The sequence below is a fragment of the Leptodactylus fuscus genome, chromosome 6, assembly GCF_031893055.1.
Source record: "Leptodactylus fuscus isolate aLepFus1 chromosome 6, aLepFus1.hap2, whole genome shotgun sequence".
Lineage (NCBI taxonomy): Eukaryota > Metazoa > Chordata > Amphibia > Anura > Leptodactylidae > Leptodactylus > Leptodactylus fuscus.
The window spans coordinates 141,951,638-142,012,585 of NC_134270.1; the positions used below are offsets into that span (position 1 = coordinate 141,951,638).

At 43.8% G+C, this 60,948-nt stretch overlaps 3 protein-coding genes across 4 annotated transcripts; all 3 read right to left on the reverse strand.

Moving 5' to 3' along the window:
• Positions 1–2,970: 2,970 nt before the first annotated feature.
• On the reverse strand, positions 2,971–15,333 carry LOC142208739 (lysosomal protective protein-like). Its single transcript, XM_075277420.1, has 15 exons — positions 15,320–15,333; positions 14,768–14,931; positions 14,584–14,695; positions 14,443–14,493; positions 13,345–13,431; positions 12,088–12,243; positions 11,259–11,350; positions 9,658–9,739; positions 9,313–9,404; positions 6,452–6,524; positions 6,147–6,295; positions 5,159–5,234; positions 3,594–3,683; positions 3,386–3,487; positions 2,971–3,153 (listed from the first exon to the last, which is right to left on the reverse strand). Exons 1-15 carry the CDS (start codon positions 15,320–15,322, stop codon positions 3,070–3,072), a joined length of 1,413 nt encoding a protein of 470 aa, XP_075133521.1. The 5' UTR covers positions 15,323–15,333; the 3' UTR covers positions 2,971–3,069.
• Positions 15,334–24,554: 9,221 nt separating this feature from the next.
• On the reverse strand, positions 24,555–42,054 carry LOC142208740 (lysosomal protective protein-like). Its single transcript, XM_075277422.1, has 14 exons — positions 41,891–42,054; positions 41,707–41,818; positions 41,566–41,616; positions 40,378–40,464; positions 38,939–39,094; positions 38,385–38,476; positions 36,715–36,799; positions 36,430–36,521; positions 33,909–33,981; positions 33,601–33,749; positions 30,236–30,311; positions 29,794–29,883; positions 29,561–29,662; positions 24,555–24,722 (listed from the first exon to the last, which is right to left on the reverse strand). The coding sequence occupies exons 1-14, from the start codon at positions 42,052–42,054 to the stop codon at positions 24,639–24,641; spliced, it is 1,413 nt and encodes a 470-aa protein (XP_075133523.1). The 3' UTR covers positions 24,555–24,638.
• A 5,646-nt stretch (positions 42,055–47,700) lies between these two features.
• LOC142208743 (lysosomal protective protein-like) lies at positions 47,701–59,698 on the reverse strand. 2 transcript variants are annotated; one of them, XM_075277423.1, is made up of 15 exons: positions 59,604–59,698; positions 58,053–58,216; positions 57,065–57,176; positions 56,932–56,982; positions 56,762–56,848; positions 55,323–55,478; positions 54,124–54,215; positions 53,665–53,749; positions 53,466–53,557; positions 51,849–51,921; positions 50,728–50,876; positions 50,106–50,181; positions 49,886–49,975; positions 49,487–49,588; positions 47,701–48,267 (listed from the first exon to the last, which is right to left on the reverse strand). In XM_075277423.1, exons 2-15 carry the CDS (start codon positions 58,214–58,216, stop codon positions 48,184–48,186), a joined length of 1,413 nt encoding a protein of 470 aa, XP_075133524.1. In that variant the 5' UTR covers positions 59,604–59,698; the 3' UTR covers positions 47,701–48,183. The 2 variants fall into 2 exon arrangements, with proteins under 2 accessions (XP_075133524.1, XP_075133525.1); XM_075277424.1 differs by having other exon boundaries at positions 59,555–59,698.
• Positions 59,699–60,948: the final 1,250 nt, after the last annotated feature.

Below are 60,948 nucleotides of genomic sequence, written 5' to 3' on the forward strand. Positions count from 1 at the left end.
AAAATTGTGTCTTGAAATCCAGTTGGTGCTCCCTTCTTTTTGGGCCCTACTGTGCGTCCGTACATGGGATTAAGGCCACAAAGTGTACATTTTTGACCACGGGAGAAATGGGGTCATCTATTTTGGGGTGTTTTTCTTCATTTTCTTGTGTTATGTGCAAAAAAAACGGCCTATAAAATGACACTTGTGTAAAAAATATGAAATTTTTTTTGTTTGACGCAAATTTTCTCAAAACTTATAGGGTCAAAGTACTCTCTATACCCCTCAATGAATACCCTAAGGGGTCTAGTTTATAAAATGGTGTCATTTATGGGTGTTTTCAATTGCTTTGGTAACTCAAATCTTGTTTGAATGTGCAATGGACATAAAATATCTGCAAGCAAAATTTGTGTTTTGAAATCCATTTGGCTCTCCCTACCTCTTGGGCCCTACTGTATATGCGTACATAGGACTAAGGCCACAAAGTGAACATTTTTTAACACGGGAGAAGTGGGGTGATATATTTTGGGGTGTGTTTCTTCTTTTTGATGTGTTGTGTGCAAAAAAACTGGCTTTAATATGACACATATTTGAAGAAAATGAAAATGAAATTTTTTTCATCATTTGTAATAATTCTTGCAAAACAATATTTGTTTGATCAAAATGCTCACTATACCCCTCAAAGAATACCTGAAGGGGTCTAGTTTTCCAAATTGGGTCATTTAATGGGAGTTTCTGTCATTATGCCACCTATTCCTGTCTGCAAACATAGCTTGGTACAGGAAAAAATCACACACTCAAAATTTCCAAAATTTGCTTATAAACTTGATAAACTTGTAAATTGTCTAAGTTACTCAAATATGCTAAAATTATCTCAAATATGCTTGAAACACAAAAGGAACATTTGGAAATATATAACTACTAACTTTTTTGCCCTGTATTATTGTGTATATGTGAGATATCGCAGCTAAAAATGGAAAACATTGAAAAATTTTCAAAATTTTCAGCATTTGCGAGTTTTTTAATAAATTTACACAAGTTATATCAGTCTAATTTTACCTTCTCAGTAAAGTACAACATGTCACGAAAAAACAATATCAGAATCGCTTGGATGCAATATACTGTTACAGAATTATTCATTGATAAAGTCACACAGGGCAAATTTCAAAAATTTGGCTTGGTCATTAAGGTCCAAAACAGGCTGGTCACTAAGGGGTTAAACCGACCCTGGACATCCTACATACAATGTTAATATATCAGGTCCATGTTATCTTATCAGAGACCAGTTATGTGACTGACTGATAGGCAACAGATCATCTGATATTAACCTCATATATGATATACAACATGGACATGTATCAAGTCAGACTAAAGGAAATCAAATACAAGGCAGTGACCCAATGGGGTAATAAACCTTTACCAAATAAAATACAACAATTAAGGTTCTTTAGAGTCTCTGTGACTACCACAAGTTGGGAATAATGTACTTGTAGTGTGTAGGGACACAATCTCTGTATATGAGAATAAAACACCACTAGACAATAGACCACAGAAGGATGGTGATGGTTAGCTGTTATGGAAAGATAGGCCATTAGTTCCCGATATGGAACTACTGTGGTTTCTAAAACCGACGCGTTTCTGGAAATCACAGCATGAAATCACTAAAATTTCCCTATTGTGAGATTATTACAGGATTATTTTATGTCAATTATACAGACTGCAATAAAAGTACAGTAAAGTAACAAGTCTAAGCATAAAAGACTTTGTTACATACATGGTTAATACATCAGGTCATATGACCGGAATCCATGTTATCTTATGAGGACACGTTATGATGTGACTGACTGATAGGTAACAGACAGAAATGTAACTTAAATCTCTGGAGCCCCAGTGCAAAATCTGTCATGGATCCCTTATCTATCTTGAGCCATTTACTGTAGAATGGTGGTATATTTTAAGTGGCAGAGTATCCTTGGGGGCCCCTCAGGGTCCAGATCCTAGTACCAACTGCTACTACTGCACCCCCTATAGCAACACCGCTGGCAACAGATAAACTGATCTAAGCCTTGTACAGTATGTGATAATACATTATGGAATTGTAGCACGTCATATTAGCCCCTTCCCGATGGTGGATGTTCGGTATTTAAGTACAGTATTATACAGCATAGACCCGGCGTTAATGCCCATGATCAGTATGGACACTGTTTTTGATGAGGTTGCCGCATACAACTACCAGGACAGAACTGGAGGATGGGCTGTATTATCAACAGTAGGCCAAGCACACACAACTGACTTCTTCAGCCCACCTCCCAAGCTGGGGCAAAGTTGAGGAGGCCTACAGTAACTGATAGTGGTTGCAGTCCCTCGGGTCGATTTCAGTTGGAGAGAGATCCTCTCTTTCCCTAAACCATGCGTTGGATTTGGAAGGTTCCACGGCAAGGACCCAACCACACTTAGTGACTCTGAAGACTTCCATTCTCCCCCTTTTAGCCCCAGCCAGTGATTGGCTCGGGTAAACCAAGTCCTCCGGCTGACTCCAATAGTCTATGGGGTCCACGGGTGTTCACAGATAACCGCTGTTTTAGTGGATGGGCTCTCCATCATTCAGGTCCACCAGGGGACCCAAAAGATCAAGAGCCCAGCACAAGTGTAAACCTGGTCTAAAGGCTGGAGAATTCTCAAAGGGTTGGTCTTCTAAGATCTTAGTATGTTTTTTTTCTACTATTAGCTACTAAACCTACCACAAAGGGAACACGTCCAGTTAATAACCTAATAATACGACATTCTCAAGTTCCACAGGGAATGCTAGTGGCCCCAAAATGTAAAAATGACCTTGCATTAGTAAGTAGAACTTGACATTGTCTGTATTTTTTGTTACATCTCCAGCACCATGTATGATATAAGTAGGCACATCATTTTAATACAAGGATATCATTTATTGTTTCCATATGACAGGTATCTCAATAATTCACAGAAGCAATCCACAACATTTATCTATCACATAGAGTAAAAGCAAATTTTCCAATAAATGTGAACAGTAACAAGTTCCATCTGGGGCGATACAGGAGGCCGTGACTTGGCACTTGACCTCTAGAAGGGCTTATTATTGATGAATCGTCTGAACATTTGGAAGGCAACTAAAGGATTGTCGGTAGGCACCATGTGACCGGCTCCCTGTGAATCAAGGGAAGGATAAATGTTTAAAAAAAATTATAATTTTTGATTATTCAGGATTTAGGATCTTCATGTAGACAACGTTCTATCAAGAAAAGATTTGGAAAAGAGGACAACTCATTTATATAAAAGACATTTACAACCGTCTTCTAGTAGGTGGAGTGCGTAAAACTACGTGAACTATGAATTGTATCTAAAATAACTAGGCCTAAGATCAAAAATGTGTATGTACCTTAATGGTTAAAAGGGTAAGGTTGGCATATTGTTTGGCGTAACCAGCAATCTGGGACTGTTTTCCATCTTTGTACATCCAGGGATGGTAGGATTTCTGTAGCTACAGAACATGGTTAGATACAGCAAGAACATTGTAAGAAAAATAGAACGTGAAGATTTACGATGAAAAAAGTTTGTATCTTATATATTCGCAGAAGTCTATTTACCTCCAGGTCAAGCGAAGCCACAAACCATTCAATACCCAGAAAGTTGCACGCCATATCTGTATCTCCGCTATACACCAGGATGCGGTACTTCTGCAGATACAAGAATTAGCCCCAGACACACAAGGAAAAAAACAACTGTATATAGCCCATATTTCCATTTTTTGAGTGGATTGGTTTTGTTAGCATTAGTTTCATCACATTCCACTGATACCATCATTATAAGTTCCTTTTAGTGCATGCCGGAACAGTGTCAGACTGGCGCACCAGAGTACTAGGGTATCGTAAGATGGGACCAGGCTCCAATATTGCAATGATCTAGCAGTAGACAACCAATTGTGCAGGTTACTATGGTCTATTTCCTATGAGTTGTTGGAGGGTGGGCCCCCAGACTGATTTTATCTGATGATCTCAAGGATCCTCAGTTTAACACGTGGGAATGCAAATGCTGTTGTCCCAAGTATAAGCTGCATAGTCTGCATCAAGTTACAGGCTAAAGAAAAATTGCAAAAAATTGCAGCAGCCCTCTGCTAGGCCACCAGAATAATAACATAGAGCTTGACACACGCCATGCAAGCCACAGGCCTTTAAAAGATCTAGTAGGGCACTATTGGGACACCATGTGACATGTTTGATTATTTTTAGTTATTTTTTTAATTTATTTTTTAACTGAGAAAGAGGTTATTGTTTATTTTGTTTTTATAAAAGAAAAAATTACAGTTCTGCAAAGGACTTGAACTTTAACTGGAGATCGCTTGACTCTCTGTATAATATGCTACAATACTTCTGTATTCCATGTTAGCTTACCTGCCAGTGTATTTTAGGACAAGGCAAACAGGAGGCCATTAAAGAGGGCCGTTTACCACCACCACTAATTCAAGTTCTTAGCATCACTTAATAGGCACCGCTCCACTGATTCCAGCACAGTTGAAATTTTCTCTTTAGCCCTCACCGCTCCTGAGCCACAAGTGCAGTTAGTTTTGATGCATGATGTGCTATTTAGTCTGTGTAATGTCAGAAGGGGCGGTGTCAGGCAGGGGAGACGTGATTCAGAGCTCCACTCACAGGCAGCCAGTGTCAGAGCTTTGAGTTACACCCCTTGCCTGTTCCTGCTTGACACCGTCCTCCATATCAGGCACCAAAACTAACTGCATTACTTGCTCAGGAACGGTGGGGCTAATGATAAAATTCCAACTTTGCCAGAATCAGTGGAGCAGCGCCTATTCATAGATGTAAAGAGGTGGACTTGTTGGAGGTGGCGAGAGATACTCTTTAACTGGCCACACTGGAGCCAAATGGATGAAAAAGGGGTGCCCCATCCCCTAACTGTCCAGATGCCAAGATTAAGATTAATTTTCTGACTCCTGCAGCTATTCCAGGGTCCTGGCAGTATAATACAGCTGGAAGCTGGAAGGGATGTAGCAGCTCTTGTCAATGTGCTACATCAATAAGTGCGATGTAATGCTATAGTAATGAACAGGAAGGGTTCAAAGGCATATTCCATCTAGAAGCAACAAGGACCACCCATTGGACTCCTAATCCTGAAATAATTGTGGATTTATACTTACCTTCTCATTCAGAAGCTGAAGGTATTGGTCACGTGAATCTTCTAGCTCTCTAGCAAAGGTGGAAAACACTTTATCGCTGTGAAACAGTAGAAGGGACATGAAATTACAGCACGCATAGGGATGCTCATCTGATTAATTTTCTGCCCATCTTATCTAGAATTTGCCAACCCAGTGTTTTTTAAAAATTAGTTGTATGCAAACAAGGCAATTAGTGCACTGGGGGCAGACCTTCTGCTCTGTGGAACACTGCTGAGACCCCTACCATCTTATGCCTGCAGCATCCCATGCAGTGGGAGTTGATCATCCATCTGCTATGACATCACTCATCTTACATGAGCAACACGAGCAGCGCTCCAGGGAGCTGACATGTGAAAATGCTTGGGGGAAATTGTAGCCTCACTTTAAGGGATGTCTCTGATAGGAGAGACACATCTTCCAATATGGACAACTAATGGCCTATAAGATACCCCCTCCAGATACTCTCAAAAAAACAAAACTGAGGATGTGGATATGTAGAAGTATTCTTGTAAATATATTCACATATATTGGTCAAGGCTCAAAAAATCCCATGAGGGCTCAGAATGCTCAGTGCACAGTACTTCTGTATGGATGCGCGCCATTGTACAGGCTAGACTGGTCTGTAATGGTCTAGACTACACTTCTGAGGCGTAACTTGAAGCTCCTGGGACCTAATGCAAAATCTGTAATGTGGCCCCTACCCACTTTGTGTCATTTAGAATAGTGGTATACTCTATGGGCCATTTAGGGCCTCCTCAGGGTCCAAGGCCTGGTAGTGACTGCTACCTCTGAACCCCCTATAGCTACTTCCCTATTGGTATTAGGGTCTGTAATAGGAGTATGCATCAGTTCATTCACTAATATAACTAGGTAGCAGTGAGAAACCAGCCCAAGTGAACTAGTAAGATGTCAGCAATGGGGATTAAGCACATAGTGAAAAGGTAAAAATAGTGACACATAAAAGAATTACTTGCAGATCTCCCATGAGGGCAGGTCATTCGGGATGTGTAATGTTGACCGCACCTCGGGGTTGTTCAGGTAGGTAGTGACGTCTGTATCATTCACACAGGAAACACCCAATGATATTGTCTTGTTTAATGGAGACATTTCCTTCAGTCTCTGTTCATCGTGAAAGAAAATGTAGAAAATTAAATGGAACATCTACTGAAAATACCAAATATAAGTCAGAAAGTCCTGACCTGGGCATTGATTCCTGGTCACCCACTATCATTCGTGTGCTACTGAGTACTTGGTATTGTACCTGCATATACTTACCTTACTGAATTTGGAATGAATTTGAGGAGACATTACACCAGGGTGATAGGCTTTAATACGGTCCCCATAGTCTCTGCAGAAAGAAATAGAAAAGAACATCATCAATTTTTTCTCCTTATTTTGACCTTGAAGTCAACAATGGGGTTATTGCAAAAGACACAATTGTGCCCTCCCCAAATGATGGATTTCTCTAAGAATCTTGTTTTTTTGTGGCCTGCTCAACTTGGGTCAAGGGCTACTTTTCATAATAAAGGTTCATGGCCATTCTAGCTCTGTCCTGGGTACCAGAGAGGATATTTGGTAGGCAGTGTACTGTCTAGCCTTTGAGCAGTCCAGGGATCATGTCAGTTGGCACACTAAGGGTAGCATGTGTGGTGGCACTGAGGGGGCAATGAACACTGTGGGGACACTCAGGGGACATTTATAAAGGGGGGCAATGAACTGTATGGGGACACTAATGCCCCCTAAGGTCACCCACACAGTTTACTGTCCTCAGTACCAGGTGGATGTCTCCTGCCCCAACCCTTATTGGTATGACATGAAACCTCAGATTCACCACATTATCACTAATCTGTGTCTAAATTGCCCCCATTGTGTACTTTGGCAGTAGGGGTCAGTGCAGGTTGCTTCCACTCGCTTATATATATATACTAGAGGGAGGACCCGGCTTCGCACGGGTATATTACAATTTATGTTTGTGTAGTGGCCCCATAAGAATTGTCCAATTTTGCACTGGTGTATTTTGTATGTGGTTTTTGTGTATGTCCATAAGCGTCATGTGATTATGTGTATCTCATTTTGGATGTCAGTAAAAAACCTGTGATCAGTTGTTATGGATACCTGGAGTAAAGCTGTATCTAATCCTTCCCCGTGTAGTACTGTGTTTAGATGCAAGTGTCTAATTCTTGTTGGTGTGGTACTTTGTGCAGATGCACATATCTAATCCTCCCCATGTGATATTGTGTGAAGAGGCGCGTATCTAATCCTCCAGTAAGTGAAACTGTGTGCAGACGCGCGTATCTAATGACTCTAGTGTGTGGTACTGTGTGCAGATGCACGTATCTAATCCTCCCCCATGTGGAACTGTGTGCTGAGACGCGTATCTAATTCTCTGGCATGTGGTACTGTATGCAGAGGCCTGTATCTAATCCTCCCATGTGGTACTGTGTTCAGATGCACGTATCTAATCCTCCCCTGTGTGGTATTGTGTGAAGAGGCGCGTATCTAATCCTCCCCCGTGTGATACTGTGTGCTGAGACGCGTATCTAATTCTCTGGCTTGTGGCACTGTGTGCAGAGGCATGTATCTAATCCTCCAAAGTGTGATACTGTGTGCACACACGTATCTAATCCTCCCCTGTGTGGTACTGTGTGAAGAGTCGCGTATCTAATCCTACTGCATGTGGTACTGTGTGCAGATGCGTGTATCCAATTCTATGGCGTGTACAACTGTGTGCAGACGCACGTATCTAATCCTCTGGAGTGTGGAACTGTGTGTAGACGTGTGTATCTAATACTACGGCATGTGGTACTCTGTGCAGACGTGTGTATCTAATCCTATGGCGTGTACAACTGTGTGCAGACGCGCGTATCTAATCCTCTGGAGTGTGGAACTGTGTGTAGACGTGCGTATCTAATCCTCCCCCATGTGATACTGTGTGTAGACGCGCGTATCTAATCCTCCCCATGTGATACTGTGTGTAGACGCGCGTATCTAATCCTATGGCGTGTACAACTGTGTGAAGACACGTGTATCTAATCCTCCCCTGTGTGGTATTGTGTGAAGAGGTGCGTATCTAATCCTACAGTGTGTGGAACTGTGTGTAGAAGCATGTATCCAATCCCCCAGCATGTGGTACTGTGTGCAGACGCGCGTATATAATCCTATGGCATGTGGTACTGTGTGTAGACGCGCGTATCTAATCCTCCCCCATGTGGTACTGTGTGCTGAGACGCATATCTAATTCTCTGGCTTGTGGTACTGTGTGCAGAGGCATGTATCTAATCCTCCAAAGTGTGGTACTGTGTGCACACACACGTATCTAATCTTCTCCTGTGTGGTATTGTGTGAAGAGGCGCGTATCTAATCCTTCGGTATGTGGCACTGTGTGTAGACGCACGTATCTAATCCTACTGTATGTGGTACTGTGTGAAGACGCGTGTATCTAATCCTATGGCGTGTACAACTGTGTGCAGACGCGCGTATCTAATCCTAAGGCATGTGGTACTCTGTGCAGATGCGTGTATCTAATCCTATGGCGTGTACAAATGTGTGCAGACGCGCGTATCTAATCCTCTGGAGTGTGGAACTGTGTGTAGACGCCTGTATCTAATCCTTCGGTATGTGGAACCGTGTGCAGACGTACGTATCAAATCCTTCAGTGTGTGGAACTGTGTGCAGAAGCGCGTATTTAATTCTCTGGTTTGTGGGACTGTGTGCAGACCCGTGTATCTAATCCTCTGGCATGTGATACTGTGTGCTGATCTGTGTATCTAATCCTCTGATGCGTGTATCTCAGTTTGGATATCAGCGTTGTATTGTGTATGTGGAGTGACCGTGTGTATTGCAGTTGGAATATGAGTGAAAGTCTTGCAGGTTTGTATTGGCTAAGGGGGGGCACTGTGTTTGGAATGCTGTATCTCAGCAACGGTACGTCCGAGCGAGTTGGAGTTTCGTCTTAAACCTTCCCGGATACCTGAAGTGTCTCTGTACCAAATTTGGTGAAGATCGGTCCAGTCGTTTGGTTCGCATTAGAGCACAGACAGACAGACAGACAGACAGACAGAAATTCATTTTTATAATATAGGGAGATATATATATATATATATATATATATATATATATATATATAGTCAATGTACCTGATCTCTCCAGGTTCTCCTTCCGCACACGGCTGATAAAGGTTATACATATTCAGTTTGGGTCTTAATGTCATGGAGTAAGCTACGTCGTACTATAACGAGAAAGACAAGATCATCATGCTAAAAAACGTAGACTTCACGACTGCCAACATGGTGGCGTAATGTCAGGTGACGCTTTACCGATATGTGTGTGTGTAACTCGAGACTGTGTGACACTGTCCTGTATTAAGTAACATTACATTTCCCATTTATTGTCCATATCCATAGCTATGACCTATAACATTTACTATATGGAAGGGAGTATTCATGAAATGCTTGGCGACACACAATCCCCGTAATACTTACCGCTATACTACAAGCTTTACTGGGATTCTCAAAGTCACAATCTGTTTTCTCACAACAAGTGGACATCAGACGTGACCAGATACTATATCAAGAGTAACAGGAGAGATAAGAGGTTTAATGTGAATATATGTACGCTTATGAACAGACAATGTACAGTCATGTAATAATTCTGTCATAAAATACTGAGTAAGACTACTTTTACACTTCTGAATCTTGCACGTGAAGCTAGGAAGTGTGAGCGCGTTATTTCCCGGCCTGTAGGTTTTGGCTATAGAGTATAATGTCACTGAGTGGAGATGTACTCCTTGCATTACAGTTATGTATTATTCTAAGAAGTCCCTATAATGTCATAAAGTGGCCCCTCCACACAGTATATTGCCCCATAGTGGCCCCTCCACACAGTATAATGTCCCAGAGTGGCCTCCATACAATAAAATGCCACGTACTGGCCCTACCTACAGTATAAAGTCGCATAGTGGCAACAGACAATAAAATGTCCCACTGTGGGCCCTTCACATAGTGTAATGTCCCACTGTGGCCCTTTCACATAGTGTAATGTCCCACTGTGGCCCCTTCACATAGTGTAATGTCCTACTGTGGCCACTTCACATAGTGTAATGTCCCACTGTGGCCACTTCACATAGTGTAATGTCCTACTGTGGCCACTTCACATAGTGTAATGTCCCACTGTGGCCCCTTCACATAGTGTAATGTCCCACTGTGGCCCCTTCACACAGTATAATATACTACAGCGGCCCCTCCACACAATATAATTTCCCATAGTGGCCTCCATATAATAAAATGTTCCAAAGTGGCCCCTCCACACAGTATAATGTCTCATAACAACCCCTTCATACAGTATAATGTCCCACAGTGGCCCCTCTCCTTTGCTCCAGTATGGGTCTTTGGGCCTCTTCAATGTTGAGACCTGCAATTGGATGCACGAGGCCCCCTGGATGGTTGAAGGGGAAGCAGAAGTGGCATGGGCAGGAGCTGGGATAGGTAAGTAAATAGGGTCAGTTTCCTTCTGGTGTAATCCAGTCTTTAGAAATGGATAAATTACCCTTAAGATTAAGGTAATGGATATACTGAAACCAGTGATCATGGTAATCCAGCAAATCTAGGGTTTGCAGGGCTGATACCTCTCGTCCAGCTGCTCTCATTGGGACCTGAACCAATGTGACCCTGAATAGATCACCCACACTGGGTTAGTTACAGGGACAGATAATCCCTTCAAAAAAGGAACCCCACAGTCGCTGGGGAAAGCAGAAATACCTACAGATCAGTTCTGCAGACTGGCTGTTAGATGTCGTATATTCACATGGTATATGGAAAAATAGCGTAGTATCGTATTAACCAAAAAAAAAATCACACAATATTTTATACACTTATGTTAAAAAGACAAAAGTGCTGTAGGTATCATACCGCTATTGGCTCAAATGAAAACTAAACGTCATATACACATAGTCCCAGTATAAGAGCAAGTCGTATATAGGGCAGCTAGTGAACAAGTGCACATTATATAGAGATAGATGGAGTGACAGGACATATACGGTATACATCCACTAAATACATACATCAGGTCATTACTTTTCACTTACCTTTTATCCAACAGACCATGGTAATAGGAAAAATATAATAAGGAGTTGGAGTCCAATGTATAGTCAGTAATCCCATTTCCTATAGCAAGGCCCTAAAATAGAGATAAAAATAAAGTGCGCTAAAACTGAAAGATAAAAATCTGTCATTGCCTCCTCTTATCTCTCAGGATCTGTAACGTGTCATTTCTGCAAACTGCCTGTGCCACCCAAATGTTATCATATAACTAAAGGTAGCCTATATCCATACTTGTCAACTCTCTCAGAATGTCCATGAGGCTCCCAAAAAAAGGGGTGAACCTCTGGAGTCCCATAAGATCTGAAAAATCTCCGGCTCCTGCATCCAACAAGCTACTTGTCATTTTATATGTGACATTGGCCAGTGCCAGTCACATCACATAACATCGGGTTTGCAGTGGTTGCAGTTGTGGTGGGGCCCAGAAGCCAAGGGGCCCATAGGTCACCCTCAAGACACTAAGGCTGAAGAAACTTCTTTGATCTCCTTCTAATTTCCTTTGATCACTGGTATTGTAAATGTATTACCCCTGGCCTCTGGTGCACTGGAGTGAGACAAAGGAAGAAGATTTATGATACACAGCCTTCCACTGTCAGAAACAGGGAAATTAACCTTTTAGTAACAAAAAGTAACAGTTGGGCAGGATATAGTCAGGGAGAAGTTCTGTGGATGGAGCTGTGGCACAAAAGAGTGAAGACAAAGGAGGGAAGGGAAATGTAATGGCTACTAAAATAGTTGTGAGAAGATGCACAGACAACAGTCCTAAGGCTTTTGCACCAGTGCTCGTGAGCCTTTAGTTTTGTCCCTGCTACTTACCTTCAAGTTTATCTTACTATCCTTCATCACTTCCAGGGCTAGGCAGGGAACATAAAATCCTGCATAACTCTCTCCTGTTATATAAAAATCATTCTCGGAGAACTCTGGATACAGGCGGAAAAAATCCTTCAGAGCCATGTAGTTATCCTTAGCAGTCTGGGAAAGAAGAAAGGAAAAAAAAGTCATGTAGGCCTGGAAACTGATAGCGCCATACACTTTGTAGCGATCGGACGGCATTACTACGGCTCTGCCCCTACGGACATCAAGGTGAGCTGAGCTGTAGTAACATCTCCGGACCACTATACAATCAGATATTAGACACTATCCAAAGGATAGGCCATACAAATTATTCCCAGAAAACCCCTTTAAACCCTATGTCCTCTGCTGATTCTGCCTCGACCTACACAGCGAAGATGAAAAGTGGGCGGCAGAATATTGTTTTGCACAGGTTTTGATGTACATACGTTTTTGAAAGGTTTAGGGGGTGTACACACAAAGAAATGTGACACTGAATTTGAGGCGGAATCCAGCTCAAAATCCTCCTAAAATCAACCCGTTCTTTTCAGTGAGAGGCAATAGCTGTTTTTTTCTGCTGGTTGATTCCACTACTCCCATTGAAAGTGCACCTTTTCTATTGGAGTAGAATTGGACACAAAATTAGACATGGAATTTAGAATTTTGCCCTGCCTAATAATGTCAAAATACAGTGTCATTCTTCTCCAAATTCAGCTTCAAATTCAGCATCAAAATCCACGTGGATTTTTGACAAGTAGAAAAAGTCTTGACATTTTTGAAATGAAAATTTTCTGCTTCACAAATACAGCATGAAATCCCTATGTGAACACCCACTTGGTATTTTTTCTTATAGGTTATTCTCTATTTTTTATGACTTTGGGTCTGACAAAGACAGCTCTGGCAGCTACCCAGTACAAGGCAGTTCTGAAGCGGGAAGCATCATGGCCATTTTCTCCAATGTATATAATGCATTGAGTGCATTGTATACAGAGATCAGGAAGGCAGGGACAGTAATAAACCATCTCTGCCTTCTCTAAGGAGTGTCAATATATTTACTGAAACTAGACATCTACTTTGAATGATATGTCATTTTCTGATGATAATAATGATGATAATAATAATAATAATAATAATAATAATAATAATAATTTATATAGAGTCAACATATTCTGCAGCACTTTACAAATTGTAGGGATAATATACAACATACAGACAATATGCAATATATATGTGTGCACCTACCTGTGTATCACCTGTTCTATATTCCTTGTCATCAGAATAGGAATATCCAACTCCAGCAGGGGATTCCAGATATAGGACATTTGCAATCTAAAACATAAAAGATAAGAAAATGGAAGAACAAAATGTTTGAAGCAAGGCAACACTTTAACCTAACAGACTCTGAATTGAAAGCCAAGTAGGATTGCATGTACGGCAATAAGATAATACATTCATTTACAGTGACCAGTGGATTCCTACGGCTAGGGGACTATATACAGTTCTTACACATAAGCCCTTGGATACCTGTGTCCAAAAAACAAAAATTTGCCAAAGTGTACCAATCTGGCAAATACCAAATGTATAATGTTGTGGCAACCATCGGATACATGATATAGTCTATGGACACATGGTATTGTATCAGATTCCACCATACAATAACATTACTTGACTTGTATGTGGATCCTTATGGCTGCAGTTGATTTGGTGCAGAGTCTAAAGGATCCCTTGGTTTTCACATTTTAACCTCTATGTGGGGATATGGACTTTGTTGCAGAATTAAAGGTTATGGTCCCCAGAATACTGGAATGGCAAAAATAACGGGATGGGAACAAGAACAAATATTTAGAGTGGAACCTGTCAGACAAGGAACACAAACAGGCTGGGATAGTGGGCACAGGAGCTAGAGTTGAATATAGATGGTAGAGGACTGGAATGTGGTCTACCATGGCGCCAAGGGCTGTCACCAAGATAGCAATTCAAGAAACAGACATAGTAACCTTTGATAATGAGACAGAACCACTCAGTAGCAACTTAGGAACCAATGGAGATTTGAATAGGTCACCAGGATCAAATGGCATTCTTCCAGTAAAGAAGAGGTGAGTAACAGAGATAGCAGTGCGGTTTGTGACATGAATAAATACAAAGGGAGTCTTTCTGTATGAAACAAAATACTTAATAAAACCCATGCTACAAATTAAAAAAATGAACCAGGCAATGGCAATGATCCAATGCTGAATATTGTCATTATGCCATAAATATAAAATGATGATAAAATGATATCATTGTACATAAAAAGGGTAGGGTCTTGATGGCTACATAGCAGACCATGAGGCTTATTACCTTATTCCAGGAATATTTGTTGGTCTTCAGGGTGCTACCATCTGGTTGAATCTATTAAGTGGATAAGAACATAAGATATTGATATTCTCTGAAAGAAAATTCACCAATACATGATATTCTACAATGATCTACGAGACCCACCAGGAAAGGACCATGTTCAGTTAATAGACCAGCGAGGCTGCTGCAGCCAGGACCTCCATTCAGCCACAAGACCAAAGGACAAGACCTGGGGTCACCCTCACATTCCACAAACCTGCAAAGAGAAAGATGGTGAAGATATACAGAGAGGACAGGGCTGGTGGGGTATTGGCCATGGACAACTCACCAGTAATGGAGATGTTTTCCACCTGATGCATTGAGGAATCCAGAAAACTGTCGGAATGAGGGCTGGTAATTTATACCCGGGAGGGCAATGATTTCATCTGCCTCGGGAGCAGCTTCTGCTGGACGTACCCCCAGATACAGAGCACAAAGTAATAGTGGAAGCATCTGTGATACATGGTGAAGATGAGAAGAAACAATAGATACAAGGAAACCAAATCATACCCAGTGTTTATCTAGTTTTGGCCCATAAACCAAATACACATAGCCATATTACTTATCTGTTGGGTGAATCAGTTGGTCCTCAATGTTTTTACATGTATGAGAGCCCTCCACTTCAGAAGTCAGGGTGAAGAGGGATTGGGTATTTTTTATCCTTTGTTCCCCGTCCCCCCTTGTACTATGCATTTACCGTTGGCTAAGCCATATGTGAACGTTTATGATGAATGTGCCAAAAGTAGCTATGGGCTATATGAGCAATTGACCCAATGTGTAGATACTTGTGTGTGACCAGTGTTAGATATAAGAGTGTTAGCTTAATGTCTATAATCCTCACCATCTTCCAGTCTTGGTGCCAGTTCAGGATGCCTTATGCTTATGATCTACGCTTGTATAGACAGCTTCACAGGATTATATACCCAGTATCAGTTATTGACAAGGAAACTGCTACACAATTCCACATCTATTATCAGAATCACACATCAGTACATTGGTTGAAATTCTTCTAAAAAAAATACAGTAAAGTAACAAGTATATGCCTACAAGAAATCCATATTTGTAACAGAGTTAACATATCAGGCCACAGGACCGGAAACCCTGTTATCTTATCAGAGACATCATATGACTAACTGATAAGTAACCGATAATATAATATGGAAGCGTAACAGGTCAGGCTGAAGGAAAGCAAATCAGATGATATTGGAGGAAGATCTGCATGGGGGGCACTTATTTTTCCTGTACCATAATTTAGGGTTTAAGGAATAAGGTTCTTTACATAGAAGATATACAAATCTCAAGCCAAAAATTGTCTACAAGTCGGGAATGAGTACCAAGCACTTGTAGTGTTAGGTAACACACTCTCTGTACGAGGATAAAACACAACTATACCACGGAAGGACGGGGATGGTTTGCTGACCAGATGTGTTACGTAATACATAGTCCATTAGTTATGGAAGGAATTATCGCTGTTTTCCAGGATCTTTGTAGAACTTTAAGGTTCTGACATCTGGTCAAAACTATTAAGTTAGAAATAAGAACATGAAATATTCCTTGTTCTCAGAAAACCGGGAATTAGAACAGGTGCAACCAAAGTGATAAAGACAATGGGTGGAAGGAAGTAACAAAATCATGGGATTTGTAATATACTTTATATGAGAAAAGTGGCCATTTTCTTTAATTATTTGACTCTTTCGGTCACAAATCTGTACAATAGAGCTCTATGGAGAGGGGAGGTGGAAGGAATGAGCTCCCCAAATAGAGAGCCATGTGCAAAAAAGAGAGACAGTTCTTTTTCGCAACACAGCTGGGTTATTAGGAATTACCATCTGGTTTTCTCTGGATGCTGTAGATGCCTCATATCTCTGTCTTTTTCCTTTTTTGTCTTTTGCCCTCCCCTTTTCATAGATCCCATTGTAACTTGAGACTGATTGTGTACGGGGTAATGACAGAAGTCAATCATATAAGAAGTAAAGACAGAATTGTCAATTTATGGAAATATAAATAAAAGTAACTTACACTTTTTTAATAATCTTTTTACATTTCAGCCAGTAACTATATCAAGAGAGCATAGTCTATGTATACGGTAAAAAAGGCTTCACTATTATCATAGACGGATTCTTTATTGTTACGCCTGGTTCACATCTGCGTCCGGTATTCCGTTTGGAGAGTCGGAGAGAAACCACACGGACCCTATTATAGTCTATGGGGTCCATGTGGTTTCTAAGCTAACCATTTTTTAATGCGTTCGGTATTCCGTTCAGGGGGCCCCCAAGTGGACTCCCCGAAAGGAATGCCGAACGCAGATGTGAACCAGGCCTTAGAGCAGTCAGACTATGGACTTGGTCGATACAGTGTACCAATTCAAAAGGGGCCTGGGTGACTTTCTTGAACGCAATACACTCATTGACAAAGCAAATCCTGCACCAGGAAGGAGTTGTTGGAATGGAATTAAACTTTCTCAGTGTGAATTTATTGATGATGAGTACAACATTACTGTGAACAAAGGATTATGTAGATAATCTTGTTTCCCTTAGTCCTAACAGCGGCACAATGTGGGGTATTTCGTGCCCCTGTGTGCTGGTAGGACAGGCGGAATTTTAATTAGCCATGTATTAATTTCACATGGCTTGTTCCCTTTAAGAGGGCACAGATACCTCCCCCCTGTGCGTAAATAACAAGTAATAATACATACATTCCAAAATAAACAACAATAGGGGGGGAATCCTTGTGCCGCTGTTAGGACTAAGGGAAACAAGATTATCTACATAATCCTTTGTTCCCTGTCGTCCCTACCAGCGGCACAATGTGGGGAAATAGCAAGTAATCCCCATAAGGGTGGGAGATTAAACACAAGCAGAATGTAATACAGTACGCCCGAAGGCAGTAGCTTCTGAGCCATACCGATCAAGTCGGTAGTGCTTCACAAAGGTCAATTCTGAAGACCAGGATGCTGCTGCACAAATCTGGTCCAAGGTGAGAGCCTTGACCTCTGCCCAAGAGGTCGATACTGCCCGCGTCGAATGGGCCCTTAGGACGGTCGGCGGAGGTAAGTTCTGACTCACAAACGCCAACTTGATTGCTTCCTTCACCCAGCGAGAGATGGTGGCCTTAGAAGCCTTTGCGGCCTTTATGGCCCCCTACATAATTTATTAACAAGTTCTCAGATCTCCTGAAAGCGCGTGTGCGCTGAAGGTAAATCTGCAGGTTCCGGACTAAATCTAGGGTATGCCACTTCTCCTCCTCAGGGGAAGTGGGCACGGGAAAAAAGGTTGGCAAGCAAATGAGCTGACTCACATTCGCCCTAGAAGAAACTTTCGGCCTGAATCCTGGCAGAAATCTCAACTGAACACGGTCTTCAAAGAAGGCAATGTAAGGAGCTTCCGATGAGAGTGCTTGAAGCTCCCCTACTCTTTTTGCCAAGGTGATAGCGAGGAGAAAAGACACCTTATAGGTCAGCCACTTTAGATCCACCTCCTCCAGAGGTTCGAATGGAGCAACACAAAGTGCCGTTAGGACCTTGCTGAGGTCCCATTGGTGGACAGGAGCAGAAACTGCTGGTCTCAGCCTAGTTGCCCCTTTGATAAAGGTGCTCACTAAAGGATCCTGAGACAACCGCCTCCCCAGATAGGCGGACAAAGCGGCTACATGTACCTTCAGGGTAGAAGCTGCAAGCCCTCTGTCTAGGCCGTCCTGAAGGAAATCCAGGATCGCCCTCACAGGGGGATCGGAGGAGTCCACTTCGTGTTCCGTGCACCAGGCCTGGAAAATATTACCGATCCTACGGTAATTCTTATTGGTCGAGGTGGCTCTGGCGCTGGCTAAAGTCCTTAGGACGCCTTGAGACAGTCCTCTATTCCTTAATAGGGACTGGTCAACCTCCAGGCTGTCAGATTGAATCTCCTCAGATCGTGGTGTCTCAGCTCTCCTTGTGTCACCAGATCTGGGAGGGGGGGAAGCCTCCAATACCTGCCTTGACTCATCCACATGAGCTGGGCAAACCAAGTCCTTTTCGGCCAGAACGGGATTATGGCAATTCCCGAGACTTGGTCCTGTCTGATTTTCATCAATACCTTGGGTATGATGGAAACTGGAGGGAAAATGTATATCAGCCTGAACCTCCATGGGATGGACAGGGCATCCACTGCCAAGGCATTGTCCTCCTGGTACAGAGAGCAGAAGGTTTCCACCTTGGCGTTGAGTCGGGTTGCCATGAGGTCGACATCCGGAAGGCCCCATGTTTGGACAATCTGATGGAATATGTCTTGATTGAGAGACCATTCTCCTGATACAGGGATACCCCGACTCAACTGATCCGCTACTATGTTCAGGGAGCCCTTGATGTGAACAGCGGATAGGTGGGTCAGATTCTTCTCTGCCCACGTGAAGATCAAGTTCGCCTCTCTCAGTAGGGCTGGAACCCTGGTGCCGCCCTGTTTGTTCAAGTATATTACCGTCGTCATATTGTCTGACCGGACCTTGATTGCCTTCCCTTCGAGAAAGGGGGCGAAGTACTTCAGCGCCAGATACACTGCTTTTAGCTCCTTCAGGTTGGAGGTTCCTACCTCTGGATTCCTCCACAGACCCTGGACAGTCCTGCCGTCCAGGTGGGCTCCCCATCCCGAATGGGACGCATCTGTTGTCAACAGGGTCCAACGAGGTTGAACCGAGGACCTTCCGTCTTTCAGGTGTCTCCACCATCTGAGGGAAAGACGGGTACCGGGAGAAAGGCAGATCTTCCTGTGCAGTCCCCGTGGAGATCCGTTCCAGGCTCTCAACACTTCCATCTGAAGGGGACGCAAGTGCCATAAAGCCCAAGGGACCGCCTTGGCTGAAGAAGACATCAGGCCTAGGACCCGCATGGCGGTGCGAATGGTGATCCATCGGGACCTGAGGAGGCCCCGAACCGAAGCTTCTATTTTTGCTCGCCTTGGACGAGAAGGAAAATCTGCATGCTCTGGGAATCCAGAACAAACCCTAGGAATTCCTTCCGGGTGGATGGCACTATTTCTGACTTCTCCCAATTGATCAGCCAACCTAACTCCTGGAGGAAGGCGATGGCTATCTGGAGGTGGTGATGGAGAATTGAAGTAGACTGAGCTTTTATAAGCCAGTCGTCGAGGTAGGGAACCACGAAGAGGCCTTGAAGTCTGAGAGCGGCGGCAACTGGTGCGACCATCTTGGTGAATACATACGGAGCTGACGATATGCCGAATGGCAGAGCAGTGAACTGTAGGTGCTCTCTGTGACCAGCCATAAGAACGGCTATACGTAGATATTTCCTGTGTGGCGGGAAGATGGGGATATGTAAGTAGGCATCCTTCAGGTCCAGGGTGACCATGACCTCGTTGCGCAATAGGAAACTGGTTACTGAGTCTATGGACTCCATCCTGAAAGGTTTTTTCTTTATGAAGAGGTTGAGGAACCGAAGATCTATAATCATCCGCCACCCTCCTGTGGACTTTGGAACCAAGAACACGGGTGAATAAACTCCTTGACCCACTTCGGGAGGAGGGACCCTTTCCAGGGCCCCCTTTAAGAGATATTCTGCGACGGAAGCCTCCAGGCAGTCTTGTTGTAGGGCTGGTAAGACCCGCGTAGTGATGAAACGATCCACCGGAGGATGGGAGAACTCTATTGCGTATCCTCGCTGAACAACTTGAAAGACCCATGGGTCCAGAATGCGAAGATGCCATGCCACAAGGAAATTCGAAAGGCGCCCTCCTACGGGAGAGCTGGTCACAGAGAGCGGCGTCTCCTCAAAACCCCTTCTTCTTAGGGTCCTCCTTGGGGATCCCGCGACCCGCCCCTTTCGGACGGTATCTGGGGCGTCTCTGGCTTCCTTGTTGAGGCCTGTATTGAGACGTGGAGCCTCGACCCCTAGAAGGGGGAGGCCTTCCTCCTCTGGTTGCTTGTGGTAGTGATCTCCCTCTACCATCAGCCAATCCCTCCATCAGATCGTCCAGCCCTTGGCCGAAAACCTTCCCAGGTTGAAAGGGGAGGGAACACAAAGAAAACTTGGAGGCGACATCAGCCCGCCAAGGTTTGAGCCACAAGGGCCTCCTGGCGGCGGTATTGAGGGCCATGGCCTTGGAAGCCAGCTTCACCTGCTGTCTTGCCGATTCCCTCAGGAAATCCGTAGCGAGACGGATCTCCCCCATGGATGCCAGGATGTCGTCCCTGTTAACCCCGGAGTCGATATCCCGTTCCAGGCGGTCCAGCCGGGCTTGAAGCTTATCAGCTACTTCCGTTGAGGCGATGCCCACCGTCACCTGGGCTGAAGCAGACGAATACGCCTTCTTGAGCGTTGAATCCACCCTTCTATCAAGCAAATCCTGAAGATTTGACCCGTCATCGATGGGCACGACAGTGCGACGGGAAAGCTTAGAGATGGCTAAATCCACCTTGGGTGGTGGACCCCAGCGATCCAGCTGGGAGGGATCAATCGGATACACTGCTTTGAAAGCTCTGGTGGTGACGTAAGCCTTCTCCGGCTGCTTCCATTCTTGTTCCATTAGGCTGGCCATGGAGGCGTCCACTTGGAAAACCCTCCGCTTCCCAGAGGTGGACGCAGAGGCTTCCCCCTCGCCAACCTGGTCCCACGACCGGATGGCCTTCAGCAGTTTATTAGTCTTTTCCCGATGGAAAATTGGTCTGCTGGTACAGGAGGACTGATCGTCCGATGATATGGACACCTCCTCCACCTGGAGGCGCTCCAGGGAGGGCAGTGAAGCAGAACGCCTTTCCACGCGCTGCTTCTTGGTGAGCTGAGCCAGTGAAGTACGGATATCCTTTAAAGAATCATCCTGCAAAAAACACAAGGATACTTAGAAGCCGGAGGGGACCCTTCCCCTCTTTGCGGCAACCGTACTCACCATGTACTCCTTGACCCATGCTACCATATCACTGGTAACGGGTTCCTCCCGCAGAGGTCCCCTGCATTGCTGGCAGCGTGACCAGTCATAGCCTAAAGGCAAAACAATGACATTCAGGATACTCCCACCATTGGGAGAATTAGCAGACGAAAAAACCGCACCTACCATCAGGTAGTGGAACGTCACAATCAATGCAAGCCAGGTGTCTCCTTTTAGAAGACTTCTTCCGTCTTACTTGATCCCCGGGAGGGGTAGAAGAGGAAGACATGACAAATAGAAGCTAGTTTTCAGCGATACCTAAGCATGGAATATGAAACATCAGAGGAGTACATTCAAGGAACCATATGAGGAGACTCACCCAGCTTCTGCAGACCACTTACCAACCTTCAGCAGAGTTTGCAGTAGAATAAATGCAGTTTGAAGCGGTAACCACAAGCCACAGCGCAGAAACCAGCTAGGGATTAGACTAGCAGGCAATGAGGGATGCAACCTGCCCCCTTTTTACAGCCCCATATCCGGAAGGGGCGTGGCCTTAGTCAAAAGCTCCGTTCCTTTGCCCTTCATAACACTCCTAGCCCTTCAAGTCACGCTCCCCCCTTGAGCCAACTACATTGGCACGTACCTTAATCTCCTGAGGACCTCCAGTGTCCAGCGCTGCTGTTCGCGTGGTCCCGGAGCGGCGAATGCCGAAAAACCGGAAGTTGCCGGTGTTACACTTCTAAACGACCGGCCGGAACCCTCCTACGCAGAGGAAAGGTTCCGCGAAAACCGGAAGTTCCCCTCATGGAGCCGCGCGAACACGCCGGCTGGCTGCGCGCGGCTCCGAAGCCCAGCAGGACTGGATGCCGGGGAACAGGAGGTAGGATTGCGTGAGGGAGGTGGGCAAAATAGGTAACTTTAATCTTACCTATTCTCTTTGCAGGACCGACAGAAGTCCAAAGGGGCAGAGTGCATGATTGAAGACACCTGAACAGGTCTGAGCAGGTAAGTACCTGAAACTTCTTCTTACTCTTTCTCTTTAGGAGGACACAGAGTCCTCCCCACCTGTCCGATCCTTTACACAGGACAGAAAAAAACGCACAGGGGGGAGGTATCTGTGCCCTCTTAAAGGGAACAAGCCATGTGAAATTAATACATGGCTAATTAAAATTCCGCCTGTCCTACCAGCACACAGGGGCACGAAATACCCCACATTGTGCCACTGGTAGGGACGACAGGGAAAGGAGTTTATTAGAGAAAACTGTACAATGAAAAGAAGGCTCTAGTATTCTATTTGGCCATGTATAGGCTGGATACCAGATGAGATACGGTTGGACATGGAGATATACAGGTTCTGTATGGCATCCTGTGTCATATTTGTCCACAGATGTTACAGCCTGGACTATATATCCTGCACACTTATAAGTTGTTGAAGCTGGTGTCTCAGTTGGTCTCATAAATGTTCGATTGGTGATATTTTTGGCAATCAGGCAGGCCAAGCAAGTCTTGTAATCTGGCATTCCTGGCAAACCATTGCTGTGTGGGTGAGCATTATCCTGCTGAAAAATGCTAGCTGAAAGTCCTGGCATGAGAGGTAACACATGGGTGTCCTGCACTTATCACTGTAGGGGTGATAGAGGTTAGTGGTGGCTTCCCAAGTCACCACACCAGAAGTTGGGGCAGTGTGTGTCTCCTCAGCAAAAGCAGAATTGAAGCGCTCTCCATGAGACCTCCATAGTCAAAACTGACCACCGTTGGATGCCAAACAGAACCTGGATTCATCACTAAAGATGATACGTCTCTGGTGTGTAGCAGTCCAAGTTATATGTTTACAATGGTGAGGGGTTGTTAGTGGCTGGAGACATAATTCGTGCCGCAACATCAAGTGTCCTTTTGCTAAATGCCTGGACAGAAACAGGAGCGTGTAATAATGGTGCGTCTTGTGTCTGGATAATAGACAAGAAAACTGGGGGCTGCTGGTATTTGTCGGCAGATCAATCCTCTCTAATGATGGACTGTCTGAGTCTTTTAGAGCCTGTTTGCTGAATGTGTGCCATCACATAACCACTGCTCCAAACAGAACCACAGAACCACTTTGAAGGTGTCAATTTGTCAAAACAACCATCTTCCTTCTCTCACTCCAATATTGTGCTCCCTTTCAAAGTGTGTCAGCTGGTCAAAATGTTTTTGAATGCAACATAGAGACATGTATAGCTCTTACTATCTCTTACCAAGGGCTACACTACCCAAAAGTAGCCTTGAGAACCTTTTCATAGGGAAGTATGGGAAGCAATTTTATACCTTCTTGTGGCAAGACCCAGTGTCCAATCAGACCACACTGATAATAATTTACATATCTGCCATACACATAACTTCATGACGAGTTAGGAAACAATCCAAAGTCTCTATCTGGGTGCGATACTGTTCTATAAAATCACAAGATATGGAACAACAATTCTGGAGATGGGTCACTTATCTAGGGATTTATTCTGATTGTGGTATTTGGAGACGGGAAGGAATTTTCCCCTAATATGGGGCAGTTGTCATCTATCTCATAGGGTATTTATATGTATAGGATTATAGGCTGATAGAGCTGTGTCTTGGTATACGGAAGACCCCGCTACAGACTGCTGCAGGTTTATGTGTCTGGCACCATGTACAGTATATTCGACAACCTTTAATGGGAATCTTGTGTATTGTGGTAACACAGAGACATTGTTAATGATGGAGAGACATTTATTTTTTTTTAAGCGACAGGTTATTTAACAATTATAAGAAGCAATTAATAAGTAAAGGGGTTTTCTAGTCTTATAAGATTGAGGACACATCTTATGGACCCCTCCTGATCAGCTGTTTTAAACAGCTGCAGAGTTTGGATGAGTTCTGTGGCCTCTTCGATGACAATGATGCATGGTGCCAAACATTGCGCAGTGGCTGTGTTTGGTATTGCAAGTCAGCCACATTCATTTGACTAGCGTTGCAAACAGTAGTTATGACCAATGACAGTGATGTGAAGTAGAAACAATGCGCATTGCTTCAAACAGCTGATCTGCAGGGGTGCCAGGCTCCACTGATCTTGTATTGATGACCTCACCGAAGCTTAGGTCATCCATTATACCCTGGAAATCTGGTCATCGGGTATAATGAATAATATAGTATAACGTTTCATGAATTAGCATTTGCAGCACATTTCAACTATTCTCTATGGCTGGACAACCCAATTTAACCATCACTTATAGTGAAACTGTCCTATGTGAACAGTGACTTGAAGCAGCCTGTAGCGTCTTTGTGGTAGTGACTTGATCTCTAGAAGGGCTTATTATTGATGAATCTTCGGAACATTTGGAAGGCTACTAAAGGTTTGTCTGTTGGCACCATGTGACCGGCTCCCTGCAAATAATGAAAAGCAAAAATGTTAAAAAAAAATTCTAAGTTATGATTATTCAAGATTGATCCAGACAACGATTGGATAGTGTGAAAGTATAATGCTATACAATATGACAACGTTCTAGGGAAGTGGCATTAGGAAAATCATATATCAAGTCAAGTGGTAAAGGGAGTCCACCACTGGCCCAAGCCCCCTGGAGCACTGCTCTTGCCACTCAGACCCCTACCATCTCCTATCTGCACCACCCTGTACACTTTTAGATATTTTGTACTTCTTATTAGAGATGAGCGAACACTAAAATGTTCGAGGTTCGAAATTCGATTCGAACAGCCGCTCACTGTTCGAGTGTTCGAATGGGTTTCGAACCCCATTATAGTCTATGGGGAACATAAACTCGTTAAGGGGGAAACCCAAATTCGTGTCTGGAGGGTCACCAAGTCCACTATGACACCCCAGGAAATGATACCAACACCCTGGAATGACACTGGGACAGCAGGGGAAGCATGTCTGGGGGCATAAAAGTCACTTTATTTCATGGAAATCCCTGTCAGTTTGCGATTTTCGCAAGCTAACTTTTCCCCATAGAAATGCATTGGCCAGTGCTGATTGGCCAGAGTACGGAACTCGACCAATCAGCGCTGGCTCTGCTGGAGGAGGCGGAGTCTAAGATAGCTCCACACCAGTCTCCATTCAGGTCCGACCTTAGACTCCGCCTCCTCCGGCAGAGCCAGCGCTGATTGGCCGAAGGCTGGCCAATGCATTCCTATGCGAATGCAGACTTAGCAGTGCTGAGTCAGTTTTGCTCAACTACACATCTGATGCACACTCGGCACTGCTACATCAGATGTAGCAATCTGATGTAGCAGAGCCGAGGGTGCACTAGAACCCCTGTGCAAACTCAGTTCACGCTAATAGAATGCATTGGCCAGCGCTGATTGGCCAATGCATTCTATTAGCCCGATGAAGTAGAGCTGAATGTGTGTGCTAAGCACACACATTCAGCACTGCTTCATCAAGCCAATACAATGCATTAGCCAGTGCTGATTGGCCAGAGTACGGAATTCGGCCAATCAGCGCTGGCCAATGCATTCTATTAGCCCGATGAAGTAGAGCTGAATGTGTGTGCTAAGCACACACATTCAGCACTGCTTCATCAAGCCAATACAATGCATTAGCCAGTGCTGATTGGCCAGAGTACGGAATTCGGCCAATCAGCGCTGGCTCTGCTGGAGGAGGCGGAGTCTAAGATCGCTCCACACCAGTCTCCATTCAGGTCCGACCTTAGACTCCGCCTCCTCCGGCAGAGCCAGCGCTGATTGGCCGAAGGCTGGCCAATGCATTCCTATGCGAATGCAGACTTAGCAGTGCTGAGTCAGTTTTGCTCAACTACACATCTGATGCACACTCGGCACTGCTACATCAGATGTAGCAATCTGATGTAGCAGAGCCGAGGGTGCACTAGAACCCCTGTGCAAACTCAGTTCACGCTAATAGAATGCATTGGCCAGCGCTGATTGGCCAATGCATTCTATTAGCCCGATGAAGTAGAGCTGAATGTGTGTGCAAAGCACACACATTCAGCACTGCTTCATCAAGCCAATACAATGCATTAGCCAGTGCTGATTGGCCAGAGTACGGAATTCGGCCAATCAGCGCTGGCCAATGCATTCTATTAGCCCGATGAAGTAGAGCTGAATGTGTGTGCTAAGCACACACATTCAGCACTGCTTCATCAAGCCAATACAATGCATTAGCCAGTGCTGATTGGCCAGAGTACGGAATTCGGCCAATCAGCGCTGGCTCTGCTGGAGGAGGCGGAGTCTAAGATCGCTCCACACCAGTCTCCATTCAGGTCCGACCTTAGACTCCGCCTCCTCCGGCAGAGCCAGCGCTGATTGGCCGAAGGCTGGCCAATGCATTCCTATGCGAATGCAGACTTAGCAGTGCTGAGTCAGTTTTGCTCAACTACACATCTGATGCACACTCGGCACTGCTACATCAGATGTAGCAATCTGATGTAGCAGAGCCGAGGGTGCACTAGAACCCCTGTGCAAACTCAGTTCACGCTAATAGAATGCATTGGCCAGCGCTGATTGGCCAATGCATTCTATTAGCCCGATGAAGTAGAGCTGAATGTGTGTGCAAAGCACACACATTCAGCACTGCTTCATCAAGCCAATACAATGCATTAGCCAGTGCTGATTGGCCAGAGTACGGAATTCGGCCAATCAGCGCTGGCCAATGCATTCTATTAGCCCGATGAAGTAGAGCTGAATGTGTGTGCTAAGCACACACATTCAGCACTGCTTCATCAAGCCAATACAATGCATTAGCCAGTGCTGATTGGCCAGAGTACGGAATTCGGCCAATCAGCGCTGGCTCTGCTGGAGGAGGCGGAGTCTAAGGTCGGACCTGAATGGAGACTGGTGTGGAGCGATCTTAGACTCCGCCTCCTCCAGCAGAGCCAGCGCTGATTGGCCGAATTCCGTACTCTGGCCAATCAGCACTGGCTAATGCATTGTATTGGCGTGATGAAGCAGTGCTGAATGTGTGTGCTTAGCACACACATTCAGCTCTACTTCATCGGGCTAATAGAATGCATTGGCCAGCGCTGATTGGCCGAATTCCGTACTCTGGCCAATCAGTGCTGGCCAATGCATTCTATTAGCCCGATGAAGTAGAGCTGAATGTGTGTGCTTAGCACACACATTCAGCTCTACTTCATCAGGCTAATAGAATACATTGGCCAATCAGCGCTGGCCAATGCATTCTATTAGCTTGATGAAGCAGAGTGTGCACAAGGGTTCAAGCGCACCCTCGGCTCTGATGTAGCAGAGCCGAGGCTGCACAAGGGTTCAAGCGCACCCTCGGCTCTGATGTAGGAGAGCCGAGGGTGCACTTGAACCCTTGTGCAGCCTCGGCTCTGCTACATCAGAGCCGAGGGTGCGCTTGAACCCTTGTGCACACTCTGCTTCATCAAGCTAATAGAATGCATTGGCCAGCGCTGATTGGCCAATGTATTCTATTAGCCTGATGAAGTAGAGCTGAATGTGTGTGCTAAGCACACACATTCAGCTCTACTTCATCGGGCTAATAGAATGCATTGGCCAGCGCTGATTGGCCAGAGTACGGAACTCGACCAATCAGCGCTGGCTCTGCTGGAGGAGGCGGAGTCTAAGATCGCTCCACACCAGTCTCCATTCAGGTCCGACCTTAGACTCCGCCTCCTCCAGCAGAGCCAGCGCTGATTGGCCGAATTCCGTACTCTGGCCAATCAGCACTGGCTAATGCATTGTATTGGCGTGATGAAGCAGTGCTGAATGTGTGTGCTTAGCACACACATTCAGCTCTACTTCATCGGGCTAATAGAATGCATTGGCCAATCAGCGCTGGCCAATGCATTCTATTAGCGTGAACTGAGTTTGCACAGGGGTTCTAGTGCACCCTCGGCTCTGCTACATCAGATTGCTACATCTGATGTAGCAGTGCCGAGTGTGCATCAGATGTGTAGTTGAGCAAAACTGACTCAGCACTGCTAAGTCTCTGCATTCGCATAGGAATGCATTGGCCAGCCTTCGGCCAATCAGCGCTGGCTCTGCCGGAGGAGGCGGAGTCTAAGGTCGGACCTGAATGGAGACTGGTGTGGAGCGATCTTAGACTCCGCCTCCTCCAGCAGAGCCAGCGCTGATTGGTCGAGTTCCGTACTCTGGCCAATCAGCGCTGGCCAATGCATTCTATTAGCCCGATGAAGTAGAGCTGAATGTGTGTGCTTAGCACACACATTCAGCTCTACTTCATCAGGCTAATAGAATACATTGGCCAATCAGCGCTGGCCAATGCATTCTATTAGCTTGATGAAGCAGAGTGTGCACAAGGGTTCAAGCGCACCCTCGGCTCTGATGTAGCAGAGCTGAGGGTGCACAAGGGTTCAAGTGCACCCTCGGCTCTCCTACATCAGAGCCGAGGGTGCGCTTGAACCCTTGTGCAGCCTCGGCTCTGCTACATCAGAGCCGAGGGTGCGCTTGAACCCTTGTGCACACTCTGCTTCATCAAGCTAATAGAATGCATTGGCCAGCACTGATTGGCCAGAGTACGGAATTCGGCCAATCAGCGCTGGCCAATGCATCCCTATGGGAAAAAGTTTATCTCACAAAAATCACAATTACACACCCGATAGAGCCCCAAAAAGTTATTTTTAATAACATTCCCCCCTAAATAAAGGTTATCCCTAGCTATCCCTGCCTGTACAGCTATCCCTGTCTCATAGTCACAAAGTTCACATTCTCATATGACCCGGATTTGAAATCCACTATTCGTCTAAAATGGAGGTCACCTGATTTCGGCAGCCAATGACTTTTTCCAATTTTTTTCAATGCCCCCAGTGTCGTAGTTCCTGTCCCACCTCCCCTGCGCTGTTATTGGTGCAAAAAAGGCGCCAGGGAAGGTGGGAGGGGAATCGAATTTTGGCGCACTTTACCACGTGGTGTTCGATTCGATTCGAACATGGCGAACACCCTGATATCCGATCGAACATGTGTTCGATAGAACACTGTTCGCTCATCTCTACTTCTTATGAGTATGTGTGTGTATATGTTGAGTAAGTAAAGCAAAATTTGCTGCTGTGTCTATTGAGCATCGGTAAATTTCTGCAACTTCTGGTGTCAATCCCAATGTACATTTGGCTGAAGCAAGATTACATGTGTATGGGGAGATAGTGAGGAATAGTTGTCAGCCACTGATGGTGTATAGGTATATAGTGACGAAAATACACAAAGAAAACAAAAATTAAATAAATAATTGCCTGGCGTTCTGTTATGTAACACAGACCCATAGTTCATACCTTTACGGTTAAAAGGGTGAGGTTGGCATATTGTTTGGCATAACCAGCAATCTGGGACTGCTTCCCATCTTTGTACATCCAGGGATGGTAGGATTTTTCTTCCTACAGGGAATGGTTAGATACGGAAGAACTTTGGTTTTTGATGTATACATATCAACAACATTTCTGAGAACCTGGATATTCACAAAAAACTTTTAATATTTTACACAATTACCGTACATAAGTTTCGTTACCTTCAGTTTAAGAGAATGCACAAACCACTCGATACCCAGAAAGTCACATGCCATGTCTGTATCTCCAGTATATACCAGGATACGGTACTTCTGTAGGGACAGAGTGACAACAAATACGATGTTTTAGACTTTTTTGCTCCTTTTTTAACAAAGAAGTTACCAGAAAGGGGTGAAGTTTAAGGCGTGATATAGTGTACAAAAAATATACCGAAATTTCAGCTTATTTTTTGGTAACTAAGCCAAGAATTAGGTGGTGTGACTTGTGCAGACACCATGCGGAAAGCATTATAGTCTATGGGGTCCGTGTGCTTTCACTGCTCACCGTTTGTCAATGCGTTCGGTATTCTGTTCCCGGGGTCCCGAACGCAGATGTGAACCAATAATAAGATGAGTTCTATAACCTTAGATGTAGTATATTTCTATCTTCACCAGATTTACTTACCTTCTCACTTAGAAGCTGAAGATATTGGTCACGGGCATTTTCCATCTCTCTCTTAAAGTGTGAAAACACATTGCCGCTGTGAAATAATAGGAGGTGATATAACTGAGATGACAATGTCAATGTTTTCAATTATGTATTATTTTTATATATGCAAAATAGAAAAAAGTATAAAGTAGCTCACCCTTGTAGTCGTGAATGCCAAGTCTGACTTGGCTTTCATTTTCTGATTAACAAGTTTTACGTTCTATTTCGGACCCCACTAAGTTAATATGATTCATTTAATATCATCATCTGTCTTAGTGTGATAAAAAACTTTTTAAAAGTTTAGGAATGTGTCAAAAAGTTTTGAGAACCGAGTAATCCGTATTAGTTTCTTTATAATGGATATAAGGGAGTATTGGCTCTCTTTCTCTCTTCTTAATAGGTAGTTATTTTCCAACACTTATTTATTTTTCTAGGAGGTTTGTGTTTTTTTGCTCTAGTAAATGCGAATAAGAACCCGACGCCTATCTTAAGTGCTTGGTTAAAGTTTGTAGAAATAGTGGTACATGCTAGTTTACCTGTCAGGTTAGATCTCAGCCCTCAACTCTGCAAGTTAATTACCTTGGGAGTGGTGAGGCTTGACATACTTCAACAGGACAGAATTCATACGGAGTGAGGTGCTGCGGTAATCTGTTTTAGTCAAATAGTTAAAGCGGCTAACCTCTTGATATCAACTTTATGAAGAGTTAAGATATTAATTTATTTACAATCTTGTAATAGAATAAATTTAAAACAAATTTGTAGGGTTTTCTTTATTCTTATTCTTATTCCTATTTAAAATAAAACTAAGTGAGGTCCATGAGCATACCAGGAAGGGTTAAATGACCAGCTGGCGGTGACAAAAGTTTTTGGATCCTCCTTGTTTTAGGTGTCTTAGAGTGTATATTAAGTTCACACTGCTCACAATGTTTAGGCTAGTTTCACTATGAGTAAGGGACGCCTTAATAGTCCCGAAACGCGTCAGTTTTCTAGCGTTTTTTAACTCACTATGTCTAGGGTCTATTTTGTCTACACTATGTTTTTTTGTGTCTAAATGTATACTCCAGCCTAAGGTGGCAAACAGAAATTTTAAAAGGATGAAATAAAAGGTTTTTACAAGCTGTGAGTCGCAGACCCTTATATCGAACCTTTGGTTTGACAAGATTATACTTCTATTTATATATATATATATATATATATATATATATATATATATATATATATAAGAAACAATCCGGTCTGTCAGCAACTTGTATGGTTGGAAAATGTCCTGTTATTGGAAAAAGCAGTACACCGCGTATCGGTCCACACTGGGACCTTTCTCAAGTGCGTTTTTAAATAAAAGCATTAAAACATATATGCTAATCGTACCTGAACGTGCACCATGGGCGGGGATGCACGATGCGACGTCAGCTTCGGGCACGCCTACCTCTTCTGTCTTTATGTAGTGACGCCCTCTGGTTCCGTTTCTTCTTCCGTCTTTTTGTCTTCAACTCCTGCGCCTGCGTAGTAGCGCTTCCCTCTGAAGCGCTACTGCGCAGACTCACTCGCAAACTGTCATTAAGTAAAATGGCAAGTGAGTCTGCACAGTAGCGCTCCGGAGGGAAGCGCTACTACGCAGGCGCGGGATTTGAAGACAAGAAGATGGAAGAAGACACGGAACCAGAGGGCGTCACTACAAGAAGACAGAAGAGGTAGGCGTGCCCGAAGCTGACGTCGCATCATGCATCCCCGCCCATGGTGCACGTTCAGGTAAGTTTTGCATATATGTTTTAATGCTTTTATTTAAAAACGGGACCGGGGGTTAATATAACATTTACGGTGCCTGAATAGCCTTTTTAAAGGCTATTCACGCATGTGTGGGGCTCTATTAGCATAATTTTGCTGATAGAGCCCCTTTAAAGGGGTTGTCCAGCCAAATTTTTTATGGTTTATCCTCAGGATAGGCTATAAATATCTGATCTGTAGGGGGCCAACACCAGCCCAGCAGTACAGAGCAACCCAGCAGTACAGAGCAACTTCCAGCACCCATCCTGTACACAATAGGGGGCCGGAAGCAGAAAGCTCTGTCTACTGTAAATAAGCTGGCACCTTCACTGCATCTCAGCACATATTGAAGTTAGTGGGAGCTGAGCTGCTGTAAAGGCTGGGGCTTTCTGCTTCCGGCCCTGTATTGTGTACAGAACAGGTGCAGTAATTGGCTCCGGACAGCTGATGGGGTCATGTGTCAGCCCCCTAGTGATCAGGTACTTATGGCCTGAGGATAAAAAAGTTAACCTTGGAAACCCCATTAATATGCCCCAAACACAGTTTAATGTACCCCACCACACTGGATGTTAGTCTCTATCACTGCCCCCGCACAATATTATGACTCCATCACTGTTCCCCATACAGTATGGGGGACCAGTGAAGAGACCACTATATTGGGGGCCATTAAAAAAATTTGGCCCAGACAACCCTTTTAAAGAGACTGTCCATAAATTGGAGTGACCACTATGGCCAGGAAGGTGTAAAAATTTTTTTTTAAAAAAAAAGCATACTCCCCTGTCCCCAGCAAACTGTTTTCCCCTGCCTGTGTCTGTTCGGTCTCATGGCAGTGCCTTATTTCTAGAAATTCTGTACCCAATTGGTCTCAACGGTAACACGAGGTGCAGGACTCGCAGCAAGAAGGCGCCAACACAAGACTGAATGGATATTGCTGATGGACAATGGAGCACCAGGGACAGGTGAGTTTGCTTTTAAAATTAATTTTTTTTTATTATTATTTATTGCCTTCTGCTCCCCACAGGGGTTTCTCCAATTCCTGGACAACCTCTTTAAAGGATTTATCCATCTTTCTAATATAGATTGTCCTTAGGATAGGGTATCAATATTACATCTGCGGAGGTCCGACAGCCAGGCCCCCTGCAGATTAGCTATTCCAGGACAATGCAGCTACAGGTAATGGTAACAATTCTAGGAGCCACACCATTCGCTTGCCATACATTGTCTAGCTTAGTTTCTTTTAGCTGTAGTTTAGGTAGTGCAGTGGTGCACATCGTATGGCGGGTGAACAGCATGGCTCCCAACATGCTATTTCCTTTAGCTGCCCTGTCTCGGTACAGATGATCTGCAGGGGTCCTGGCAGTGGGCCCCTAGAAATAATTCCACTGGTGGGCCCTAAACACCCCAGTCCGACACTGATGGGGTCCTATTACATATTCTGCATAGGGGGAGTGTCAAGTTCTGCCTCTGAGTGAGGTCTTGTCTCAGGTCAACTGAATGACTTCCAAGAACAGAGATTAAGTAGGCGGTAAATTTTTCTACATTGAATAGGTTAAACTAGTGACATATAAAAGAATTACTTGCAGATCTCCCATGGGGGCAGGTCATTCGGGATGTGTAATGCTGACCGCACCTCGGGGTTATTCAGGTAAGTAGTGACGTCTGTATCATTCACACAAGGAACACTCATTGATATTGTCTTGTTCAGTCGAGACATTTCCTTCAGTTTCTGTTCAACATGAAAGAACATTTAGAAAATTAATCTGAACATCTACTAAAGAAATACTGAATATATGTCAGAAAGTCCTGAGCAGGTGCAATGGTTCCTGGTCACCCACTATCATCTATCTGCTACTGAGTATTTGGTATAGTACCTGCATACACTTACCTTACTGAATTGGGAATGACTTTCCGTAGACATTATACCAGGGTGATAGGCTTTTATATAGTCCCCATAGTCTCTGCAGAAAGACAAAAAGTGTGATCTACCATGTTGCAGACACTGACTTTATCCCAGATGCCAACAAGAGACAAAACATTAAAAGTAAGGCACAATTTTGCCCTATCAAGATGTATGATTTCTCATTTACATAGACTCTTGTTTTTGGAGGCTTGCTCAGTTCAGGTTATGGGCTACGGCTATTGTCGGCTATAGCCGTGTCTAATATGGCACTGAGTGGTGTTAACTGTTATTGCAGAAGATGTTTTTTGACAGTAGGCTGGGGTATTGCTATTCTTCCCATAGGGGTATTGGTAACATCGCTCAATTGGTAACAGGTCTGCCAGGGGACCTGAATGACAGCCGGACTACTAAAAGAGTGGTTACCCACAGATACCAGTGGACTATATAGACCATAATGGGGTCTGCTGGGTGTCCTTCAGAGCTGGACTTTTCTCTCATCTAATTTTCAGTGGTTTCTGCGGTGGAGACTCCGGCACAGATGTGAACCTAGCCTAAGAATGAACAGATAATTTGGACTGAGTTGCCCTTTGAGACCTCATGCACACATGCAGAAACTGCAAACCACCCTTTGCAGTGTGAGATGATGCAGGGTAGGGCAACTGGAGGACTAACCCTTTACAAACCCTTTACTAACCCTTTAATGGTGACGGCACTCAGAAATGAGTCACAAAGACTGCTGTGCGCTAAAGCAGACAGTGGCTCTGGAACTGCAGAGAATGGAGAATCCCAGTCCAAAGATATGACTACTGGTTTGGTCAGGCATGAGACCAGTTTCCAGAGTGGACTGGAGACTATACTGTTTCTGTAGCTATGAATCCATGGAAATAGAGTAGCTCAGCTGTTTCCATTGCCCCCATTCTCTCTATGGAAGTTAAAGGAGCACAATACAGCTTCAATGCTCGGCTGTTCATGTAAGTTCCAGCTGTGGAGGTCTTGACGGTGAGCAGGTATTCCCAACTTGGCAGTGAATAAACCTTTAACACTCCTTCTCCAATTGGGCCCTAGTTATACGACCCAGTATGCCAGAGGTCTAGGTATGGCCAGACCTCACTTAAAAGATCTAGGTAAGGTCTGACCTCACTTAGATGAAGGTCTAAGTCAGAGTTGTACGTGCACATGTGTAAATTGTTATTAACATACGAGGGGGGACCCAAAAGTTTCCAGAAAAGTTGTTTTTGAAGCATGTATTTATTTTTTTGTAAAAAGTTCCTTCAATCTCCTTCAAAGTACTCTCCTGTTCAAAACATTTTTTAAACTCATCTACTTTGATGTGTGCAAGCGCCTCCGCCGTTTTCCTCTTCACTTCCTCCACGTCGGCGAAACGCTACCCCTTGAGGTTCCTCTTCATTCGTGGGAATAAAAAAAGTCACTGGGATCCATATCGGGTGAATAGGGTGGGTGGGACAAGACAGCCATGCCGTTTCTTGCCATGAAAGTAGTCACCGAGATGGCGGTGTGAGCTGGGGCATTGTCGTGGTGGAAAAACCAATCACCAGACTGCCACATTTCGGACCTTTTTCGCCGCACACTGTTGCGCAACCTCTTGAGAACCCCCAAGTAGAAAACCTGGTTGACGGTCTGATCTGTTGGAATGAATTCCGAGTGCACAATCCCTTTTGCATCGAAAAAACAAATGACCATTGTCTTCACATTGGACTTCACTTGACGAGCCTTTTTGGCGCGGGGCGAGGATGGCGTCTTCCAATGGCTTGATTGTTGTTTGGTTTCCGGGTCGTAAGCATAGCACCAAGACTCATCTCCCGTAATAATTTTAGAAAAAAATTCTGGGTCGGTTTCGGCATGTTCTTTCATGGCACGACATGTTTCGATGCAGCGCTCTTTCTGTTGATTAGTCAAGAGCCGCGGCAAAACTTTACAGCGACCCAAATCCTCTGATAAAATGCACTGAATCGAGCTCCAACTCACTCCAGACAACTCTTCAAGTTCCTCAATGGTTCGTTGTCGATCTTCACGAACAAGCTCGTTGATTTTTTGGACACTTTCGTCCGTTCGGGAAGTTGACGGACGTCCAGAACGCGGTTGATCATCAATTGACATTTCACCATTTTTAAAGCGGGTGAACCACGAGTAAACATGAGCTTGACACATAGCGTCATCCTTGTAAGTGGTCTTCAACATTTGAACGGTTTCCGATGCTTTTTTCCTGAGCAGAAAGCAAAACTTCACAGCCGCGCTGCTCATAAAACTTCTCTATGAAGAAAAACGACGGCTGGACAAAACAGCTCTTGCAAGAAAATTCACTGCGGGTAGACGAAACCTTCCGCATCAACGCCGCTTGGCACACTGACTGAGAAGGCGTGGTTGAACAAATAACTAGCTGCAGAATCGCGTACTACGAAAACTGTGCGCGCAGCAGCCGCATTCTGGAAACTTTTGGGTCCCCCCTCGTACATAAAGTATATGCTCGTATATATAATAGATGTACCTGATCTCACCAGGATTTCCCCCCACGCAAGGTTGATAGAGATTATACATATTAAGCTTGAGGCTGAAAGTCTTAGAGAAGGCCAAGCGAATCTAGAAAGACAAAGAGAACCATCACCATTCTTAATATTGTAGACTCCATATTTTCTAATATATTTTTTACGTATTGTACTTGCATATAGCTATCATTTATGATCCAGAAGAATTTGTGCCATATACAATATGTACTATATAATAGTGAATATTCATAGAATGATTGATGGTACAACATGGCCGTAATACTTACTGCTTTCCAACAAGCCTTCTTGCCAGAGTTAATAAAATCACAGTCTTTCTCTTCACAGCAAGCGGACTCTATATGTGACCACATACTATATCAAGAAAAGAGACAGGAGAACGAAGAACAACAATGGACTGAAAATTATCCCACATTGCGTTCCCATATACAACTCAATTCCAATGAAGTTGGGACGTTGTGTAAAACATAAAAAAACTGAATTTGATGGTTTGCAAATCCTTTTAAACCTATATTCAATTGAATACACTACAAAGACAAGATATTTAATATTCAAATGGATAAACTTTGTTGGTTTTCGCAAATATTCACTCATTTTGAATTTGATGCCTACAACATGTCCCAAAGCTGGGACAGGGACCATAAAAGACTGGGAAAGTTATGAGTACAAGTGCATGACCCTATTCAAGACTCTGGATAGTGGAATGAACCTTTCACATGGGTTCATGTCTTTCTATACAAATCACTGAACTAAGACAGCCATAAAGATAAAGAACCTGGGAACTGGGAATAGATTATTTGTTTTTATATGTATATAGTAATAAGCCTCTTCCCCCTCCCTCCTGAAATCCTATCCCTGTGTCCATATATATGCATCCTGCAGAAAGTGTTTTTAGATATATCTGAAGAAGAAGCCAGAGGAAGCTTTGAAATGTCATATTCTGTCATCATTATGAGTTAGCCATTAAAAAAGGTATCACCTACTTGCAAGTTTTTTGTTTTTTTTATATTTGGGAAAGTTCAGAAATGCTTAGAAAACACCGATTTGGAGCATTCCAGAGGTGAACAGGTTAATAGGAAACAAGTTGGTGTCATGATTTGGTGTAAAAGGATCATCCGGAAAGGCTCAGTCGTTCCCAAGCGAGGATGGGGCGAAGTTCACCACTTGGTGAACCACTGCATGAGCAAATAGTCCAACAGTTTAAGAACAACATTTCTCAACGTACAATTGCAAGGAATTTAGGGATTTCATCCTCTACAGTCCATAATATCATTCAGCACTTGGGGTGACATAGAAACTTCCTATGTAGTTCTAGAAGCCCTTGCTGTGCCTGGGTCTCTCCTCTCTCAATGGGCTCCTGCTTGTGCCTCGACTCTCCTTAGTCTTTTATCTAATAAGAGAACTGTGTTTCATATGTACTGTCAAGGGATTGAATCATGTGTAGGGTAGTGTAGCTGTGTATACAAATAGATGACAAGTCACATATACTCTATATTATGCAACTACTTTTAGAAAAAGTCCACTATCCAGAGTCTGCCATCAGGTAAAGATTTGAGTAACTAACATGTGAGTAACACTAACTGAACATATCTATTATTTTCCATATTTTTTGGATAATAGGGCCCTGTTCACACTATAAAATCTGCACTGATTTTGAGTGGATTTGAAGACTAATGGCGGCAGGAGTCGGCAATTGTCCCTGCGACCTGCACAAGAGCACTTACATATTCAGGCAGCAGAGCTATTACCAATCCCTGCTGCCATTATTGTAAGTTACCAGGACTTGGGGTACAGTGGTCAGGAGATGAGTGATTCTCATGGCCGCTGTCATAATCAAAGAGGTGATAGGCCGGGGCCCGGCGTTGGACCGCAGGCTGCCAGTTGGGTATCCCAGCTCTATATACTATATATACTAAACACGGGATTACTTTTCACTTACCTTACATCCAAAAGACCATGGTAATATGAAAAATATATGAGAGAGTTTTCTCTCACTGACATATCAGTAACCCCATTTCCAATAGCAAGACCCTAAAATTGAAAGATACAAAATCAGTAGCGACGTGTACACGTATTCTTCATTCCTAGAGCAGCTCCCACTTATATTTGTACATTTACAGTATTTGTACATTTGTTTTTCTGTACACTTTTATTCTAATAACCAAGTTGTCTATAAGGGAGTTTATGGGACCGCAAGATGGGACTATCCAAGACTAGGGGGAGAGTCTCAGACTAAGAGTAAGCAGAAACGGTAGCCTGCAGTGGTCCATGTGAACTGAGCATAAACCCCTGTGTGAACAGGAACGTCTGTGAGCTGTTGCAAGACTGGGCCTTCAATGCTGAATGAAAAGTCCAATACTCATGTTCTGTGAAACAATTGCTGACCAATGGTGTCTCATACATGCTTGATGGGAGACGAGTCTGGAAATGCTGCAGCCCAGGCCACACCTGGTGCAGTGTCCGTGTCTGGCATCATTACATTCTTATTCTTACCTTCAGGTTTATACCGCTATCCTTTGCCACTTCCAGTGCTAGAGAAGGCACATAAAAGCCGCCATAACTCTCCCCAGTTATGTAAAAATCATTCTCTTTGAACTCTGGGTACAGGTGAAAAAAGTCCTTGAGAGCCATGTAGTTGTCCTTAGCAGTCTGGGAAAGAAGAAAGGAACAAAGGTCATGGTTGCATGAATGGGTAGTGCAGCAGGTTATAAGCGCTTTATGTCGGTAAGAAGGGTGAACTTCCCACGATTCATTTTGTTTCTGGTTCATCCGGCTCGGGTCCAAGATATAACGAAAAAAATTGGTATAAACCATACCCTAAAATATCTTTAACATAGTGTAGACCAGGGGTGGGCAATTAATTTTCCCATGGGGCCACATGAGAAATTGTAACAGTTCTAGAGAGCCATGCACGCCGTGGCAAATTTAGCTCCACCCACTTCTCCGCTGACTCCGCCCATTCTCAATCATTTTTCAATGTGCCCCACAAAGTAAAATCCTCCTACAGTCACAACAACATTATACACCCCCACATTATAACGTTCCCCTTCAAATGTCCCACAGTATTAAGTCCCTCTCCTGGTGCCCCAGTATAAACCAGCAGAAACTACGGTAGAGGGGACATTAAACTGGGGCAGCTGGAGGGGGACATTAAACTGGTGGCAACTAGAGGCAGACATGTCCCCCTCCAGCTACCCCCATGGTTTAATATCCTCCTCCACCTGCCCCAGTTTAATGTCACCCTCCATCTGCCCCCTAGTTTAATGTCCCCCCTCCATGTGCATTCAGTGTAACTACCCCCCTACATCTGCCCCTAGTTCCCCCCTCTTGCTCACACAAGCTGTCTCTTCTCTCTATCATCCAGCAGCCTCCATTGCCGGCAGCTTGCATCAAGCACACAGTCTCGTGTGGCTCCGCCCACTAACGAGTCATAGCCTATCCTGGTGATAGGCTGTGATGACATCATCACAGGTCCTTCAAAAAACTTCCACTAGCTATGCGGGCCAGATAGAAGCAGTTAGAGGGCCGGATGTGGCCCGCGGGCCGGACATTTCCCAGGTCTGGTGTAGAACACTGTCAGGGCTCCTATGAACCTATCTATAAAACATAGTGTAGCTCACTGTAAACTTGTGTAAACTTAGATTTAATTTTTTTTTTGTGGGGGAAGGGTTGCTTTCTATAGTTTCCCTTCTATAGTTTAGGCAGCGGAGAGGCTAGGTTCACTCATACCTATGCAGAACAGTGAGCTGCAGAAAACAGGTGTCAGTGCGTGTATTGGTGTAATTAGAGTCAAATTTGGAAGGTTTCACTATTGTTTTTATAAATCCAAAAAAAAATTAAAAAGAAACATGATTAAAATAATAAGTCCATCTCTGATGATACATGTGATATTATGCAATATATGTGTCTGCAGACATACAGTGAGCTCCTACCTGGGCGTCACCTGTTGTATATTCCTTATCATCAGAATAGGAAAATCCAACTCCAGCAGGGGATTCCAGATACAGGACATTCGCAATCTAAGACATAAAAGAGAAGAAATATGCAAGAACAAAACGTTGTTACAAGGTGGCTCAGTGGTTAGCACTGCTGTCATTGCACACTATGGTCCTGGATTGAAAACCAAACATCTTAATCTCTACATTAGTTATGTATGCCTCAGCCTTTGTTTGTGTGGGTAAGACTCACATGAAATGCCCTGACTTACGTGTTCATTATGTACACAACTATATGGCTATCCATAGTTTGTACATGCCTATATGCAAGGGATGGACAAACTATATGAGGCATAGTAGGTAAGGGATCCGCTGTCATCTTAAAATGAGCTATCTACCATATATTGGACTGAGTTAATACATTACATTATCTACAGTAGATTCTTAGAGCTAGGGGTCCTTATTATAGTTCCCTCTGATGTCTGTGAACAAGACACAAAATGTATACCAAATTACAAATTTTGACATTTGTCATGCACATAGGAGTCTGTAACACGGGTCCTTATAACACTGGCTAGATTGGGGTTCAGAGTCTATGGGATAAGTTGGTTTTAACTCCAAGAATGGTCAGTTTTCAGCTGGACAGGGCAAACACAACAGAGCAGAAACAATACCAAATGGGGAGAGTAGAACAGGACAGACCAGACGGAAAGAAAGTGGGCAAACTCAACTTGACACTGACACTCACGCTAATAAATGAGTGAACTGGCTGAATTCATAGATCATATATCGATGAAATAATCAGAAATAGAAGTATAGCAATATAGCTGGAAAGATAACCATTGGTTTGCTGCTGAAGCATAGTGTGACTGAACAATAAAGATAGAACCACTCATGATAACAAATGCAATCTTGTCTAGGCCTCCAGGACCACATGGCATCTTTCTGTTCTAAAATACAATATGTCCTAAAACCCAAACCACAAATCAGAAATAAAATGTAAACTCCTCACCTAGTAACTACTAAGATAGAGGCAATGCCATTGAACCAGCTGCTTAGATGTGTTAACAGGTCAATATAAGATCATGCAATAGGTAACATAAAAATAGGGTAAAATAACACTGGAAATTTAGTTTACATTTGGTTAGTGAAATGGATCCCATAGCAGACCATGAGACTTATTACCTTATTCCAGGAATATTTGTTGGTCTTCAGGGTGCTGCCATCTGGTTGACTCTATTAAGTGGATAAGAATATGATATATCTATATTCTGGGAAAGAAAATTCACCGACACATGATATTCTACAATGATCTACTAGACCCACCAGGAAGGGACCATGTTCAGTCAATAGACCAGCGAGGCTGCTGCAGCCAGGACCTCCATTCAGCCACAAGACCAAAGGACAAGACCTGGGGTCACCCTGACACTGCACAAACCTGCAAAGAGAAAGATGGTGAAGATACACAGAGAGGACAGGGCTGGTGGGGTATTGGTCACCGACAACTCACCAGTAATGGAGATGTTTTCCACCTGATGCATTGAGGAATCCAGAAAACTGTCGGAATGAGGGTTGGTAATTTATACCAGGGAGGGCAATGATTTCATCTGCCTCGGGAGCAGCTTCTGCTGGACGTACCCCCAGATACAGAGCACAGAGTAATAGTGGAAGCATCTGTGATACATGGTGAAGATGAGAAGAAACAATGGAAATAAGGAAACCTATTAACCTACACCCAGAAGTGGGTATTGGTCAGACTTTCTGAGACTTTTGTAAGAGAGAGGTATATCAGCTGCCAGCTCACCCCCAACCAACTGCAGTGGTATAATCCGTCTACCTCAATACTTGGAAACTGTTCTACTATGTTCTACTTCTATTAAAGTTGCAAATTATCCTGTTCCTGCATACCTCATGAGTCTAATTTCTACACGGCCATCGTGGGCACTCTAACTTCCATCAGGCTCAGGATGGTTAAACCACAACTACGACTAACACCACCATCAAGTACACTGTAAGCCCCCTCAGCACTGTACCAGCCCAGGAGCAAAGTGGAGGAAGTGGTCAAGTGCATAGCCACAGGTTGCTGCACTTTGTGCCCCTCTCCCCACAGTTTTGCACGAAATCAGCTGTTATGTGTGGCCAACTTTAGAAATAAGATTAGCTGAATGTGTAATCCTTACCATCTCCTGGTCTCGATCCCAGAACAGTATGACTTAGATATTTAAGAAATAAGCCTTTATAACCACTGCACATGACAAAATATCCGTTATCAGTCATATGCAGAGAAACCACATGGACCTTAAAAAATGGCTAAAATTCAGCACAATAAGACCATATATTAGAGTGCTCCAGATTTGTTACATACAGAGACATGACCAGATCGCGCTCCATCTAATCTCACCAGAGACACGTTATGATGTGGCCGACTGATAAACAGATCTAATCCTTCTATATGATACTCAATGAAAATGGAAAAAGTCAGAATGAAAGATAACGAAAAAAAAATTTCAAACGCCCAATGGAAACCTAAACTTTTCAGAAATAATCATCTGATGTAATAACTATATTACAAAAGTGAGATCTTACTGGATATGGCTATATAGTGTACAAGCAAATGCAGACAAAGATAAGAGAGGTGCATATGTTGTTATTAGTTGTAAAAATTGACCTTACCCTTAGTGTAAAAGAGGTCAGTTAGGATCTTTCATCACCTCTACCAACACCAACTTTTGCATTAATAGACATCACTCCACTGATTCCTGCACAGTTGGAATTTTTTGTCTAGCTCCCACCATTCCTGAGCAATCAGTGCTGTTAGTTTCAGCATAGTTATGCCCTCTACTGTCAGGTTGGCGGTCCCTGTTTTTCTCCTCCGGCACAAGACCACCCACACAACAGTAAAGGGCACCATCAAAAATGTATCAAAACTGATGCCATATATGAGTCAAAAATGCAATGTACTAACCCAAAATTTAAAAAGTTGGTACTGGTAGGGATGGTGAAAGGTCCCCTTTAACAAGTACCTGTAATGTTGAAATTGTAGTCCAATCTGCTGGCATAGCATAGCAGGAGGAGCTGCCCACTAAACTTCTAAATGCAGAATGAGCAGAGAAGGGGACACGGAAAAATATGAGAATAAATTGATAGTAGAGCAAGGGGGCCACGCGGTGGCTCAGTGGTTAGCACTGCAGCCTTGCAGCGCTGGAGTCCTGGTGTTCAAATCCCACCAAGGGCATAAAACCATCTGCAAGGAGTTTGTATGTTCTCCTCGTGTTTGCATGGATTTCCAGCCCATATTCCAAAAAAGACATACTGATAGGGAAAATGTACATTGTGAGCTCTATGTGGGGCTCACAATCTACATTTAAAAAAAAAAAAAAAAAAAAAATTGATAGTAGAGCAGTGGACAAGTCTTTATTGCCTTCATGCTTTTTTAATAGTGTATTTACGGCGCTCCCATTGGGATTTCCGTGAGACAGCAGCCAACCGTAGATGCGTGATGTTCTCAAAACCATGCAAGACCTCACAGAGGTGGTCAAGAATCTCCTGCAACAAATGCAAGACAGGTTCTAGGACATGTATGGTTAGATCATTGGGAGAACTGGTGACATGATCACTTGTATTGAGGACTTGAAGAACAATATGGCTGACCTCATGATGCAAGTGGGTCTAGAGCAGTGGTTCTTCGATCGAACCCTAGGCCCTATGCACGGTTCATTTTATGTACCAGTAAAAAAAAACATATACCTATGTCTTGAATTTGGAAAAAAAAAATCATATTTGATTTATCACTAAAGTAGGGTTCGGTGAATGCGCATATGAAACTGGTGGGTTCAGTACCTCAAGCAAGGTGAAGAACCACTGATCTAGAGGAAGAGGACTGTGCTAACAGGGCGGCCAAACACCAAGCAAAGAGTCTTGGATTTTCTACCCGCAGAACGCAAGATCAGATAAGCATCCTCAGTGTTTTCAGCGTCATTTTTTAGCGGTGTTTTATGGTTCCATCTGTATTGGTGGTTATGGTTTTATGGTTCCATCTGTATTGGTGGTTATGGTTTTATGGTTCCATCTGTATTGGTGGTTATGGTTTTGTGGTCCTATGTGTATTGGTGGTTATGGTTTTATGGTTCCATCTGTATTGGTGGTTATGGTTTTATGGTTCCAAGTATATTGGGGTTATGGTTTTGTGGTTCCATGTGTATTATATCCTTTTATGTAATTTTTTTCTATTCTTGTTTTCACATCTGCAGGAAAATACTGAGAACATTTGATTTTTATTTTAAGTAATGATCACAACATACTTCACATTTCAGACATCTGATCTGTAGACCAGGAAGACATTGCCGGAGATGACATAATGATATAAATGCAATGTTTCCACAACGCAGTATATTGAGGACATTCCTCAGGTGAGTGCATATATCATTGGCCTCGGGGATGTTTGGGAAGCAAAACACAAACCTCAGGGAAGAAGTAGGCAAGTAAATATAAGCAAGTTACTATGGAAAACTGCAAAATGGGAGCCCTGCAGGGCGGGCGTGGGCCAGTAATATAAGGTTAGAACCTTCAGCATGAATGGAAACGCTCTGTATAGTGACTCAAGTCTCCCAATAAACACATCATGTTCTTGTTTTGGAATTGTCCCTGCATGCCAAGATAAAAAGTCTTGCAATGCTCCGTTGCGAAAAAAGTACAATTTAGAAGCTAACCTGCAAACCTTTCTTTCCAGAGCAGAATCACATAATTTATAAGACTCCTTAAAGGGAGTCTGTCACCAGAATCGCCATATCATCCTAGCCCTGCAGATAGATAGGTTAGGGTCACCGGAATCAAATTTTTTTCCCCTTGTGACTCTGTATCCATTGCTGAAATTTTGCTATTTTTTTTTTTCAATACGCAAAGGAGTCCTTTGGGGCAACAAGGATGTTGCCATTGCACCAAAGAGAAAAGAGTCAATATCCACATTGATCCAAAGGACCCATCAGGATACAGAAGCGACAATTCACAAGGGGAAATGGATTTAGGTGACACTCACCTGGAAATAGGCCAGGTTTGGGTAACAGATTACCTATAATTCGACTTGATGCTCTCCCTAAGGAGAAACAGTATCTCCAAGATCCTGTTATCCAAGCCATTTTTAAGCTCTGATGAGGGAAGTAGATAAATGTCAGGTTTGGCATCCATTCTAGTCATGGGTTGGACTTTGACTTCTAGGAGAGCTACCGTCTAACATGAGTCCCCTTTTTTTTTTTTTTTAAGAGGGGGAAACAGAGCTAACTTGAATGTGGTTGCTACAGAATCAATGGATGCTATTTTGGGGGTTCGTCACTCTAGGTACTGGGTAAAACAAATGATCCTAAGCTGCATTTATCTACCTGGCGGGAAAAAAACCTGCAATGGTACTTAAAATTGAGGTTTTATAACTCAGGTTACAATATGGTCACAAAACATAAGAAGCAGTTGGATGATACAACACAACGCTACCTAGAAACCCTGCATGTATATACAAGGCACAAGATGTGTGCCCTGGCTACTGTGCAATGTCATGGAAGACCTGCTGTACAAATGCTACAACACCACAAAGGATTACACTAATATAATACAGAATATATTACATGCATATAACATACTTGAAAGCAAAAGCTTGGTGGTAAGCTAACCAGATGTGCTATACAACATATGGATCACAACCCTAGATATGGAAGAAATTAGCCGATTCTGGGAATATCTGTTGTACGTCAGGTCCCGGCCATCAAAGAGCAAGTAACATGAATGACTCTGTATTCTCAGAAAGGGAAAGGACTTCCAGCTCAGGCTATAGGATTACCTACGAGACCTACCACCATGTCTAATAAATAATCTAGAGAGGTACCTGCAGATAGGACTTCTACTCAGACATAAGGGAACATGGCCTGGATTTATCCTGACACTCCACAAATCTGTAAGGCAGTGGAGATATATACAGGTCATTACTTAATGGAAACCACAGGCAGCAGGGTATAGAGCAGGAGGTGCTGAGCAGATCTATACACTCACTGACCAATAAAGAAAGTCTACACCAAGAGGGAGTTTGTGGAATGGAATAAAACTTGGTATGTGTGAATGTAATGGGTGGCAATATTCCAGGGAGAGAAGTTTATTGGAGAAAACTGTGCAGTTGAGATAAGGGTTGAGTAGCCCATTAGGCTACCTCTAGCCCAGATACAAATTAAGTTACGGCTCCCCAAACCACCACACCAACAGTTGGGGCAGTGTGGCGTCCATAGAAGGATATAAGCGCTCACCACGAGGCCTCCAAACTAAAAACCTGAACAGCAATTCCAAACAGGACCTTTGATCTGCCGCTAAAATGCCAATATGGGTCCAGTCCGAAGCAGCTCAACTTTGTAGCTCACAGTACCATCAGGATATCACTGCAAGTGAAGGGCACGGAGGTCAGCAATAGGACACGGAAATGGCTACCATGACACCAAGTTTCCAGGAAATGGTCCACGTATAGACAGCGAAAGTAATGAAGGCTCCACCTGTGTCTGGATGGTGGAAACCGCAGGAGCTGTTCAACGTGTTTGTGTCCTTGCCTGACCATTGCACCAAACATCTTAGGAGGTCAGAAGCATCCAGACGGGCGGCAATTCATAAAGCGCCATCCAGCTGCTTTCGATCTAAAGATGTCCCCTCAAAGTCTAGTCAACTAGGCAAAATGAGTTGTAGACCATGTCAAGCATTCGCTGATCTCTGACCAAGAGGTACACTACCCCAAAGTAGTCCCCCCGCCCCCATATAGGGCAGTAGAGTATAGCTTGGTCTGGAAAGATTCTGTATAACCGAGTCCAGTAGGTGGTCCTTACGGCCATCTTTGCATGCACTGATAGGAAGTGACTTACTGATAAACCTTCCCACTGGAAGGAATATAAATGATGGAATAAAGAAAAGTCGTACCGAATATTTTCAGAGAAAGCTACATAAGACTATTCATGTAAATTGGCACCAAGTATCCCAATACATTTCACTAGTGTTCCAAGCAAGTCATGCCTTACCACATACCACTCACAACCTGTCCACGGGTCATGTCCACTATAGCTTGGCCCAATTCATTTCGATTGAGTACAGATATAATACCAGACACAACCTATGGACAGGTGTAGTGAAGTTTCTGAAAGAAAGCAGCCATGTTTTTTCTAATCTTGGACTTTAAATGAGACTCTTACCTGCACCTAAGGGCATCATTTCTGCAGCGCATCAAGACCCCATGCCACCCCACCCCATCAAAATCACCCAAGCAATTTGTTATGAGAGACAATAAAACGGAAGTACGACCAATAAAGGAGTTAAGATTGTTTTATTGAAGTGAGTGTGATTCCAGTCTGAAGAACATGTGTGAAGGAAAAAGAAAAAAAATTCAGACACAAAATGAAGCTTTTAAGTGTGAGGTCAGTCACATTGTGCACACTCTGCGAGCAGACTGACGTATAGCGGTAAAGTCTGTCAGGAATCCATGCTCTCACGTATTGCTTGAAGGACTTGTTTAGAAGTCACTGACTGGCCACAGGTCTAATAAACCCTTCTCTACAATCACCTATTCATACAGAAATCAGCTGAAGAAAGTGGTGAAATATTTTATTTCAGTGCTATTAACCACCCTGAGACTAAGACCGAGGAACGTTCATGGTAAGGAGGACTCAAAAATTTGGTCCAGGAACTGGAGCTTGCAGATCAGACTTCAGAGAAGGTGCTCCTGGATCTGAAGAGCCTTACCCGTAGCCCCAATAAATATTGTGCAGACTGAGCGGCGATGATGAGGCGTTAGAAAGGCTCATTGTTGATAAAGCGGCTGAACACAAGAAATGCAGGGCTGGGCTTGTCTGTAGGCACCATATGACCCGCTCCCTGGATGAAGAGAAGGAAAGACTGGAATAAGTGACTGCCGGCTGTAGGACATAAACTACCCAACCTATAAGGGCATGTTCACACAGTGGAATTAGAAGAGTCTCAAATTACGCTTGCATTTCACACCCTCCAGTGGAAAGATGAAGCAGAGCTCAGAAGAATGGGCCTAGTCAGCAGAGCAACTCGAGTTGAGGATTCGGTGGCTAAAATCAGTTGTAGAATCTGTGGCAAGACCCAGCAGGACACTTATTTTTTTTCAGCATCTTGCTTCCATCCCCGTCTCCCATTGAAAACAATGGAAAGCAGAACCAAGGAAGAATTGGTGAGGATTTTGAGGCAGAATCTACCACAAAACTCAGCATGTAATTCAGCCATGTGAACAAGCCTTAAGACTCCCTATGGAAATTGGTGGTCTCCGTAATGAGAAACGGTAACAGCTAGCCTAGTCTCTTGCAAAGCTTACAAAACTGCAAGACCCCATGCCACCCCACCAGCCCCACTCCCCGTATAGCATATCCTAAGACAGACTGCAAAGCCTCTTCAGGTCCCATTCACATGGAGGAAAATTGTCAGGCATTTGGTGTAGAATTTCAGCGCTGAAAAAAATGCCCCCCATGGACTTAAATGGGTTCCTTTTACTGCTAGCAGAAAAGGAACCCATTTAAGTCAATGGGAGGCTTTTTTATTTGAAATTCCACAAATTCCTCACCATTTTCCTCTGTGTGAAAGGCCCCTTAAGGAGGATAGGATTGATTTATAGGGTGGCAACCTCCAACAGGTGGCAATAAAAGGGACAGCTTTCAGTCTCATTGAAGAGAGCTTATATATACACATATAAAGTCTACAAGACTTCATAGTCCAACTGGCAGTCTCTACAATGAGGAACTTCATCCCCAAGTTCTCCAAAATTATATCATGTGGTATATAATAATCTAGCAAACTTGAAAATTCAACCAGACCTCAACAGGGCCCAGCTTGAAGACAAGCAGTACTCTCTTTCTGTAACTTCCATAAACCTTAGAGACATGCACACCGAAGGGGTCATTGCTGCCATGAGCGACCTATTCTTAGGATAAGCCATCAATATTAGACCTGTGGGGGCCTCAGGTGTCTGATCATAGAAGATATCCTAAGAATAGGCCATCAATAGCAGTACTAGTAATAAGTTTCTACTCACACTAGCTCCCCCCAGAATACCTCCTCTTAAAGTTTACCATACCTTGATTGTAAGGAAAGTCAAGTTGGAAAATTCCTTCACAAATCCTCCAATCTGTTGCTGGCCATCATCTGTATAAAGCCATGGTCGACGCTGTACCTGCAGCTGAGCATTAAAACGGGAGAAGTAAGAATACCAGAAATAGATATTAGCAACCCTTTAGCACCCTTATGCCGCAGATGCCATTGGCCAAAGCATCCGAGAGTTTACACAGATGTCCGTTTCTGCACCTGCTTAAAACTGCAAGAACATACCAGTACGTCCTTGCAGAACAAGACCACTACTCTCCAGATGTACATACCCAATGAGCAGATAAATTAAATTGGCAGAATATTTGGTGCCTAAACACATACATATGTAAAAGTCATGGAGGCCACACAAGGGGACATGAACAGCATTTACCTTCTGTTGCAGAGAATCCACAAACCACTCATCACCCAGGAAATTGCAGGCCATGTCCACGTCTCCATTGTACACCAGGATACGGTATTTCTAAAAACGAAGCAAGACTTGTATCAGAGGAACACAGCAAGGCAGAAGTTCATCAGTTCTACATAATATCCCATTACTAATAAGCTTTCATGCATCCTCCTGATCCTGGTATACATTACACTTTTCTTACCAGAGTGCTGAGCAGCTTCAAGTAATGGTCTTTCATGCTCTCGTAGACACGTCCGTAATTCCGGTAAACATCAAAACTGCAGAAACATTAATGTAGCCATTATTTTGGGTGCACCACAGGCAGCTATCTAAAAATATACAGAAATACAGTTACACAGGTCTGACATATAAACAGTATAGTGCTGTAGAGTCAGTAGGCCAAAGCACCGAATCCGACTCCTCTACATTTACACAGCCTAAGTCCGACTCCTACCTAAAGGCTGATAGTCATGTCAGGCAGGAGAAGAAAAGTGTGTGTGTGTGTGTGGGGGGGGGGGAATAGTGTTGGATTTACCATAAATGTTAATATGTAATAAGTTGTGAATAACTGTATAAGAAAAATGTATTTAAAAATCTTACTACCAAGATGGAGTCTGTGAAATTTCTTTACAACTCTACCCCAACACCACAGCCCTGAGACCATTTACACACAATGCATGTATACAGTACTTGGTGTGTGCTGATATATATACACCAAGTGTGCATAGCAAGTACTTGCTACTTGCTCCAAAATCTTTTGATTACCCCAATGGGATATAATTTAAGTCTTAATGCATTGGCTCCATTTTAAAGGCATTGCTCACCTGCATACATCCCATCTGTTGACTTCAGGAGATACATGCAGGGCCTTCCTCACAAAGGGGTCATTCAGGAAGGTGCTGGACGCTGTACTGTTCACACAAGGAGGGTCCATTTTCACAGGCTTGTCTATACCAGATAGAAGAACCAGTTTCTGTGCCACAGAGAAAAGGGTCACAATGAGAAAGGACATTCACAGAGGTCACTGAAGCAACGCAAAGATGTGGGATTTTGGGTTTGGACATACAGAACAATCGGATTTGGAGACAAGAATGGTCACATCAAGTAGAACATGCCAAGGAAGATGAAGCCCATACGTTTCTGGGATTTAGATATTCTTAGGATTAGGTCATCAATATCAGATCTGTAGGGAGTCCCATTATCTGCCCCCTTTCCACTAGAGCTGTGGACCCAACAGGCCAAATCTCCAACTACTCTATTTTTTTCCCCCAATAGCCTGAACCAAACTCCTTCATAAATAGCCAACAGGCATGGTCAGACAGAAAAATTCCTCTAATTCACCAAAAAATAAAAACCTAGTTAAATTCCCATTAAAGTAAATGTATCAAACTATACAGTTATATAATAATTGAAAATAATTTGTCATTCACACTAGTAACTTTTTTCCCCCAACTGTAGCCAAAATTTGTTGCAACTCTGACCCGGCTGATCAGCTGTGACTTCCAGAACTAGGACAGTGTATGGAGTCAGAGCACAAGACTCTGTACACCACACAGTGGCCATTGCAGATTACTGCAGCTCATCTCCATTCAAGTGAAGGGGCTGCAATACCCAGCACTAATCCTACTATTCTGAGTGTGGGGAGAAAGTGTGATGTATGCAGAAGCTGCAGTGCTTGGCTAAGCACCATGACCCTCAAATAGGTGATCATCAGGGGTGGGTAGAGTCAGACCCCAGTGCTCCGATATCCTATTAATAAGCCATCACTATTCTAATCCTAGAAAACCCCTTTAAAGACTAATAAATTACAAGTGACTGAATGAAGCAATGTCAGAAACAGATAAAGACATACTTTGATAGAATTTGTAATAACTGGAGACTGGAGGACCCTTTGCAATGTTTCGATAAGCATCTTTTCTTCATATTGTATCTACAATTAACTTACCTTCTCAAAGTGCATATGCATTTTGGGTGAAATTAATCCAGGGTAATAGACAGCTATGTGATCTCCTTTATCCCTGTAAAGACAGAAATAGGAAAAAAACGTTAACTCATGTGCAGTTTCTACCAAGGACGTACATTATAATTCATGGCTTTACATCTTAATAGTTTATGCCTTCAAATTATTTAAGCAAGTTATTCCTTGCCCATAGGATAGGGAATAACAGATTGGTGCGGGCCCAAACACTTGGTGCTTTGGTCTCTGTATTCTCCTTGAAATGAATGAAGAGACGCACTTGATACCCACTCCATTCAAAACAGGGGACAAAAGTCGTTCTCCAGATTAGCGACGTTTTGAGCAGTCAGACCCCCACCGTTCTGCATGTTATCCCCTATCCATAGGATGGAGATCTTGCTTTGACAGGAAAACTTCTTTAAAAGATACAAGTGTTTTACGTCTTAGTCCTGTGCATTTATGAGAGAGAGATTGCAAGTGACATCAGAAAGAAAGATCACAGTCTAATGTACGTTTTTGAGACATCATGGACCTTAGGCTCTACAAGGATCAGGCTTATAGCCGCAAACATCAATTCTTTTGCAAAACTTTATGCTTTTGTGCAACATTCTATGTTACTCATTAGTGGAAAGTCATTAGAGTATATGAATAGGGGGCTTTATTTTACAATTTAGGTTTTATTTGTGAATGTCAAAATGGAGAGAAGTGGAGACTCTGCTTTGCTAGCAGTCCTATAGAGTTGCATGACCACTGCTGAAGTCGCACAAGACTTGGTCCCCCATTCTCGCAATCTGTGGGATCTCAGGCCTATTAATCAGACACTTATCTATTCTGTGGACAAGTAATAAGTCTCAATCATGGGCCAACCCCTTTAATATAGACACAGGTTTATACAGTGGTAGTAGATACAGACAATATGATGCTATGACCAGGACAACGGCATCACTCAGAGGAGCAGTTTACACTACAGTTTAGTCAAGTTGACTCCAGGGATCTGTCATCGTGAAAGGGGAGATGCAACATACTCAGTTTATTTTACACCTAGGCCAGTGATTCACAGCCAGGGTGCTGCAGCAATCCGGGGTGAAATAACCACATGTTCCCTTCAACTATATCCTTAGAATCTATATAGAGGTGACTAGAACAGTGAAGTAAGGAAGTCTTTAGCTTCCTGCTCCATCATTCAGGCATCAGCTAGTGAGGTCTGACGAAGTCCTTCTGCATCTAGGCACTGAGCTCGCAGAAAATGAAGACGAGTGTTTGGTTTTTTTTCCCTTATTTATATAGTACAACTATAGTGTGGGGTCACTGGGGTACATTACTACTTGCCCGCACTGGGCCACTTGGGAGCATAATACTATGTGGGGGGCACTAGAGAAGCATGTACTGGCTGGAAAGTATAGGATGGTATAGTTTTGAGGTTGCATTCACATGGGACCCCACAGACAGAAAGCCCAACGCAGGTGTTAATCTAGCCCAAGACACTTTCACTTTTGAACCATTTTCTCAGTCTGCTTCGATGAATATATTAAATCATAAAATGTGTCAACCTTGGAAGAAGAAAGGAAAAGAAGGGGGGGGGGGGGGTGTGACCACAATACATACCGGATCTCGCCTGGGGTTCCCCCGGGACAGCTCTCATACAGATTATAGATGTTCAGTCCAGTGCTGTATACAGCATGCATGGCCTCTTGTACCTGCAAACACAAAAGGATACACAACAAGGGTTAAATGGTGCAAAATAACATGGTGTAATGAAACTAGTGACACTTCTTCATAGGTTTGCGAAGAGGAAGACACTTACCCGCAGAGAGCATTCTGTGTCAGGGCTGTTGTAGAACTGACAAGTTCCTTCTTTACAACAGAATTTCTGCAGTTCTATCCAAAGGCTGAAAGATGCAAAACAAAAGGAGACTGAAAACCAAGGTCTATAATCTGCAGATTATTACCGACAGACAATACCATAAGTACTAGAGCCCATAGTCTTTAGATGGGAATCAGGTGAACACTCATTTGGCCAACAGCTCTCCCTCCCAACACCCACAAGCTTGGCTGAGTGTTCATGTAATCTCCAAGTTAGAGAGAAATAAGACTTTGCTCTCAAGTGAGATAAGCCACTGCCCAATGAATCAGTTGCTAGATAATTAAGGTTTTTCAATGTTTTAATGTTATGGCTGATCAGTGAAACAACAGTATAATACTATAGAGAACAGACATATATCATAGGAATGAGAAGGAGAAATAGAAATATTGACCAACTTACTCAGTGTCCAGGATCCCATGGTAATAGGCAAAGAAGACCAGGGAATTGTCATTAGACTCGTAGCTGCTCAGTCCATTGCCAACAGCAATCCCCTAAAAGCGGCACAGAAAACGAATTAACACACAAACCGCAACATTGGGACGCAAAATATGGTAAATAAGTTCTCAGTCTCAGGTAGGGACCCAAAGATAAAGTGGCATGGATAAAGGGCCTAACTCTTAGATGTCCACCAATTTTATGTCCCAATGTTACTCACTGGAGGACATGTTACCCCTAGAAAGCCATCAGTCACGCTTCTTCACAAAGTCCCTAAAATGTATGAGACATCACAGGAATGTCCCTGCTACTACCCAGCTCAGGAGACATTAGTTTTACCAGATCATGACCCTGCTTAAAGGGGTTATCCAGGATTACAATTCTGATGGCCTATTCTTCAGGTGGACCATGAATATTAGATTGGTGGGGGTTCCACTCTGGGCAGACCCACAACCAGTGGTTTGAAGGGGCCAGATCACTTAGGTTGCCCCATCTAACTGAATGGAACTGGTAACCCCTTCACTACTCTAGGCCATTAGGGACAGCAACAAACCTTTTTACTACCCTAGACTAGTTATAAGGAGTTTTCCACCCCAAATGTTTGAATAATGACTTATCTTGTGGGTAGGTCATCAGTTTGTGATCTCTGGGGTCCAACATATGGACCCCGCACAGATGTCCTGTTCAAGCAGCTTCCAGGTACTGAAAGGAACTCTGCTCCTATTCCTCTCTGATCAGGTGTCGGACCCCCTCACAACACACATAGGTCACCAGTAGGAAAAACGTATTTGATGCTGGAAAACCCATTTAACCCTTTCACTGCTCTAGAACACAGAGACGTAGACCGGAATCTTCATCGCAATAGACTTGTATGCCATGTGGCCCTACAGATCTAGTTGCCTTACAGCCAATTATTAGGGTGCAGTAGATTATAGTTTGATACAATCCTGTATTGCTTGGCTTTGAGGGTACAATGCCAAGGCCCTTGTCTGCCCTATAATCACTAGCTATACTGGCTTATAGGGAACACTGGGTTGCAATGCCTGGCACAGCTTGTGGTCAAACAGTAACCCTGACTCATCCCCCGACCCCTGACTATGAGACATCACAAGTCAGCTAGAATTACAGGAAGTCACCATGTACATATAGAAGGGTCATCTTACTTTAAGATTTATACTGGAGTCTTGGGAGACCTCCACAGCCAGTGACGGGACGTAAACGCCTCCATAGCTCTCGCCGGTGATGTAGAGATTGTTTTTACTATATTCTGGGAAGAGTCTGTAAAACTCCTTCAAAGCCAGGTAGTTATTATGGGCAACCTGAGAAACAAGAAGAAGATGCATCAGGGCAAGCGAGCACATACAGGGAGAAATCTGCACGTGAGCCACAGTGTCTTTTTTGTTTTTCTCCCCCACTGCAGAAATCTCAAAGTCAGAATAAGATTAATAATGAGATTAAAAAGGGATAGTCACATATATGGGGGGAGGGGGAATATCTTTGGTTTACCTACCTTTAAGACGCCTCCTACACAACTGCAAAGTCATTCGATCCCGCTGATCATCTTATGTGTATAGGGGTAATGATAAACAAGTAGGATATTAAATATCAAAATGCCTAATCCTTGGTGTCACGGGAGATTAATAAGAACCACAGGGGATTTCTACAAGTTATTCTCCTCTCCCTATTGCGAATACATGCACACATGATGAAAGTGAGCATGCATGATAGGATCAGAAGGAACTGCTTTTGGCTGACAGCTATTGAGGGTGTATGGCCAGCTTTACAGGTCAGAGAGGAGGAAGCAAGAAATACAAGTTATATATGCCTACCTCTGAAAATAATTTTTAAGCCAGTGTTCACACAGCACAAGTTGATGCAGTTATTGATGTTTTAGATAAAATCTGGATTGGATTCAGACAGAAGTTAATTGCAATTTTCTTTTTGGGTCCAGTTATAATTTGCCCATGAAACCAACCCCTCTACAGAGAGCAGCAGGTCGGCTTCTCCCACCCCCCAGGGACAGATGTCGGAGCAGACTTGCACATAGACGCAGGGGAGTAGTTGTAAGAGGTGCAGGGGCTACAGTCATATTAAAGCAGCTCCACCTTTCATTGGGAAGTAGACACTAAATATTTTATCTCTAGCTGAATTTTCCATCTAGTAATAGAATAAAGCATCATGCTCAATCTACAGGCAGATCCTGCTTGATAACTCCACTGAAGTGAATAGGAGGCAGAAGGATACCGATTTGGTAATTCAGACATGCAGTGTGAACATAACCTTATGAGACCTATAAGGTTCCTAAAATGAAGTGATACATTATACTTGGGGTAGCCTGGTAAAGGGGCCCAGGACCTTCATGTTAAGCCTCTACATGGAGAGGCCCAACACTTATCAAGGGTATATGGAAATGGGTTCATGTCACGAACAAAAACTAACGCAACCAAAACAGCAAGGTGTGAACAAGGCGTTATAAAGCGGATATACTACATCCTATGCTATTCCAATCACAAAGCAAACAAAATCACAATTGAGCGGAGCAGAAATTGTGAGGATATTGATCCCCTGCGAGTATCCTAGTGGTTCAGGGGCTTTGTTTTACCTCTGTATCATTGGTCTGGTAATTCTTGTCATCAGAATAGGAGAAGCCCACACCGGCCGGAGCCTCCAGATATAAAACATTTGCAATCTGAACAAAAAACAAAAAACACTGTTGTAATAGGCCAAAGAGATAGAAGATGAGCAAGAATAAGAGTAACAGTATATAGTTACCATGTTCCAAGAGTAGGGGTTGTACTCCAGTGTTGCCCCATCAGGCTGGATCTGCAATAAAATCAGACAAGGTTATGAAATGATCAGATAACACAACATTCTGATTTAAAGAAATCTAAGGTCAGTGACATACAAGGAAGGGGCCATGTTCTGTCAGCAGTCCATCCAGGGAGCTACAGCCAGGACCTCCATTCAACCACAGGACCAGGGGGCTAGAGCTTGGCTTCTTCTGAGACTCTACAAACCTGGAGACATAATGTACAAGAATGATGTTGGTCTATAGGAACACAACTGGATTAACAGACATGCACTGTACTCTGCTAGGTCCTTTGGTCACCTGGACATTGAATAGATCAACGGTGCACATGCCTGACTATCACACCATACATACAGGGAATCAGATCCCTTGTAATAGGTGGGAGTCCCAATGCAGGAACTTCTGGCAATCAATGCAACGTGGCGTCTCAGGAGAGGTCATCATAGCTAAATGCTGGGGGTCTGACATTTGGACCAATCAGCTGATCTTTCTGCCTCCTGCTACTGCACAGAACCTGTAACACCTCTTCTACCATTCAGGTAACCAGTGCCGTGCTGAAGTACCCTAGTGCCACCACTACACAGAGGACGAGGGCGCTATTACCTCAATAGTAGTGTTGAGCGAATAGTATTTGATTGAATACCTCGCCAGCATAGGAATGCATGTAATCAAATATCACAGCAAATATTCAAAGCATTTAACCCCTTGGTGTTCGGCTGATTGCACACATTCCTATGCCAGCAAGGTATTCGATCGAATACTACTTGCTCAACACTACTCAATAGGAATAAAGCTACTTTTAACCCCATCCAGTGCAGTAGCAGCCGGCACTAGGAGGAAGCCAGATCAGCCGATCTGTGCAGGGCCCAGGTGTCAGACATATCATATACTAGTGACCCAACCCGTAGTGTGCATGTGTTACCAATGTTTCACTGACTTCTGCTAGGCTGGAGTGAATGGAGCGATAGTCCACATGTGCAGCCATCATACATTCATCACCTATCCTGTAGATTTTGTTCAAGGGACAAAGCCTTTAGTTTATGAAATGGAACCGGTAACATGGAGGCCATGACGTTATACTTACCAGTAGTGCAGATGCTTTCCTCCAGGCACATTCAAGTATCCAGAGAATTGGCGGAAAGCTGGCTGCTTTTTAAGCCCTGGTAGGTAAGTGATCTCATCTGAAGAAGGTGCAGCGTCTACTAAGAGAGCTGCCAGGAGCACCGAGCAAACCAGGAACAGATGCATCTAGGAGAAAAAGTGACATTAGAGTCATAGCCAATACGCGGTTTCCCTACGTACTGAACTTTGAGAGGAATTTGATGTGATCTCCCCTTCAAATTCTTCTCCAAAACCCAGCCCCCTGAGCATGCAGCGGAAAACTGAAGCGGAGCTTTGGCTTTCCAGCACAGGTTTGTGTGCCGCTGAGCCTCATATACAATGGAGCTAATCGAGCATGAGACTTACATGCTTGTTTCTGCAGTGACAACAATGGGAAGCAGGTTTCAGGGGAATTTAGTCTTAAAATTAGCTCCAAATTCTTCTCTTACCCTGGGGGTTACTCATCTTGGCAAGTACCTGCTGAGCAGCCAAGCCCGGAGGCCAGGACTCAGTGAACTTACAGCTACCTTGCCAAGATGGAAAAATACCCCAGTCAATAGACTTTGCAATGAACAGGCTGTGCGCAGTAAGCAGTACACAGTGTGGCCACTGTACTCGCCGGGGTCAGAGGTCAGCAATATCAGAAACCCAAAAATTCCCATTAACTCAAACTTTCTACTGAGGTTCACCACAATTTAGGCAAAACCAAAAATTCTGCAGAAATGAAAGATTGTCTAGGACCAAATTAAAGGCTCAGCTAACTTCCCCCAACTATACTCTTATCTGCCAATGGCCGTGTACTTTATTACAGGATACCCTCATACATATCCGGGACATCTATCCTTCTGGTGCCTGATCGGACAGAAACGGACCCACTAACTGTAATGGGGTCTCAGGTGAGGGGTTTTTTTTGCCAGATGAAAGTTGGACTTACAGCACTTTTTCATCTTGCAATGTCTAATAGATCTGCAGCAGACACACACAACATACCAGTGGTTGTCCAGGATTAGAAAAACACAACTTCCTTCTTTGCAAAAAAAAGCACCACACCCAACCACAGGCTGTGCCTGGTACTGCAGTATAACACCATTGAAGTGAATAGGACTGTGCTGCAATTACACAATCAGCCTGAGAACAGGTGGGGTGCTGTTTCTAGAAGAAATGAGTCATTATTATACTCCAGGACAAACATATATATTGGAATTAACCCAATCCTCTGACTTCAGCAGGAATATTTGACCCTATAAGGTGTACAAAGTGTTGTGACGCTCCAATTAGGGGAGATCAGGATCAGGCAGATGGATGTCAACATGTCCCATCCCAGTTTCACTGGTCTCAAGCGACCCTTCACTGAAGCTAACAAGCCTGCAGGGATCATTGCCTGTGTCTAGAGGTCTTGAGATAAGACAGGAGTCATGGGGAAGACATCTTATCACTATCTATTAACGACGTGGCTGACAACAGAGAAGAATAGAGTGGCGTCACCTCGGCAGTAGTGGGTGAGCAGTGCCCCGTCCTCCAGCCTGGCCCTTACCTCGCTCCTCTCCGCCGCTCCTCACTCACTTCCTCCTTCTTTTCACCGTCTCTCTCGCCTCTGCCACTTCCTCGCACTCATATGACTCGCGTCACGTGATCTATACCCGTGGCAGGAGGTCACGTGTCTCTGCGCGGGCTGGAAGAACTACAACTCCCGAGATGCTTTGCGAGGGGATTGGTCAGACTGAGAGGGAGGGGTGTAATGTGGGGGTCTTACCAGGTAGAGGGGGCGGCACTGGCCAAACATCCCGTTGTCTAGAGTGGAAAGCCATTTACAGCACCAGGAAATTGCACTATTAGTAATTGTATAGTCATTTCCTTTCACATGAAGGAGAAAACTCCAGTTGTGGTGAAAAAATAACTTCAATAACTGAATATAAGTATTTAACCCCTGCAGGCATGATAGGCATGTGTGTAATACAGGAGCATGTCTCATCAGAGCCTTGCATTGCACTGTTCCTCTGTTACTCCTCCTGGAAATGTAAATGGATTACTCGACATTACGCAATAGAATAGCAGCCGTGATTGGACAATTTCAGACTGTGCAGGGATACACCCCATTGATAGGGGGAATGGTAACACCCATTGGACAATTTGTTCATACATTTACAGGGGGAGTAATAGAGGAACAGCACAAAATAATGGCTTGTTGCTTCAGAATAATTTAATGGGTATATGAGTTATTACTAAATAGGAGAGCTGAAAACCATTCCTGGTGCAAGTCAATCACCTCCATAGCCGCACCTTGAATCTCATGGCCCCCAATGCAGAATCTGTAATGGGGCCCCTGCTTACCCTTTGCCATTTAGAATAGTGGTATATTTTATGTGGCAGAGGGACCTTTGGGGCCCTCTGAGGGTCCAGGGCTTGGTAGCGACTGATACCACTGCACCCCTAATAGCTACAACACACAATAAAATGAAAACAATACTTAATATATTGATCTCTAAGGGGGCGTTCACACTACCGTCGGTGTCCGACATGTAGTGTCCGCTCCTAGTGTCCGCTCAAGATCTGTCACGGACACTAGGAGCGGACACTAGATGTGTCCGTGACACCTGTCATTCACTTGAATGGGCATCGGGTGCGTTCTTTTGCACTCCGTGCCCGTCCTTCCCTGTCCGCAAGAGAAGATGTCCAACTTCTCAAGCGGACAGAAGAACCCTGCATGCAGGGAAGGACGGGCACGGAGTGCAAAAGAACGCACCCGATGCCCATTCAAGTGAATGACAGGTGTCACGGACACATCTAGTGTCCGTTCCTAGTGTCCGTGACAGATTTTGAGCGGACACTAGGATCGGACACTACATGTCGGACACCGACGGTAATGTGAACGCTCCCTA

Coding starts and splice junctions, on each gene's coding strand:
- LOC142208740 (XM_075277422.1), bottom strand. CDS start 42,054: ATGCTTCCACTATTACTCTGTGCTCTGTATCTGGGGGTACGTCCAGCA. Junction 33,982..36,429: donor GGAAATCCTGGTGAGATCAG/GTACATCTATTA, acceptor GTCTTTCTGCAG/AGACTATGGGGACTATATAA. Junction 30,312..33,600: donor CCCCCATGGGAGATCTGCAA/GTAATTCTTTTA, acceptor ATTATTTCACAG/CGGCAATGTGTTTTCACACT.
- LOC142208743 (XM_075277423.1), bottom strand. CDS start 58,216: ATGCATCTGTTCCTGGTTTGCTCGGTGCTCCTGGCAGCTCTCTTAGTA. Junction 53,558..53,664: donor ACACAGAATGCTCTCTGCGG/GTAAGTGTCTTC, acceptor TTGTGTTTGCAG/GTACAAGAGGCCATGCATGC. Junction 51,922..53,465: donor GGAACCCCAGGCGAGATCCG/GTATGTATTGTG, acceptor CTGTCTTTACAG/GGATAAAGGAGATCACATAG.
- LOC142208739 (XM_075277420.1), bottom strand. Junction 12,244..13,344: donor ATAGAACAGGTGATACACAG/GTAGGTGCACAC, acceptor CTTCTTTCCCAG/ACTGCTAAGGATAACTACAT. Junction 9,405..9,657: donor GTAAAGCTTGTAGTATAGCG/GTAAGTATTACG, acceptor TTCTCGTTATAG/TACGACGTAGCTTACTCCAT.